Raw genomic sequence first — 72089 nt, forward strand, 5'->3', positions numbered from 1 at the left:
TTAAGGATCTCTGATAGCCCTGTCCATCTCTCTTACAATAACCGCTTGTCTCCTGGAATCTCCCCCATGCTTTCGGCACCATGCCAGACGTTGTCAGAAGCAAACCTTCTGGCAACGTCACCTATTGATATACCATCCTGTTGGAGTCGGACTGCCTATGCAACCTCTGGAGGATCCAGGTATCACCTCATCCTACCAGCAGAGACTCAGACACTGTTCAAAAGCAAAACTACTGAAAAACAGTTTAAGAAAAAAACACGAGGGAAAAATGTCTGTGGCCTCCACCTCCAGAATCATTCCTGTTTTTGGGTTCACCTGTTGTTAATTTCATTAAGACCAGAACAGCCAACACAGATTAACAACCTCCTCTGCTACTGACCTGACCACATCAATACTCCAGAGGTTTAACTGAGTTATTATTCTCTGATTAAAAATGACTCCTTTAATTTTTTTGATTTAAAAAAATTAAATAAATAACTACCAACTACAGTATATATGGGGTTGAAGGGGAAGGGAGATGGGACACAGAGAGGAGGATATCTAGCAATGAGGGTGCCAGATCAACATTCCAACAAGACCTGCTTTCAGCTTTATTTTCCACAAAACTAACGCTAATGAGGCCCTCTACTGGCCAAAGTTTCCATACAGAATCTGCAAGCGGAGAGCATTTTTTTGGATTTTATAAATGTTTAGGAGTAGCTTGATACCTGTGTATGCTATGAAGGTGAGACTATTCTTAACACACCTGATAAAAACCCATTTCATGAAGACCTTTAGTTGCACGGGGTGTGTGAACTTTTTTACGCTTTATTTAATGACTGGTTGACCCCGGGCAAAGCATTCATTTTCAGGAACGCTGGGTGAGAAACCAATAAAACCAACACACACACACACACACACACACACACACACACACACACACACACACACACACACACACACACACACACACACACACACGCACATAGAGCGGTATGACTTCCATCTGCTCAGGGGGGCACAACCTGACGGGGCGCCGTGACGTGAAAAAAAGCTTAGGATGGTTTCTGTTGTCCTTTGGCATGTCCAGCAAACGGGCAGAGAAAATTCCTGTTGTCCTCTGATGTCTGATTCACGGCTTCCAACCTGGTGCTAAACTAACGGGTTATTCCAGCGTTTTTTACAGGAGTCTTGACCAGCGGTTCCCAAAGTGGGGGTTGCGAGATCATCCAAATTCCTGACTTCACAATGTCAGAGATATACCTGTTTTATTCTAGGAAATTTATACCTTCAATTCTGGAAAATATTTTTCCACAATTCGACTACAGAAAACATCCAAGTTTTTTTTTCTCTTGCAAATTAGTGAAATTATTATTTTTTTGGTGGAAATGTAGTCATTGTGGCATTATGACTTCCCAGATGAATTAAACGCAAAACAACCCCAAAGTTACTTGATGGTGCGTTTGGAAATAAGACATTTAGCACAGAGTTATATTTTATTTGAACATCTCAATGATCCTTACATGAATTAATGAATGGTCAGATGCATTTTTGTTTGCTTCTGGTGGATGCTTTAACTCCCAGTCTCAATACCTTCACTTTTCACCTCAGAACCAACTGAATCTGGAATCTTCCAGTACAGTCTGACTTCTTTAACCCATTAGACGACTTGCAAGAATCAAATCCCCTCCTGAAAAATCCTGCATTTTTTTCGGAAAGCTCCATCTCTACTTAGTTAATGAGACACAGGAAGCCACACACATCTGTGAAGAAATATATTTTGTCAGAGAAAGAAGTCATTACAGTCTGTCCTGCTTTGGACAAAAACAGATTGATAGGACAGAAGTGAGGACTCATCAGCGACTGGGGGGGAGGGGGACAGTACATCGGATCAATAATACAGCTTTTACACACGTTTAGTGTCCATAAATGCACCCGTAAAGCTTAGTTTCATCGTGCAAAACACTTACAGACAGTAGCTTTTACACACATGCAGGTCATCACATCCCAAAATTTAAAGGACAGGGACATAAATGCTGAGAGGAAGACAGGGATAAAAACAGTATCAAAGGGGGGAGGATATTTAAGGAGGATTGCTAACATAATACTAGTCCATATTTTTTCCTTATGAAAATAAAGTTGCTGAGAAAATAAACAGCATCTGGATGGGAAAAATCCTAAAAAAAAAAAAAAAAAACTCAAAATAGGGCTAAGTAAGGGGTTTAAACTTCATTTTCTGTGGTTATCTGACATCAGCATGCATGGAGAGCACCTAGACATCAGTAGAAAGTGACTTCATCCAAAACTGCTGATAAAACCAGGAACAACCTGAAAGCTGTAGCAGCTGCAAACACTTGGAGGAGCTCAGCTGTAAATCTTTGACTACAAGACGATATGAGCTGGATTGGCACCCAAGGCAGTCTACATTTAAAACACGTACTCAGATGTCTCACTAAATGTAACGCATAAATACGTGTGTGATGGTTGCTAAAACTGTGTCGATTTAACAGATTAGGCTTGCAAACAGTTATTTCAACACATTCAATAAATCTAGCCTGAAGTCCTGGAAACTAGTCGGTCCAAAATGATGTGGCCCCAGAACAGACAGACTCTTTGTTAATTCCCACACCGTGTGTTGATATCCCTCTTCCTCATTTATCTAACTGGAGTCTTCGCCCTCAGCAGGCATCGACTTGTTGGTCTCAGATTTTCTGGATTTCTACAATTGTGTTCAGGCAGCATCTGGGTCAGAAAGATGACAAAAGATTGAATGTGTTTGTTTCAGCTACTTCTCACAGTGAGTCTTGGAAATTGTTCAATATTTCCATCGGAATTCATTGAAACACCCAAAGGCGTTTTACATATTTACTGGGTTGAACTAGCAGGACTGGTGAGCGATCAGATGACACTGGTATGGTTCTGTGAACAAATGTAAACTTTACCTGATGCGGTGAGAAAACTTTGCAAGCTAGAGCTCGTAAAAATGAACATGTTAAATTCTATTTCAATTCTATATTGTTGCCCTGCGACAGACTGGCGACCTGTCCAGGGTGTACCCCGCCTCTCGCCCAATGAACGCTGGTGATAGGCACCAGCACCCCCCGCGACCCCATGAGGGATTAAGCGGTTTGGAAAATGGATGGATAAATTCTATTTCAAATAAAGGGATAGCTTCAAGGGTGGAGTGCCTTCACTGGGTTGGGGAGGATGTGCTGCCCCTAGTGGAGGAGTTTAAGTATCTCGGGGTCTTGTTTACGAATGAGAGAAAGATGGAGCATCTGCTGTGAAGCGGGCGCTGTAGCACTCTAATGTGGTGAAGAGAGAGCTGAGACAAAAGGCGAAGCTCTCGATTTACCGGCTGATTTACGTTCCTACCCTCATCTATGGTCATGAGCTCTGGGTCGTGACCAAAAGAATGAGATTGCGGATACAGGCGGCCGAAATTAGTTTTCAGGTGTCTGAACTCTCCCTTAGAGCCAGGGTGATAAGCTCGGTCATCCAGAGGGGACTCATGGTAGAGCCGCTGCTCCTCCACATAGAGAGGAGCCAGTTGAGGTGGCTCGGGCATCTGGTAAGGATGCCTCCTGGATGCCTCCCTGGTGAGGTGTTCCGGGCATGTCCCACCGGGAGGAGGCCCAGGGGAAGACCCAGGACACGCTGGAGGGACTATGTTTCTCGGCTGACCTGGGAACGCCTTGGGATCCCCCGGCGGAGCTTGCCCAAGTGGCCGGGGAGAGGGACGTCTGGGCCTCCCTACTAAGACTGCTACCCCCGTGACCTGATCCCGGATAAGAGGAAGAAAAGAGGAAGACGAAGGATAGCTTCAATTATTGGCGGCGGGTCTTGCTGAGAGGTTAAAAGCAGCTAATATCTTACCTGTGCAGAGACTAGTTTTCTACAGTGGCTAAAATCGGTAAAAAGTGGGACTAAGATGAAAGTGGACTCCTGCCATCTTGAAACGGTGGGTATGTTTACCATGTTTCATGAATGGAAGATACCGTAATAAACATTATAAAAAACGTAGACATTAAAGAAATGGATTGGGTTTTCTGAAGTGAAATTCTCTCCAGTTAATAACAGTAACTGTTCCCTAACATGAAGTAGAACAATGTTTCATCACTTTAGAAAGAAGGAAATCCACAGAGTGGAGAAAGGCCAACAGCTGACCCCTCTTTCAGGTGATCGTAGCTATTTAAACAACTTAAACTAAAAATTGACCTTCCTTTTTTACAAACGCACTGCGATTATACCGTCATTTTACTTTAGGTAAGGGAACTATAACTATAACCTCCCAGAGCCTCTATCTAAAAGAACCAGAACTACCTCTTTGATGTAAATAAACATCTACTGTAAATGGCATGGGACGTTAAGTTTTATAAAACAGCATTCAGATAAACTGAGATAATATTCCTGAGATTTGAACTGATCAAAATGGTCTGAAATCTGCTTTAGTTTCATAGTGCCATAAAAACCCTAGATGAGAAAGCCACGTACTGCGGGTAAATCTCTAACTCCTGATAACCTCTCATGGAACCCCAAATTTTAACTCCAAACTATTATTTTAAGTGGAGAAACCTTTCAGCAGCACGTATCGCGAGAAAAAAAAAATCAATGGCGTGTATGTGAGGTGGAATTAATTTATGTGGCTGACTGATGAAGATAAAAAGAAAACAAGCGTGTAGTAGAAAAGTGGACCTTGCAGTGCTGGCAGAATTACACCAGGAAGGCGGTGACGTCACAGAACATCCATGGAATACCAGCAGCACAAACAGCATGCAGCTCTGGGTTTAGGAAAGTCAGCCGCTGACAAAACATTCAGACACGTTGAACAAATTCTGTTCATGTTCCATGCAACAGCAGCGCTGCATGCAGACCACACACACACATACATCTTTTTCACTATGTCAACATGGCAGGTTAGATTGTGCGGAGAGAACTAAATGGGATAAAAAAAAAACAAAACAAAAAAAACAACTTCACATCACTTTTTCTGCCAAATATTTAGAAAATAATTCAGCTTGGTAGCAACCAAACAGAAATTAAAGCTCTTCATCAGAATCAAATATACAGTTAAGAGACACAGTTAAGAAACCAGATTTCACATTTCAATACATGTACACTGTTTACAGTTCCCAGCTAGCTCGGGTTGGTCCTCCTGCGCTTGTTGGGGCTTTGTCCAGGATCCACTCTCAGATCACAATACTGCATCTGTCCATCAGCCCAAAGAGACAAGGAGGAAAAAGATGAAGACATCTTTGTCAATCACCTTTCAATCACACACAGCCTGCTGCTACTTCTATATTTTTGTCACATAAGCCACGTTGTTGTCAGGGAGGCTGTGCTACCCACCATTTGAACATCAGACGGCACTCTGGACAGGAAGTCAAGGAGCTCGTTGTTGTCGATCATGTACGGATCGCGGAGCTTCTTGGTGAACTTATTCACACCTGTAGAATAGGCATATGAGTTCAACTTGTTGAGAAGGTTATACATAGTTTTCAATTTGATATTTTTCTTATTTTGGGTTGAATGAAAGCTATGGGGTAAGAGAGCTTTCTAAATAGATTTGTACATAAAAGGATAGTTGTGTCCATATCAGTCAGAAGTTGTGCATAACAAACATTTGTAAACTCATAATAATTTAAATCACATTCAAAAGATACAACATACGGTTTAAATAGTTACAACTTCAATAACTAATAAATACAAATTTCAAGTTTAAATTTGTGCTTTACTCTTTATGAACACAAACAGCAGCAGCTGCTTGAGAATACGGATTTTTTCTTTGAGAATACGAATTCACAACAGTGGTCTGACGTCACGGTTTCCAAGGCTGGTTAATGGAGCACAGAGTGCGAAGATAGGAGCCGCGCATGCGTTCTCCAGACTGATCGTCTCAGAATGCACCGCGGCTGCAGATTCATTCCAGACAGCGCAGAGCTCACAGTGGTAAGTTAAACACTTCCTTTTCTGCTGCTGTTGTTCTTCAAAAGTACGTTTTCAGGTAGTTTGAAGCGAGAACATTATACTTTTAAGCTTCCCTATGTGGCCTGTTTACAGAGTTAGTGCGTAATTTTAATAAAAAGTCCGACGTTGAGCGTCTGTGCCAACTGGTAGGTTTTTTAAGACTGACACCCTATTTCCTACTTTTATCTTTAAAAAACAACATTGAGGATGGTATTAAACATGTGATCACGTTGAAATTGTGACTATTTATCTGTAAATAATTAAAATGAAAACACAATTTTTATATATTAGTAACAGTAAAGGGAGTAGAGTTAAGCTACTTTGTCTAACCTTCACAGCATTGTTCATTAAGGAAAAGTTATTTCTGTCTGTCCACCTTTACAGCGATTAATCTATAAATTATGTGCAGTAAGTTCAGTTAATTCTTTCAGTGAAATGGTAGAAATACCAGAGAAGGGAAGCCATTTGTTACATTTACTACTATACATTTGACCCTTTCTTTCTTGAGAACTATAATAATCTGCACGTTAACCACATATAGTTTTATGGTGTGAAAAGTTGAGAATTGAAAAAAACAATTATGGTAACATTTGGCATTTTTTATTTACAGGAAGAAACAGAAACAAAATATGTGAGGATAAACACTTATGTGCCAATCCTCCAAATATTTTTTAATGAAGGGGACCTGAAACCAGCCTTCAGGCTAAGAAGGGCCACCATCATCCTCCTCCTTCAGCTGCTGCCCATCCAGAAGGTCCATGGATGGCCACAGGAGATAGAGGTGCTGGTGACCCTCTGCTGGCTGGTCTGTGGTGCATCCTATAGGGAAACAGCTTGGCAGTAAGATCTCTTACCTTCTTGTCCTTAAATAGAGCCAACAATTACACACAATTGATACATAGATTATATTAATTGGATAGAAGATTAAGACATATCAGCATATTACCTAAATTACAAGTTAATTTTATATTTGGTACAGGTCAAGTGGAGGCACGCTACAACAGACACCACGACAAGGCTGATAAACATCACTGAGCGTGCCTTTGGTGGTCTGAAGACACGGTGGCGTTCCATCTTCTTAAGGGTGCTGGAGGTCCGCCTGATGTTTGCCCCAAAAGTAATCGCCGCCTGCTGCATCCTCCACAATATTTGTATAGAGGCAGGTAACCAGCTGGACGTGGAGGATGAGGAGGTGGACCCAGTGGAGGATGACCATCCGGCGGCTGAAGACAGGAAGCTGCTCCAGCTGGCTGCATGTTTAAGTGAACATGACTACACCTGACCTTATGTAGATCAGTTCTAGTCATGTACACGTGCTGCTTCATTTCATTTTTTTCACTACCTGTAAAAATACATAAAATAATCAGTAAATTAATTTCCATTCCAACTATTTTTAATTGTATGTTTGTAGGTGTTGTCTATTTGTATAAGATGTGAATAGAAGTTATTTCTTTGTTTTAAACCACGTTAGTAACTGTTAATTTGTTGAATATGTTACACCTTCATTCTGTTCCAAAGTTAAAACATTTGTCTAAAATAAATATCTGTATTTTTTCATATATTGTTACTATTGTTTTCTTTCCCTCTTTCTTCTCTCGATTCTTCGTGTCCTCACTCAGAGGAAACTCACTTAGATAGGAAAAACATTTATAGAATTTATTTATAGATTTTATATTAGGGCTGGACAATATAGAAAAAAAGCATATTGATAAAAAAATGCATATTGATCGATAGATAATTATCAAAAAGATTTAAAACCTGGCTCTTATAATATTGCTAAATGACTTACTTTTAATATATCACACACAAACACTCAATCCCAATTTAATTCTTATTTAACCAACATTTTTAATTATAACTGATTTTTTTTTTTTATGAAAAATGACTTAACTTAAGAGACCTGGGTGATGTTATTAAATACTGACAAAGAATAAACTAAAGTGACCGGCGCTGTTAGAGAAAAACTTGCAGCCCAGAACTTTTTATCACGGATCATGAGTGGCGAGTAATTGTCTGAAGCCAGGTTTTTCAGCTGCAGAAAACAGCAGCAGCATGTCCATCACTATGAAGCACGTTACTGCATGCGTGATGTCCTTACGCCGCCAGGACGCTTTGTCATTTTATCACAAAGAACGGAGCCCAGAAGCTGCTATACCTGCTTTGTTTTGGAACAACTTCCATAAGATTCCTAAGAAGATGACGCGCAGCAGCGCGGGGCTGACACAGCTCGTGCTGCTGTGGGAGTGAGCGGCTTACGTGATGAAACAAGTTGGTTGCGTTACCAGACTTTGTTTTTACCGGTTCCTTGCAAGTTTTACAAATCACTGGTTTATTTCTGTCAGGCTGGCGAACAAGTAAAACCCCGTTTTGGGACCGTTTCCTCCGCTGCTCCTTGCTGCGACATATTCACATGCTCTGTGTTGTGGTTTGAGAGGGCGGGGCTTTGTGACGGCGTGCCTGGGTCCGCGATTACGATTGGTCGAGAGGAACCAGTGACTGTAGCATCAACTAATATAGGCTAAGAGGAAGGAAGGGACACTGTCTGTATAACCAACTTTTATCGACCCTTTTTTCCCCTTATTGTGCCACACGTCTTTCGACTGATATATATTGTTATTAAATTATGGTCCAGCTCCATTTTATATGCTGCTGTCATTCTTTGGAGACATTTACAATTTATTCCAGCAATTATTGAGTTAATAAAGCAACACGCGTCAGCCTGATAAACACAAAACAAATAAATCACTCTTTTTTTTTAAATTACGCACTAACTCTGTAAACAGGCCACGTAGGGAAGCTTAAAAGTACAATGTTCTCGCCTCAAACGATCTGAAAACGTACTTTTGAAGAACAACAGCAGCAGAAAAGGAAGTGTTTAACTTACCACTGTGAGCTCTGCGCTGTCTGGAATGAAGCTGCAGCCGCGGTGCATTCTGAGACGATCAGTCTGAAGAACGCATGCGCGGCTCCTATCTTCGCACTCTGTGCTCCATTAACCAGCCTTGGAAACCGTGACGTCAGACCACTGTTGTGAATTCGTATTCTCAAAGAAAAAATCCGTATTCTCAAGCAGCCGCTGCTGTTTGTGCTCATAAAGAGTAAAGCACAAATTTAAACTAGAAATTTGTATTTATTAGTTATTGAAGTTGTAACTATTTAAACTGTATGTTGTATCTTTTGAATGCGATTTAAATTATTATGAGTTTACAAATGTTTTTTATGCACAACTTCTGACTAATATGGACACAACTATCCTTTTATGTACAAGTTTATTATGGAACCGCTTTTACCCCATAGAAAGCGATCTTGAATTTAAATCTGCCCTCATTATAAGGAATCTGGGACTTAACGTTACTGAAATCAGATGCTCACATACACATTATAAAACACCACCTTTCTGTAACCATCTGACATTAAATCAGATAAAAAATATTTCAGTTTTAAGTCAGTCAGGATGATATCAGAGAGATATCGTAGGTTTATTTTGAATCTTCCTAGTTTATATATATTTATTTAGTATTTGATAGAATTGCATTTAAACTGTATGACTTGGGTCAAACATTTTGGATCCTTGGTTGAATTTTGTACAATTCATCCAAAATTCTGACAAAAGCGGTGGAACGGAGTCAGATTTGTAGGCTGCTTTGCCTACAAATCTACAACTGCACCTTTTTCAGCTCTACTTTCAAATTTTCAGTGGGACTGAGATCAGGGCTTTGTGACGGTCACTCCAAAACTGGCTTTGTTGTCTTTGTAAATAATTTGGTGGGATTGTCCATTTGGAATCAATGGAAGGTTATTGCAGTCGGACAGTCAGGACTCACCCCATGCGAGCACCAGGTATCTCAGTGGTATGAGGTAGAGCAGAAGTGTGGCCAAACATAAGGCAGTGATCGCCAACCAGCTTAGAAAAGGCACTGTCCAGTTAAAGGTGCTGAAGCACAGAGAGGGAGGAGAAAAAAAAGGCAGAATAATGAATACCTGACCTTTGTTTTGGAAAGGTGGAGTGATAAGGGCAGTTATCGGAGTGTCGGAAATTTATTCTAAAGGGAGAGCGAAGGTCAGCAGGAACAAACCACTCTGTAAGGAATTATACCCCGGTCAGAAAAACTCCTTCTGGCTGCTTAACATGTGTGGGGAGAAACCGAGCTCTAACCCAAACAGAACTAGTGTCGCCAACGTTAACCGCCTGCCTGGCGACACGTATTTATAACCGGTATATAGGAGGCTGGGTGTCTGAGGCTTCATGAAATCTGCTATGCTGTCTGACATCTGGTGCAGTTAGACAGTTATTCAGACTGGATACAGCTTCAGGTTCTGTTCTCTGTATGGCTTTGACATGGAAGATGATTGGTAGCACAGTGCTCTCTGTTAGTTTCCAGAAGAAATAACGGCAGAGCTCCATGTTAAAATCCATTTAACGGAAACTTGATGGTGGTTTAATGGTTCAGAAGTACTGCTCGTGATATTTTGTAACACTGAAGCATTTAAAACCACTTTGATCTATCTGGACTTAACCTTAGCTATAGTGTATGATAGAAACAAACGTTCATAGAAATTAACACTAAGAGTGAGTTATTCGCTGTTCAGAACCAAACAGCAAAACCTTCCTTCCAAAACTCTGGACTGTTCTTGGTTTGTTCTGCTGAGTGGTTCTGGCAGCTTCAGGGTTGGCTCCCACAGACATGGGAGACTGCAGAATACCTACTTCTTTAACCTCTCTCCAAACGATGCTACCTCATCCAGAGCGCTCTGCACACTGATAAACACGTCCTGGATGGCGTACAGCTTATCCATGAAGCCTTTGTGCTCCGAGTCCTGTGGAAGAAAAGCACACAGGTGTTCAGTGTTTGGGTCTTTAAAGCCTATTTATTTACAGCTATAATTTAATATACTATAGAAAAGGCCACTGAAAACCCATTTAAATGAAGAAAGGTTATGTTATGACCGACACGATCATTGTGAAGACTGCTGACTTAGCAGTCGTCCAGCAGACAGTCGCTGATACGTCCATAGGGAGGGCGAAAGGAGGACGAGTGATGTGGACCCCGCTTTATCTGTTGTTCAGATGACTAGATTTTCATGAAGGACCAGGTTGGTTTCGATAGTTTTAAAAAAAATCTTAATTAAGGAAGTGATCTTTTGAAACCTGCACTTTGTATTTACTCATACAATCTTTGTCCGATATTAATATTTGTTTGATGATCTGAAACATTAAAGTTGAACAAAAATTTGAAATGGATAATGGGGGCATATATCGTTTCAAGCTTGCTAGTATATAGAGAACACACCCATTTACTATTAGTACAGTTTGTAAGGATAATATTTCTATAGATCACCAATGAAGACAGATTTAAAGACGTCTGCTATGGAATCATTTTGTCTTTGTTTTCCTGTAACAGCCAAATACAGTCCAGCTGCAAGTTGACGAGCAACTTCTGTCTTTAACCAGTCACAAAAGTAAGTTAAAATCAAATAAATGATTCACCAATACAACATATATTGCTGCATATCTGAGCTAGTTCATTGGAACTGACATCGGATACAGCTGCAGTTTGATATGCATGAAGACAAAATAATTGTCTGTGACACTGTACATTTTTGAGTTTTATAACGGGTTAAAATAATTATGAAACGATTATCTGGCTTTTTGCTGGTAAGTGAAATAAACTGGGGGGTTTTCTAGTTGCTTTTTTTATATATATATATATATATACACCTTTGCCAAACAACATGGAGGTTATTAAATGTAGAATCCAGGAGGCACAAAATTAAAATGTTTGTGCTTTTTCAGAAACAAAAAGAGATTTCCTTTAAAATATTGCATTACGAAAAGTTATACATTTTTTATTCAATCAGATATTAGGAAAAAAATTATAATTTCAAAGCATTTTATTAAAGTTATTTAACAGAAATTGAAATCCGGTGATATCTCTATCAGGAAGTCAGTGCCTTAGAAAACTGCCTTTTAGCACATCTAAATCAATGTTGGTATACAGAACTAATCAGTTAGTTAAACTACATCAGGCGTGGGAACAGGAAAACCCAAACATATTGAGTGAAGTTGGAACTACTGATCAATAGCAACATCAGCAGCATCGAGTCCGTAGACACGGTCCAGTACCTTTTCATCTTTGTCGTCTTCTTCATCCTCCCATTCAAACATGGCCTCCATGGACTGCAGGAGAGAGCGAGAGAGAGAGAGAGAGAGAGAGAGAGAGAGAGAGAGAGAGAGAGAGAGAGAGAGAGAGAGAGAGAGAGAGCTTCAATAGATGAACGGTCTGTAAAATACACACCTAAACACAAAAACAAACATCCCATTTCTCACCGTCTCAGTCATGTCTCTGCTTGATGAGAAGAAGTAGTTCCAGACGAGCAGCAGAACCAAGCTGAGGGGCAGCATGTAGAGCTCAAAGTTCCACACCACCAGCACAAAGAGCTGACCAGGAGAGAACAGTCACAGTGGGGAAAACAGGGAGCAGTGCGTGTTTACAGGCATGTGTGCTGTGTGCGTCCTTCATACAATAAAAGCAACGACGCTCCTCTGCGACGACTCCCACTCAAAGCAGCTGTTGATATAGGAACCGTAGCTGAAGAGGACCATGATGCACCGCTTCACCCGGTTAAAGTTCTGCTGCAGCAACTGGAAGACACACAGTTTTACACTCTGCTGTATGCCAGCATGGCAGCACAGTTTGAGCAAGGGAAACCATGAGGACGGTGGTCTCTGAGCAGTAAATAAATAAAAGTTTAATAAAATAAAACTTTTATTTCAATATGATCTTTACAAATTCAAGACATTTTTTATCTCTTATCTTTTCAACATCACTGAATTTGTTGATATACAGCCAATCCTGTCTTTTAGTTCATCATCACACTATACACAGTTAGGACGCTAAATATTTTTCCACTTTGTAAGAGTTCTATTTTATAAAACAAGCGGACATTAAGGAGCCAAAAATCATTTCATTTCATTCTCTGGTTGTCTCACTGTGTCCTAACTATGTCAGCATTTAAGTTCAAACAGAAGCTCAAAGGTAGAGCACGGCTGTATCCAAAAGGGTTTGATGGATAAGGACTCTTTAGCTAAAGCGGATAAGCACTGTCCAAATAGTGCATTCAGCTTCCTAGTTCCTTTAGCATAGGTAGCTAAGAAGCTATAAGGAATCCCACAATCCTTCGCCTGACTTGACATATAAGCACAGCCCACCTCACGGCGTGTACGTCACTTAACACGCAAAATTTGTGATCTATTTAAAAAAACAAGACGGGGAAATTGGCGTTGCAGATGGTAAAGTTGTGAATCGCAGTCAGACTGCACCATGATTCCTTTCAAACTTCAATTTCTCTCCATATCAGACTTTAATCCCAGATTGTCTTCATCATAAGCATTCACAACTGTAGTAACTTATTCATGCTGGCGCTGGTGACACATAACTATACAAAACCACCTTTCAAATAAATAAAAGTCCATAAGCCATCTTAAATCTTAAAAGTCCACACAACATTTTATCGGGGTTTTCTACCATCAAATATCCTGACGATCACCAGGGTGACGTGCTCCAGACATTAACAGATTATTGTGACAAGGTGAAGCAATTATTTTAAAGGAGCTATAAGTAAGATATTTACTGTAAAATCATATCATTCTCATTTGTCACCTGGGATGGAAGTAACATTCCCTATAAACAATCGCTTCTCTCCATCAACGTCTTAGTCACGTTTTTCTCCTTTCAAACCTACAGGTAGGGTCCAGAACAACTTTGGTTCAGAGTGTAGCTCTTGTTGACTTCCTGGTTTCAGAGCCAATCTTATGATATTTCCCAGGGTCCCCAAAACAGAGTGCAGCATGTAATATTTTATCTTGGGAAAAGAGCAGCAGCTGCTAACATGGAAGCCAGTAAGAGAAGTGGACCAGACATAGAACATAATCCTATCCTGTGTTTGTAAAAATTCAGAAGGTTTCACGCGTTTATAAACAGCATATTAGATTGTTGTGATTGGCAAGCTCTTGTACCGATATGAGCCAGTGAGTGTCAGTATTGCTTCCATCCATCCATCCATCCATTTTCTCCATGCAAACTCCATGCAGAACGACCCAGGGTCAAAGTCCAACCCAGGACCTTCTTGCTACAAGGCAGCAGCTCTACCCCCTGCCCACTGTGCAGCCCGTCGCTATTCCTTTAACATTATTTGCAATAAGGGGAAAATGTATGTATCTAGTATTAGTGCATATTTACCCCTCTAAACTTCTTTTAATAAATTGACTTAAACTTTACTTAAATGAAATGACACTTGCTGTAATTCTTGATTTTCTCCTATTATCTTTAGTTGATATATGAGTATAAGAAATACGCTCAGCTGTGTTCTCCATATGAAAAATAAGTCACATATAATGTGCAATAATCAATATTAATTTGGTTTAAAAGAACTTAGATTAAGTTATACAGTTCTGTGCTATCTATTTGCATATTGTAAATATTTGTGTCTGATACTTGAAATCTAATCTTGTTAATGCACATGTGTGTTTCTTATGGATGGAGAAAGGTTTTGGAGACAGCAAAAGAAAAAAAAATGTTCGGGAAAGATTTTTTTTGTGGACAAGGCTTTAAACTGCAGTTTGCACCAAAACAGAACCGCCCATAATATTTTTCTCACCAAAGAGTTTTGGACTCTAACCCTAACCCTATGAACTGGTACCTGGATCAGGATTAGACCTGAACCCAACAACAGCAGATTGGTGCATATTGTCCTCTTAAAAAATACAAAATAAACATTACAATGAGTCTAACTTGAAAGTACAGTGACAGTAAGATTTTGTTTGTTATTATAATTATAAATAGGATTAAATAACTTTACACACTTGTTTGGAAACCTTTGGTTCTTCCTCGACGTATTTCTGTTCCGCCGGGACCACAGTTTTCAAAGCAGCTTTTATCTGAGGAAAAGCACATTTATGAAAGATGTGGTGACAACAAAGAATCTTTAAATCTATAGCTTTGAAGTAAATAAAGTTGTGCTGAAAGCTCATGTGAGCATCATGGATTCATCCTCAGTAACGTTCTGTGAACAGGCTGAGGCAGAGCATCACACTCACAGTGTTGTAGATGACTTCGATCTCCAGGTAGATGACTCCTTTGGTGGGACCGGTGAGCTCCTTGTTCTTCAGCACGTACGCTCTCTGGACGCCGTTATGGACCTAAACGAAGAAACTGGGTTGACTTACTGTGAAGCTTTTCTGCATAACTCTTACAAACAACATTACGGGCTCCATTTCACTTGGCCAGCGTTGTTTTATAAAGTGATATTATCTCACTGTATTTAGGCAGTGATTGAGCATCTCTTCAGAACACTCTTTGTATGTAATATAAACATAAAAGTGCAGGAAAACAAAAAACTATGTGTTGTTATCGTCAATACAAATAGACCAATCGATGTTAGAAAGCAAATATTTTATCGTATACGGCTCAACGGCAAAAAATGAAGTGAAAGCGGTTTAATGCTAAGACGGCTGCTTCCTGAGTGTACCGGATTTGCTGTGACATCTAAGTTCAGTTAGTCAATGCACAAGGGCAGTAATGATTTCACTTTGGTTAAGAGTGAGCAGCCAGTTTCTGAGTGAGTTGCTGTTTGGTCATGATGTAGGACTTTACAGTTTAATAGTTATTATTTTCTGAAGCTAGAGGAAATCCACACAGCCCTTCGGAGCACAGCAATGCCACAAAGCATCATTAAGGAGCTGGTCTTAAATCATACAAATTTACAAACACACACGTAATTCAAAAGCTCAAACAAAAACTAAAAGACAAGGTAACAATATTAATGCGGAGAAAAAAATTAATGTAGTTTTATTTGGCCTTTTTTTAAGCTACAAATAAAGAAACTGTGAAAACTGTTGTAAATACAACAATACTCATATTTATCTAAAGCATCGTTAAGCATGTCTGATGTGAGTTACAGAATATAGATTATATAACTACGTACCTTCATCCCGCTCCAGCACCTCTGTGGCCAAATTGTTCCAAATTTTTTTGTTTTTTAAATCCTTCATTTTATAGCAACAAATAAAGTACATATTAAGAGACTCAAAGCTTTATGTTGTTAGCACCTCAGGTGTTTGCAGGCATATCTCTCTCAGTAAAGATGTTAGGAGCTTCTGCTGGGTTTGAACCCAGTTTACCCCACCTTTCTTCTCCATGTCAATCTTGGCTTAAACAGGTTTATATTAAGACTTGTAAAAAAAAAAACTTCTAAAGTCCCATTTTATAGTTGTCTCACTTTTAGACCAAATCTATTGTAATTTTAGCCTTAAAGTTAACATTTAGAAATTGTTTAGATTTATTCTTTACCACAAAACTACTGTCTGGGTATTTAGTAAATTCAACCAGCTGTGTGTCATGGCCTCAGGGATTTGTTAAAGTACATTAGTGAACAAACAATACTATAAAAAGTAGCGAAGACATTAGTGAACAAACCAACAACCCGAACATTTACATCCACATAAAGAGTGAGAAAGGAGACAAGCAGCCATGAAGCCCAGGCTAACTCTGGGGGAGCTGCAAAGATAGGAGAACTCAGGTGTTGAGAAACAAACTATTAACTGTGCACTCCACAAATTCATAAAAAAAAAAAAATTACGTCCACAATTGGTCTCCATCCAGTCTGACTGAGCTGCTACATTTTGCCTAAATGAATGTGCAGATCTTGAATCTCTGAATGTGCAAAGCTAGGAGACGTAACCCAAAAGACTCTGAGATGTAAATGAAGTGAGTGGTGGTTTTACAAAGGATTGATTAAGCAGGGCTGAATGGACCCCAAATTATTTAGATTATTATGTACAACAAATTCAAATCCCATCATTTTCCGTTAATTTTATAATTACATGTTACATTGTCTAAGTCAGCCAAACAATTTCTTTAAAAGATCCACTGGAGTTTGTGGGTTTAATGCAACAAAATGAGAAAACATTTAAGGGATATGATTCCTTTGGCATGACAATGTTTGATACTCACATTTAAAAGAGGAATGGCTACTTTTCCCAGGAAGTCTGCACTTCTGTCTCTGTCTTCATCAAACACTGACACCTCAAGCACTGAGTGAACGTCTTTCACGTTGCTGAGGAGAGAGAGGAGACATGAAGTGAGAGTTTTCCCACCAGAGCGTAACAATTTGTTTTTATCTAATTTGCATTTATTTTTATGGACAAGCAACATTTATTTTTCTGCTATTGAGAAATATGCCATTTTGATTATCACAGTCATAATAATGCCATCAACAACATTTAGGTAGTGTTATGTGGATGATTTGTACTTTTTGGTTTCCCTGTCTACAAAAACCCTTGTGGGCATTTTAGCAACAGCAAGCTCCTAACTGAGAATGACACATGGGGCATCTTATGTCCTCTCAGTCTACTGCAGAAAATGCTAACGGCCCAGTAATGACGAATCATCAGGAAGATATTGAAGCAAAACTTGACTTACAAGGTAAAGACTTTGTTCCATTCAGGACTGAGATTCTTGTATATAGTGTGTGTCTGCAGTCTGTCGTTATTCAGCTCCAGTACACAGAAAGGGTCGCTCTTACCTGAAAACCACAGCAATCAGATTAGAGGCTCTGTATGGTAACAGATGATTGCAAAGCTGATAACAAAGCAAAAAGCAACACGAGAGAGGAAACCAGATGACTACCTGTGACATCTGCTGCCATGAGTCCCTCTGCCTTCAGCACCTTCACCTGGACGATACCCACGTCCTTTAAATTAACAAACGACCTCTTCAGACCCTGCAGCAAAGAAACGTGCGCCCTGTAACATGGATAGTTCTTTAAAGCTTTGGAGATAGTTCATCTTAATGGACATCAGATCGCCACTAACGTATCGTTTGAGGATGTCTCTGCGCTCCTCCGGGTCCTCCAGTGGCGTGAGGGACAGGTCGGCGATGGAGACCGCCGCCGAAGCGGTCAGCGTGACCAGTAGCATCAGGATGCCCCGGGACTCCTCCAGCGGCAGCTCCAAGTGATGAGTCTTCTCTTTAGTCAGAGTGGAGAGGTCTAACTGGCAGCTGGAAGACGAGCAGACGCCGTCTCTGAGCTCAAACTCAGACCAATGTTCTCAAGGAACCTGTAGTTCCGAGGACACAGCTCAATTCTACCAGAGGGATCTTTTTCCTGTTTAAGCATTTAATAGAGGAACGGCACAACCCCACATTCACCAGCGCAGTAGATTTGTTGTAATCTATTTCCCCACGGCTGAGTCCAGCAGGTACACGACGCTCTGATCAATCATTGTGGAGTAAGAATCACTTCCTGTGAAGTACTTTTTTTTTTCTTTTGCCAAAAATGCAATCAAGGTAGATGGGAAAAGAAACAGATATTTAAACTGAATCAGAAGGATTGAAGTGCCAAAGATCTAACTCTACAGTGAAAGGTTTGTTATGAAGCTGTGGTCTAACCCTAAATGTGTTCACATATTTCCAAACCAAACGGATGCGCTCCATCAAACCTGGCTAATCTTTCTGCCTGGAATAGGAAGACCTTTTCAATGAAAATAATAAATGAATCCAGTTTTTCATGGTGGACTGGATAGAGCCCACCTCTGTGTGACTCAATCGTACTACATATAGAGGAGCTCTAGCAATTCATGGCTCAGGTGGGAGAATTGCTTGACTAAATATTTAATAGGTGCCACACTCCTAGCATTGAACCAGTATGGAAAGAGGGAAGAAGAAATCCATAGTTGAAAGAACAAGCTGTGTACGAGACACAGCAAACATGTGGAAGGAGGCGCTAAGAAGAAAACTTAGCTCCTCCAAGGCTGTAAAAGACCTGAGACTAAGGCGGAGAATTACCTACCAGCAGGACCATGAACAGAAAAACAAAGTCAGGTCAATTGTATCTATTTAGATCAAAGGATATGTTAGATTGGTCCAGTCAAAGCCCAGGCATACATTCAACTGAGCATCAAAGGCAAGACTCTCTGGCATGACTGTCCAGAGACTCTCTCCATTCAATCTGACTGAGGTGGAGTTATTGTGCAAAGATGAATGGGATTGGGTCATCACGACACTGATACTGATAATAACAAAAATAATTGACACCATATTTGATCCTCCGGCTACATCTTTGGAAGGTACAAGGTTATTTCTCCTAAAGAGCAAAAAAATCTGATTAATTACAAAATGATAAGCTATGACTTCCTCATTTAGAGCTAAACTAATAAGTAGAGGACAACTCAGCCCCTGTTGTGTAATGAGCTATAAACGTCACTTGGCCTTGTTTGCCAAAAGAGATAACAGTCAAAGTGTTATCATCCTTAATGCAATGGCCTATGTACCTTTCATTTAGCCATGTAATTAATTTGTTTTATTATATTTGCTTATGTTTTGTGTGCTTCCATTTGCCTGTCATATTGCTATGCATATTCGCACCAGTCCAACCATGTCTTTCTCTTTTTTAAAACACTGTATGTATATATATATATATATATATATATATATATATATATATATATATATATATATATATCAGTGACGTGCGGTCAGGGGAGGCAGGTGAGGCAGTGCCTCACCAGCCATCATGGAAAGAAAGAAAATATATAATCATAAAGTAATTTAAATTGTTATATTCATCCGGTGGTTTGTACTAAAAAATATTTATTTTTCATGTAGCTTCACCAATTTCGATTTTTATTTGTTCAAAATCGCTGAATTTTCTTATTTTCCCATTCAAATGCTTGGAAGCGATGCCGGTGAGGCAGCAGCGAGCGCTGCCTCACCTTGGATTGCGCAACCCCTGGCTCTGCGCTGGCTGCTAAGCGGAGAGAGCATGTTGCTGTATGGCGTCAATAAAATGGTTTAAACAAATTTAATATGTGAACTTATTTCCAATAATTTAGCTTATGTATAGAATGTACAGTGCTTTTTGTCACCAACTGTGTTTGTGTAACGTGTTTCGTGTAATGAGCGATTATAAACGGCAGAGAACAGGTTTGAGGTGAGGCAGGCAGTTCTCTTGCCTCATGGCAGGGGGCGCTCAAGATCCCAGACGTTCGTCTTGTTCACTCCTCAACTGCCGAGTAAGTGACAGCGAGCTAGGCTAAACGATTGGGGAAGCAAGTCAAGTGCAGCGATAGATTATAATAGAGATAGTGATTTTTTTCCTCTCTTGCAGTCATCCCTCAAAAACGGTGAGGGATGAATGCAAATCTCCTGGACAGCTTCTCAACTTTTTGGCCAAGAAGGATCTTGTAACTGTTCCTGAGGCGACAAAGTTGCTCCAGCTCGTGCTCACGGTGCCAGCTACTACAGCATCAGTGGAGCGGTCATTCTCAGCACTGAAGAGACTGAAAACATACAGCAGGAACAGGACAGATCAAGGAAGGCTTTCTTCCCTGGCAGTGATCTCCATTGAGACAGAGAGACTTTTAAAACTGAAGGAAGATAAGGAGGACTTCTATCGCAAAGTGACGGATGTTTTTGTGCAGAAGGAGCGACGCATGGACTTCATTTATAAGTAAAGGTAAGACAGTAATAACATTTATTTTGTTTTGTTTTTTAAGGAAATGTGTGTTTTGTGAGCTACAGTTTGTATGTGTAAGGATGCAGAAGTGAAACATAACCTGTAAACTGCTGTCAATCTATCCATCTATTTGCAAATCTGATTCTGATGACGTCAGTGCCTCACCAGCTATGAACCTCACCGTACGTCACTGATATATATATATATATATATATATATATATATATATATATATATATATATATATATATATATACATATATATATATATATACATACTTACAAAAAATAATAATTTTTATTCCCCTTTTGTAAAGATAAAGGAAACATTTTAAATCAGATTATAATATCAGGCCAGATAAACCTCTGGAGTATTGATCTGGTAAGGGGGAGTTGAAAGAAATACACTCTATACATTGCTAATGTGGTAAATCTCTATTCTAGCTGCAAATGTCTGGTTTTTGGTGCAGTATCTACATAGGTGTATAGTGTCTGCTGTTTTGGAGTCTCATTTATAAAACTTTGTGTGGAATCCATACCAAAAGTGTACGTACACCAAGAAAAAGAAGATGGCGTAGGGCAAAAAAAAATTCTGATTTATAAAACCATGCGCACGCACACCAGCAGGCTCTGCCTTTATAGATCACAGCTGTACCTGAACGTTTGCGTACCTCGTTCCGGTTCAGGTTCGGCCCTCTACACAGCCAGATTCAACCACAAATGGTCGATGCAAAGCACCTCATGAATGTTAATGTGTGTTCAAATGGGTCAGCTGATTGTCTAGCTGTTTAGGATATGGATGCTCTGCTGAGCGCACACCTTCTCTGTGCTGTTTGGACCCAGAAACTGGGGGTTGTAGCCACTGCCCCCTGTTGGTCTGGGAAGGCATCTCCATGGAGGAACACACAGACATGTACAGAATAAACGATGGTAACCTGACAGCCATTACGCATCGGGATTAAGTCTTTAGAGCAGCGGTCACCAACATATAACCCTTGTTGCAGGCAGTTCCTGGAGAATGAAGGAAATCCAACAGAACAGCTGTGGTACTTCATGTTTAGGTCCATCCACCTCCACCAGGTCGCACCTCAGACTGTCCAGGAGCTCAGTGAGGTACCCTCCATCATCTCAGAGGGAGTCTGACCGATTGTTGTCATGCATGCATACAAACACGCAGGGCCATACAAACTACTGAGGACCATTTGGAGCTGCTGCAAAGATGTTTCAGATCATTTTTTAGTTTCTCTTTCTCAATGACTTAGGATGAAGCCCTCTGTGGGTCGATCCTTTTCATCACATGATGTGGCATCCTTTTCTTCCTGACACGTTACCCGTTCCCTATCAGGATGGATATCCAGAAGGGTTTTTTTTCCCTAACTGTGATTTGATGTCTTTTTAAAGTGTCCTTTTACTTTTCTAGCAGTGTATTTAAATAGTGTATGTGCTCAAACTTGTCAGATAAAGCTGATTCTCACCGTCCAATGAAGTCGTCTCTCCTCCCTGTGTCTTTGTCCCACACTGTGATCTCCAGAATACCTCCTGTTTCTTCGTACATATGCAGGTCAAACTGCTCCCTCCACTGAGGACTCAGGGTTTTTGGCACCGTCTGCACAAACACACAAACATTTTGATCCACTGACCCAAACTGAGCTGCTTAAGACTGGATTTCAATTGAACCAGAAAGTTTTCCAGAAGATGCTTTTGTTATAAATAAGTCCCATATATATAACATGTTGCTTCTGACCCACCTTGCTCTTGTACTTCTGTGGTCCCAGCCTGAACTTGGCATATGGGTCGCTCAGGCCGTTGGGGTCCATGGGTGTGAGGTTCCGACCTTCGATCAACGTGATGCTGACGATCCCTCGCCACAGCTGGGATTTCCGATGCACCTCAGTGAGACGCATGGACTGCTGCTGCTGACGCGCGCCCACACACACACACACACACACACACACACGCACACACACACACACACACACACACACACACACACACACACACACACACACACGCACACACACACACACACACACACAATCTGTTCTCATTTCTTTTTCCTAAAGTTATATAACAGGAAGATTGACCCAGATATAACTCATAATTAGGACTGCACAGCAATGAATTCTTCTCATCTTTTCTGAGTCACTGTAGGGATTAGGATGTGTAATTTATTCATTCTACTACATGCCAGCCAGCAATGGGACTTCATCTACAGGCCACAAGATGCATGACAAAACTACAGAATAAAATATAGACATACAGAGACCCATACACCCGCTTCCACAGCCCTGCTCCATTCTGGACATCCGTCATCCAGAATGGACGCTCTGACACAACTCTCTCACGCCGCATCAGTAATCGGCTACACGATAGGAGGCCTAACCACATTATGACCACAGGTATCAAGTTCTACCGCTGTCACAATATGTTTTGATCTAAGCAGTCACACCTTTTCACTGACCTACATGCAAAAGACTATGTGTGCCAGAAAAACACTGCACATCTTCACAAGATTTCAAAACTTGATGTTCACAGAGACTCTCCAGCCAATCTGGCTGAGTTTGAGCAAAGCAAAATGTCTCTAAATGTGAAAAACAAGTATAGACATAAACCATAAGGCAAGCAAAAGATGTGTTTTTTTTATGTTTTGATTCGGGGGGGGGGGGGGCAGGCGCACACCTCACTTTTCCGATTTATATGTGTTAAAAATTATATATATGTAAATTTTCCTTCCACTTCACAATTACGCACTACTATGTGCTGGCCCAAAATATAAAATGCCAAGGCAATACAATGAAGTATGTGGTTGTAATGCACCAGGCTTTGTGTATAAAGCACGGAGACTTCAAAAATTGGGGGAGGCAGTTATGTAACGTGCCTGCTCCGGATCACTTTGGTCTGAAAACTTCACATTGGATACAGCTTGATGAACGGAGAGTTGCAAACAGGGAATCTCCCAGAAAATGGAAACGCTGCGTTTAAAAGGTAAACGTGACAGAGAGCCGGCCCGGGGCCAGAACCGGTAATAAGATGCTGTGACTACAGACGCAGACAATAGTGAGCATGGTGATAATGATGGTTTACCTTTGTGGATCGTTTCCAGGACCTCCTGAGCAGCATGGTCTGAGGACATATGAACACACATGGTTTAGAAGGACAGTTATATGTTGCCATAAAAGCTAGAATGAAAAACCAAGGTTTAAAGCCACTAGAGCAGGCTATGCGACTAACTGAATCTATCAGAGGGAAAGGGAGGGGGGGTGTTGCTTTATTTAAGCCCCATAAATAAAGCAACACAAACAGAATCCAGATTTAAGATCTGTTTTTATTTAGCTCTCTCTGGAGCTTCGGTTATCGTGGTTGTTCTGTTTTTATTTCTTTCCCACACTTTGATTCTCCTTCTTCATCTTACTGTCGTTTGATTCTGAATCTATCTCTCTGACTTCAGCTGCAGTACAGGCTGGAGCTCGGCTTATCATTATTTCATACAGTGAATAATACATGGAGGAGACGGGCTGTTCTTAATGTCTTAGAGCTTAGAACGTATTTGGAGACTCTCTTCTTATCTGCTGAAAACACGTGTAGCTGAACAGAAAAGAAAATACAGGTCTGAGCATCGAAACAAACACCAAAGAATAGAATCTAACATGGTTTCAGTCTCTGCCTTATCAGTAGTAAAGGCTTTGTGGTGAATTTAAAAACATCAAAGGGTTTGTCTATGCTCTAAAGATGTAACCGATAAGTATATTTTCTTCATTGTTGCAAAATCTATCACAAAGCTCTTTGAATAAAACCTAAATCAATGAATTTGTTCCTAAATCTTTTTTTCTCTGATTCCACCTTGTGCAATGGGAGAGATGAGTGAAAACAACCAATCAGAACCAAATCTCTCCACCGAGAAGGAAAAATATGCGAAAAACTGGACTCATCCCTCTACCTCTACTGGATCCGATCCCAGCTATCAGCATAAAGTCCCGTCTAAGGATTTTTATTTATTTATTTTTTATTTTATGAACACAATCAGGAGGCTCTGAAGCAACTATTGGTGGTGGTTATATAGGCCTAGATTTATTCAAAATGTAGCCTACATTTATTTGCTCAAATGTAAAAATTTATTCTTTGCCATTATCATATGGACTAGAGCTGGGGTTTTATCTTATCGTTTTAGCGTTATAGTGAAACATTTCTTATCATTATAAGTATTTGGATTCATCTTGACAATGATAAATTCTAACTAGTGGGGTCTGAAACCCCCCAAAACTGCCAGCATTGTCCGGATTGTTATTTTTGCTGTTTTCTCCGCTGTTAGTTTATTCAGAGCATCAATAAATATTTGTAAATGTGCAATTTGATAATAAAAATCCCACTTCTTTTCGTAACTAGTGTCCTGATGAAACATATTTTGAATTTTGTTTTAACATATGTCATGCTACGTTCAGACCAAACGCCTTTGGGGAATAAAGGACTGGCTCCGATGCCCGTCAGCAGGTTGCCAAACTGGGCTGGGCGAGCATAAATAGCGCTGAAAGCGACCCTCGCCAGCACGCAGCTCCTGCTGTAGGTGGTGAAACTCAGCGAACTCAAAAAGATTTTGATTACATCCGCAATTTTACAAAGAGTCCGGCAGAGGAAAAGACATTGAGGCTCTAGAAAGCTCATTGGACGATTTTTTTGACGCTCAAAAGGGGTTCTGTACGAAGCATTACATTTTTAAATGTTTTTTAAGAACATTATTTGTGCTTATTGGGCTATAATCGACATGAAGCCGCAGCCACACAATTACCCCCCCCCCCCCAAAAAAAAAACTGCAAGAAGCTGTAAATAGTATTTTATCTTCACTTTTATCGTTATCACAATATTAACACAATATATTGTGATAAAGTTCAAATTCCATGTGGCCCACCCCTAGTATGGACCTAACAAATGTGTGTTTTCCCAAACAATCAATTTTCACCGTTTTCAGTGAAGTTCTTGTATGTGTGAACTGACCTGCGCTGCGTCCTTTCTTAGAGCACATGACCCACGTTACCAAGAGAGTTGCACAAAGAGCTGCTAAAACCATTATTACAAGGCAACGCGCGCTAACGTTAGCTTACCACTTCAGCACGAAGTGCTCCAGATAAAGACAGCAAAACATGAGCTTATTCACCACAGCAGCTGCATGTTTTTTAGAAACAAATGATAAAGCTAAGCATATGACGCAACGTCCGAACATTACAGTCGCTTCCCAACTCCAGTTGCAATAAAATCCCTGTCCCTGCCCAGAAAAATTTAGATTTAAAAAAGGATAGGTAATAAGGACAAAATGTTCCGATCGGGACATCCCAAAAATGCAATTGTGTGCTAATAAAATGAGCTAGCAGCCCGGTGAAACGACAGACTGTAAGCAGCGCTATTAGTTGAAATGGAGTTTATTTGCATCACACCATGTCTTGGAACTGTAACTTCTTCCTTTGTTAGATTAGACACAGCTGTGGATCAACATCTATCTGTTGATAATTTCATCCGTAACACTGGCGAGGGGAAAAGCCATTCTAAAGTGATGTGTGACTGGAGTTTTTACCTTGATATTTGCATTTTGGCATGAACAAAGACTAGCCTCGTGAGACCATCCTGATCTCGCAAGCTTTCAAGGTTTCACTCGCAGATCAGTCTGGCTACTCTCCGTTAAAGAAAATTTGGAGCCGTTCACCAAACGAACGTCCAATCAGCGTTGGCTTTGAGGCGGGTTGAGGTGTGACGCAACGAGAAGCGACAGTTCAGTCTAAAGAACATGGCGGCTTCAGCCGATGAAACTAGCGTCAGCGTGGCTATCGAGCAAGTTTTATCGGAATTACAGAGTATTTCTTCACTGAAAGAAGAGCAAAACACTGCTCTGGAGGCTTTTCTCAGAGGAAAAGATGTTTTTGCTATTATCCTGACTGCTCGTGCAGTAATATGGGTGATGTTTCAACAAAAATGTTTAGTCATCCATCTATGTCCCAGCTTTCCCCTGTAGCCATAACATTATTCTTTTCCTGACAGAAAGAATAAGATCACGTAAACAGCCAGCCAAAACGGAGCGTCCACCACTCAGTGGCTAGACTCAGATGTATTGTTTTTCGTACGAGTCAGCTGAGGGGGCAGAGGCAATCGATCCCGCTTTCTTCTGGAAAGACAAACTTTTACAATGCAATACTACAATGATACAGGTAAAGTAAGAGTCCAGAAACCATTTTTTTTTAAAGAGGCTGTCTAAATGTTCCCTTAACAGGCTGATGAGGTAAAAGCTTGTAGGTAGACTTAGAGGTGAAGCTGGGGGGGGGAGATCAATCCGCTAAAGGAGGTCACTACGTGCTAAAACACTGCTACACTCACTTTATTCACATAAGGTTTCCAGCGATACACCTTAACCTGGTCTTGCTGCAGGAAACATAAACATTCACAAAAAAAAGAAAAGTGTTTTTCTTTAAACAACAGTAGATTCATCAGGATGACACTCAGCAGTTTATTCTGTGCTTAAAAAAAGAACGCAATTCAATATTTCAAAAATATTTTTAGGTAACAGGTAAAATAGGTAACAGGTAAAAAGAGAAAAGGGTGATCTATCTGTTTACGATTTTCCATTTTAAATGCTCTGCTGCTTTAATTTCTGCCAGTGGTGCCGCACTTTTGAGGTCCTCAATGTTTACTGGAGAATTCACAAATCCTAAGCTGTAAAGGGCCTATAACCATTATATGTAATTTATAAGTCCCCATTTGACCAGACACAATATTATAGCCCTAATGCCAATAATGAATCCATTAATCATAGGCTCTGCTGTTAAATAGTGCTGCCACAAGATCTCACAATTCATTCATCATGATATTTATTGTCATGAAGGTGAGTGCTTAAAGCTTGACATCCAGCTGTTGGAGCTTTAGGAAGTACTCTGAAGTACAAAAAGAAGCAGTTATTGAGTTTTGCTGGAAAAGTCAACTTCTGGGTTGGCCAAAAACTCAGAGAAAGCCTCTGGTAGCATTTTGGCCAGAGTCAAAAAAGAACAAAAAGGAGGAAAGAGTGACAGCAAAGAGGTGGCTGACATATGTGAGGATGTCACCATCCTCACATATGTCAGCCACCTCTTTGCTGTGGCAGTGATGATGCTATAGTTGGTACCTGGTCCCAATAGCGGTGAAATACAGGGCCTTTTAATGAGATTACACACAATTTGACTATCTCTTGTCCAAGATCTAAAACCCTTAAGACTGATCAAAGACAGCTGGATGAGATGTTTGTCAGCAACATCAACCGTATCCGACACAAAGAGTAAATGTACATACCGCCGTGTCTCGCTGCTCCTCCATGGGGCTGTTTTTAGGCGTCAGGGTAACTGCCAGCTCCAGAGAACCCAGGTCCTCATTGGGGAGGTGAGGGTCCTTCAGCACCAGAGTCACAGGTATTGTCCTACAACACACAAGCACGTGTTTGTGCTCGAGTCCTACTCCCATATCAACAAGGTAGTAATAAAAAAGCACTGTTTTGTTCTTTAAAGTGGTTCTTGTTAGATTTTTAGATTACATAGATAGAAAGTTTGGATTTTTATGTATATTTTCCCCAGGTTTTTTTTAAAAAGGAGCCAAGCCTCACATTTCGTTCGGAACATCTTTGAAGTAGCACAGCAACATTAATGCTTGTCACTGGCTTCTCTGGAGGATTCAGGACCAAGTCCTCTCTTCAGATTCTGAAAAGGTTATTTTTGAGTCTTTCTGCCATCATTGACTCTTCTGCAGCCACTAATCAGTCTCCCCCGTTTTCAGAGGTTGCTGCTGGTGCCTGCAGAAATTTTTCATCAGTTTTATCATTTAAATAAATCAGTTAAAATGCCCTCCATGTCTGACTGCATTTACGGCTCCGCTGGCGCGTGCATTGTTGGAGGCATCAAATTCAAAATAAGTGATTATTTGAAAATAATAATAATATTAAAAAACAATAAAGTGTATCAGTTTGAACATTAAATATCTTGCCTTTATATTGGATTTATTGAATATAGATTAAAAGGGATTTGAAAATCATCGTATTCTGTTTTTATATACATGACATCCCAACTTCATTGGAATTGGGGATGTAAAGTGCCTTTAGATGACATCCACTCTCAATCAGCGCGGTCTCAATAAACTGAATTAAACTTCAATTGAATTGAAGCGGAAGTTGGAATATTTTCCTTACCATGATACAGTGCTAGTATGCTAGCAACATTTGAAAACAGATTTTTTTTCAGGCTAAAAGGAAGGAAGCCATGTAACTTTTTTTTAAATGGCAAATGGACAGAGTTTATGTAGAACTTTTCTAATTGCACCCAAAGGCACTCACTGAAGTGCACACGCACACATTCATGCACAGATCTGCAGATCAGTATTAGTGTGAAACAACGCTTCTGCTTTTGCAGATGGCCACAGTGAAAACAGCAGGGAGGAGCTGCAAAGAAATCTATCTAAAAGACATAAAAACCACACAGAAAGAAGCAAAGCTGCTTCCAAAAAAAGCATGCAACGGATGTAAAGGGGAACAGATAGGGTTGCCAACTATCCCACCACCCTTTACATGCTCGGCCAACATGGACTGATAATGGGCTTAAGAATGGGCCCTGGATGGGACAGTTTGCAGGTTACATAATGACATAATGAATGTTAATTGTCTGTACAGGTTTGATGCAGGCAGTTGCTGGTAAGAAATGGGTTCAGAGGTTTTTCTCAATTTAGCGGATTTTCTTCATACGGGATCTACTTAGGCAGCAAGTGGGTCCCACTGTAAGCCCAGGCCCTGTTTGTACCTACCTGAAAGAGCACGTGGGACCCACTTACACATGTTGAAAACATAGCCCTTAAAATATGGCATCATGTTGGGTTTGAAAGTGTAAAGGGGTATTCCTAGAGGAATAATAAGGTACCCACTGCGTTCTGCTTGAACACTGATAGAAACTCTATTTATAGATCACAGATGTTACAGGTTAGTTAGGATTTGAAGGAGACTCCCTCGCTCGCCTGTCTTCCAACGCTTTGTCATTTTTCACATCAGTCGGAATTTATTTTTACAAATCAGGGGCAGTGCTGGAGAAGGATTTGACGCAAGGCATCTTTCTCGGGCCTTGTTACTATCAGACCTCTTCTGTCTCTCACATGCGGTGCTATCTGTTCCGATGCTCTGACCCAACTCTGACTCCTAACTACTGACACAGACTACGCTAACAAATCATAAATTATCTATTGTTTGTTTTTCCTCTGTGTGCATAAAGCAGGAGGCATTTAGGATTATATAGAAATGATATTTGTTCTCTTTAAATACTATTTTGCTCTAATTTAACCCAATCTGAAGACAAGATGTCAGTGTATTTAGTCACTAGTAAAACTTATTTCAAGGCACAGTGGCAATTAGACATCTTGCCAGTGCATTTAAGCATAACGGGCTCTTACGCTGTCAGTTGAAAAAAATGACACCGTGATTAGACTGTTACACTGTCTCTCAAGCTGCGTAAACGGTGTTTTTGGACACATTTATCTACTTAATTGCACATATATGTGAGAAACCTGTCTGTTGGAGGACAGCGCGTCAGCGTTATGAAAACGTAACATTTTGACAGTTCCAGGCATGTGCACGTATATGGGCATGTGTATCTAGGTTAATTTTTTTGCGAAATGCTCATTGGCTGACATCCCTTTCCGCAGGGTGTCCTTCAATGAACCATTCAAATCTGCCCAAAATGACGCACACTTCTTCCAGCAGCAGCGCATAGACATTTCGGTCTCCTCACTGCCGCCGCTCACCTGACCCAAATAATGAGCTGCTACTGGAAGTTTGGAAGTCTGCTCACATGTGGAGAACAGCCAGAAGAAAACATGCAACCCTCTTTACAGACAAGATAAACACAAAGGTGTTGTTCGGAGAAACTTTCCTAGGCACAAAGACAAGAAAAACGAAATACTAAGCGGTGCTACATGCTACGCTAACAGTATGAGACGGGTGTTTTGAGAGCAACATAAAACGTTGAGTAAAGCTCCTGTATTCGTGATAGTGTAGCAGTAAACCTCTTGGACAGCATAAGCTAACGCTAGCTGTTATTAGCTTGACGGACACGGACGGCCCAATGACGGGGTTCTGCCACTCTGATCTCCCCCTTCAAGCTGCACCACGCAACTCTCCGCTGCGTGGCTGAATAAATAAATACCGAAGCAACAAAGGAACAAACCGGTCTGCAGAATTTAACAACCTTTTCTAAATATGAAATAAATTAAGACAGAATACAGTATTTATGATTTAGCCTAAACATTTTTTGTGGCACTTGCGGACTTTATTTGAAAGTAAGCTGACAGATAATGAATGGGGTTGAGAGAGAGGACAATGACAAAGGTCCACAGGCCGGGACTCAAAAAAGGTCTTACCCATCCGAATATTGAATTTCCTGTAATGTCTGTCTCTCTTTTAACTGTCCGTTATTTGGGCCTGCATAAGTTTTTCTGCTTAAAGCTATTTAAGTTGCATTTTCCTTAACAAGCCACCAGGCACGGGTGTCTTCCGGCTAAGGATTAGGTTGGTACCGGCCCCATATTTTAGTTCAAAATTTGGCAACCCTGACTACAGACAGGTGGATCACATGGAGACATGCAACAGCAACCGACACAAAGCAGCACAAAAAAAAACACATACTGACAGCTTAAAAATACATGAAAGAGTCATTGAGACCCATACAAGCAACTGCCATGATAACTACACTCAATGGAAAGTAGAACGGTCAGGAAAGAGACAAAAATTGCTTTGATGAGAGACACAGAGCACCAACAGAGCCATGCACCCACAAACTACGACAAAGATAAGAGGAAGACCCACAGAGGCTCACATTGAACTTAAGGACAACCTAAATGTTTACATCTACAGAGCAATAAGCAACAAGGCAAACCACAAATCAAAAGCTCCACTATCAGCTCCAGTTAAACAGCAGGTACACTCTAGTTTGGACTCTTAGACCATTCTGTAAAAAGACACAAATCCTAAACACGATGACATGAACATCTAACAGACCTCTGCTGTTCTAGAGACTCCAGGTAAAGAAAAGCAGAACCCATGAAGTCGTCTTGAAGACCAAAGTCATAGTCAAAGACCTGTAGGAGAGCAACAGAACATCTCCACTGACTGCCGATGATTTCAAAAATGTTTTCTGCGTGTTTGTGTGTTCAAGCGTTTACCTTCACATACAGAGGCTCACTCAGGCTGTCCACGACAAGTGTTGTCTTCTCCTCCCACACTGGGTTGAGGTTTTTGTGGATAGTCTTGCTTCTGAACACCTCTTTACCAGCCAGTTTGAACTTGACGTAGGGATCGCTGGTGCCTAAAAAGACAAACTGTTACTGATCCATGAACGTCCAAGGAGTAGGAGTAGAAGAAGAAAGATATCAAAGCACCTCCTCGGTCTCGGATGGCCAGGTTGTGTCCTCTTTTCAGCTCAATCTCCAGCTTATACATCCCTGAGGTGGTGTTGGCTGCTTCAGTGGGGGTCCCTGAGGGACAGGATGCCCCCATGCCCTATCAGGAGAGATGGATGCATTAATTATAACCGGTCACAGCATCACTGCTGTGTGAGCCCCACATCAATGTGAACTCACCAACATTCTGAGAAGAAATACAACAGTCTTTGAGATCCAGCTTTCTCTGTCTCAGCTGCTTTCATACTTCATACTGGCTCCGACTAAAGTGTCAAACTCAGCTGGTTCTTCAGCAACAACTGACAGGAAATTGCATGATTCAAGCTTCCTGCCAACCAACCACACTGATGGTGAGATGATGTCTCTTCCGCTCAAGTAAAACCACCTGTTCCACATCAACGCCCATGGATGATGCAGTCTACAAACAAGGCTATATGAAACTGGTGCCTGACATTGATTTTACACTGAATATACAGGATTTTATGGCTAAACCTTTCCAAGAGGCTAATGCATGTAGACACAGATTCATAGGTACCGCCCCTGGATGTACTATCTTCTGTGTTCAAACAAAATTTCAGATCTGATTTGAGTAAAAATTGCTCATTTTTACCAAGTGCCTAAAGTTTCACTTTAAAATCTTACAAGAACGTCAAACTGCTTGGGAGGAAAATGTAAAGGAAGAAGGAAAACTTAAATAATATTATTTGTAAAGCTATATAGTTACTGTATATATATATATATACTCAGAACATTATATATATATATATATATATATATATATATATATATATATATATATATATATATATATATATATATATATATATACAGAGTCAAAATTAGGGCTGTCAGTTTTAACGGGTTATTAACGCGTTAACTTTGTTAGACCATAACGGCGACAATTTTTTTTGTCGCCGTTAATTGCGCATCAAAACACACACACACCGCTCCCTAATGTTTTTCCCCCCGCCGTGGTCTCCGGACTGTGTTTCTTTTACCCTCTGCGCTTTCCGTAGTCTCAAGAGTGCTAGAAAACTGTAGCAAAACAGACCCGCGCTCACTGTTGCCAAATACCGTTTATTTCTTGCGACTTTCGGCTTCTTTTTTCTAAAAGTGCTTCTAAATTTCATGAGTCACGGGTTGCGTTTTTTTTTTTTGGGCAGGTTTCTGAAAGTGAAATCGCTTATTTGGGCTCTAAAATAAGTGACGAAATAGGGGTTATTATGAGACCTGCCTGCACTAGACACCTTCAGGGTATCCAGGTATCCAGGCTTAAACTGTATGAATATGGATATAAACAGCAAGCAAAAATATTGTTGTTGGTGTGAAAGCTCAGAATTAGATGTGTGTGAGAGAGTGAAAAAAATTAACAAAACTTATGACTTTATTGAAATGTACAATTTTTATTAATTTGTATGTTTATGCGTAATAGCGTGTCTATCTTTGTTTAAGACACTTTCAGAAATAAAAGGATAAAATATGCGATTAATTTGCGATTAATCTTGAGTTAACTATTGACATTATGCGATTAATCGCGATTAAAATTTGTAATCGTTTGACAGCCCTACACAAAATATTTTATATTTATACACTGACAGAAGCAAGACTGACATGCAATCAGCACCAAGAGCCCCCTGTCCACCGACAACAAGCAAAGCTGATGAAGTGTCTTGCCCAAGAACACAACGACTGAGATGTTGGGAGCAGGGGTTCAAACCAGCAACCCACTGATTACAAGACGAACTCCTGGCTCCTGAGCCACTGTTGCCTGCTAGCAGTGCACAACAACAAAGTGGAGAGTAGCGGTACGCTGTTTCTCTGTTCTTCAAAAAGATGGAGAAAACGTATTTTACTGGATTTGGAACTGACTGAAGACTTGATGATACTAATGATTGTTAATTTGCTGTCTCCTGTCTGTGTTTATATCAGCTGTCTTAAATCATCCTTTATCATTTCTGGAATGGCATGAAACTTTACATTCAAGCTGCTTGAATGTAGACTGATGAAACTGATATGTGATGTATATAATGAAGTGCATTAGTGAGAGAGTACGCTCCACTCTGTATGTAAGCAACAGTGATAATTAAACATTTATCTCTTAAATGCCAGGAAATTGCTGAGAATCCTGCATCCTGTCAACCATCACATCCCTTTAAAGGTTCAGATCAATACTGATGGTAAATGAGGACTCTACGGTGGCGGGGGGTTTGCTCCACACAACCAAATGGATTGCTGCAAACAGCAGAAGAGCTGTTAAGGATTCCTGTTGACTCAATCCAAGTGTGCCTGATAGTCTGTCAGTGGCACAGTTTTGGTACTGGAAACAATAAAAACCTTTTAATATGAAAGGAAAGGGTTTTTATTTCTTAGCTAGATGTTGAAATCTTCAAAAATACTTTAAGCTCAGTCAGATGGACTTCTCAATCACATCTCACCATAGGTGGAGACTTGGACAAGGCCATTTTAATACATGAATATGCTCTGATCTAAAGCATTCTGTTATAGCTCTGGCTATATGTTTAGACCTGTTGACCTACCTAAAGGTGAACCTCAGCCAATCACAAGTCTTTTATAGCTTCTTAAAGGTTGTCTTCCAAGAATGCTCTGCATTTAGTTCCATACATCTTTTCTTCGTATCTGACTGAGATACTGTTTTATGATCTAAACCTGCTTAATTCTTCTTTGTTCTTTGTGATTTTATTTGTTCACCAGTGTTCTCTCACAAACCACTGAAGCCTTCACAGAACACCTAGATTTATACACAGAACCTGTTATTATCCTTTGGTGTTATGGTTTTTATTTGCGTTTTTATCACTTTTGAGTTCATTATTGGTTTAAAAGTCTTAATGTATTTAGTTCATTTCTCTTTGTATTTTTTTTCTGAAAGGATGTTGCCATATTTCTTTGTGTGTAGTTTCACATTTGATTCTTTGTGCATTTGGATTCATGTCTTCTAGATCAGCATAATTTTTTCCACTTAATGCACTGACTGCAAGCCAAGGGGAAACAGTGTCGGCCCTCAATATCATCCAAATATGTGACAGAAACATTGTTTTTATATAGATCTATCAATCTATATATCAATAGTTTTATCGTACAAAAACTACTGCGAACAAAGCCAGTTCTAAATCAGATCCAAATGAGACAAATTCAAAGTGTCATGAAGCCACTTTTATTAACTTCAAGCCTTGTGGTGTTACCATGAAAAATAACATTGAAGGAAATAAAGATATAAAAGATCTTTAAAAACATAAAGAATTGGAAATCCAACTTAAGATTTCAATATGATTATTACTCTTATTGTTTCCTCATATTTCTTCTCAGTATTAGGCCTGGCCTCCACAGACCAATAACACTTCAGCAATATCATCTCATCCAGTGCCGACGCTCTGCCACGTGCATCACACACTGTGCATAGGGCGCTAAGTGGAGGAGGAGGCACCAAAAAAAAGTGGTTTGTGAAAAATTATAATTATAGTAATCATAATAAACAATAATGTTTAAAGCATGCTATTGCATTTACAAATACAAAAATATTTGCTCAAGAAAAAGATGGACAGCTCTCTGGTCCCTCCTGTGGTGCTCCAATCCATGAGTCTAGTACGTAGATGGGTAGTAAAAAAAATGGTACCTGACACTTTAACAAAGTCATAGGTTGATGATTGGAAAGCAGCTTGGCAATAAAATGTTGTTTCTTTTTTTTTTTTTACTGTTGTAGACACAAAAAACGCAGCAAAGCATCATTTCACGTGCAGTTATAAACTAATGAAGCACGGCTAAACGTCTTCATGGAAAACATGAAAAATAATAAATGCAAAGCCATCAAAGGAAGAATTGAGCCCATGTTTAGCTTGTTACATTTGTCCTAACTCACAAATATTTACTCTGAACACCAGTAATAAATCCTGTTAATCTAAAATAATTTGTAGAAGTTCCACACCTTTAAGGATCTTTGGTTTTAATGAGCTCCTCCTAATCATCCTCAGGAAAACAAATGTAATGTATAAGGCTGGTAAGCCTGATATTCTGCCAAACACAGAGTTGCCTTTTAAAAGGTTTATTGAAGGGGATGAGCAGTGGCGGGTGAGGCAGGCAAGCAGAACCAGATTGACCAAGGGTTGCAGGCTGTAACAGACTAGAACAGATGATGTGGACAGAGGAACCACCAGAACGGGCAGAGTGAGTGGCTGGAAATCACGGGGAGCTATTATGAGCTAGCACTTTAGCTTATTTAGGCCAGGAGGTTTTCTCCCAGACAGGAACATTACTGACTGTTTTTTGTTGCTCTCAAACATTGAGGCATATGAAATAAACATATAACGCTTATCCTGGCAGGGGAGCGAGTAAAGCCAGGCGGCTGGCCAGGCATATACTGTGCTGGTGGAAACTCTGTGTATTACGCTGCCCATTGTTGCATTTTAATCATTGTACTTTATTTGTTTTCTCATTTTTAATCCTACTTAAAATCTATTGACTTTGTTAAGTTTCCTCCATAATAGGTAAAACATAGTTATCTTGTGTGGAAGTATAGGCACCATAGTTGATGCAAAATGAGTTTAATGTTTTTTCAGGATATTGATTTCTCCTCTTATTTATATTGCAATGTTGAGAAGGTATTTCTGAAACAAAGAGAAACACACTGACAAATCCTGTGTTATTGTTCATTTCCACATGGGAAACGCTGCAAAGCATTTGTGGGCGGGGCCTCCAAATGGCTAGCACTGTCCCTGATCTCACCTTTTATCCAAAAATATGTACCAGTCATAAGCATCAGGTTCCCCGTTGGGTGCGCTAATGCTAGCTTGTGAAGTCCAACCTCTGTTTTCTTGCATAATGAAGCGCTGTTCAACGAGCTGCTGTTATCATTTACTCTGCTCCAGTTTGGGTCCTCTTTGAGCCCTTTTTTGGGCAAGGTCAGCGTCATAGCTGTGATTGTTTCCCCACACTTTTTCTCTCATCTGAAACACTTACAGCCACAACAACAAGCTTTGTGCACAAACACAATGACGTTCATTTTGAGGCGACTTTTAAAAAAATCAACCAATAGGCTACAAGGTATAAGCTGCGGAGAGGTTGTGGGGTGCAGGGATGCGGGGATGTGGGTAGAAGTCCCAGTACGCTAAGGGTTAAAAATTAGATGTTAATAACTTAACTTTAAGCACTGCTTGTAGTGTATTTGTGTCTAGTCCAGCTTCCTTTGGTTTAATTGTTCACCATCCCTCGGTCTGCCTGTTTGCGCTCCTTGACACCTGTTACTAATCGCCTGATTAACTCATATCCATTATTCTCCATACTCACCTCAGTATTTAAGATCACTGGTTTTCATTGTTCTTTGCTGGTTCCTCCTGTTACACTACCCAAGAAACACCATGTCCTACTACTCTTCCTTTCACTCCTCTGTAAGTTCTCCTTTTGGTTATTATTATATAACCCTGTGTAAGCCACAGCCAGTCTCCACACATGCGTCCTTTACTTACCCTAAAACATGACAAAACCTGGTCCTCCTTTTTGTAAGAACTCTATATATCTATACATATTTATAAAACAAGCACTTTTTTATTTTCATTTCCTTATATGTAAAATGTCTTCACTGAGAGTGAAGTGTGACCAAAGTGAAACGCCTTGTTTGTGTTTTAATCTAAGAGCTGAGCAGAATAGCTTTCCACACTAAATTTCAATCTGAAAAACTCACACGGAAAGAAGAGACAATTAGAAGAATTTATTGATACACTATTTTAAGACTTTGACGCTCAGACCTCGGCCGGAAACATTCACACTGAATTATACTTCAATATGCATAAGCAGGTGTATGAGAATAGGGATGTTTCCCCCCAGGCCTGAAACTGGTGGTGGAGTGGAGATAGATAAAGTGTGTTTAGACCATAGAGGCTGGTTTACGAGATGATCTACTTGAACTGAATTGGTGGGATCCAGTAGACTGTGTAAGATGATACCAATGCTTCACTCGGGGACCCAGAAGATAGATGTCCAACTTGGATAAACACAGGTTTGCATGAACTGTCCATGATGAGCAAGCATGAAGCGACTGTGGAGAGGAAAAACTCCCCTTTTTGGGAAGAAACCTCTGGCAGAACCAGGCTCAACATGGCGGTCTTCTGCCAGACCGATTTAGATGTGACAGGCAATTTCTTGTCTTTCCTTTTTTCTTTCCACTTTACAACTGTGTACTTTGCTGTGTTTGTGAGTTGCACAGAATCCCAACCAACACATATTGAAGTTAAAGGGGTGAATACTATTTCTTGGTCTAGCCTGAATTAAATCATTTTAATGTTTCTCTTTTAGTGAAATAACAATTGTGCTAACTCAAGTAGGCTTGCATGTTTCTACTTTCCTACCAGCTTGCCCCTGCAGACGCAGGCAGCAGATTTCTGTCATCCTAAACAGAAATCGCTGAACCATGTCTGTTTTGAAGTTGTGAAAATGCCATGGCTGTGCCATGTGCTTCTTAAACTGGAAAACCAAAATGCAGGAATAGATGCAGACATTAAATAAAACATTCCTTTGACTACTGATCTCTGCTTGGATAAGATTCTAAATGTTTCTGTAATCCAACAATTTGGAGAACTTGGATTTAGGGGAAAATTACTGCCAGGGTCAAAAGTGTCCAGTCTCACAGATCAACACTGCATATAATGTGGTTGCGTGAATTGTTCAAGAATTAAGCAACGGTTAACATGTGAAAACATGTGCAAGGAGATAAAGCAATCACTGAGGTTGGATCATACAGACAGTCGGGATCTGATAAAAAGATGATGGTGCAATAATGCTAAATAAAAACCACGAGCGTGACAAGGTAAAAATGTCCAATCTCTATGATCAAAGCTGTATGCAACAAGGGGTAGCAGGAATTACACAAAGCTCCGCAGGGTTGAAGGTAATTGCAAGCCAGAAAGGAAGCAGAAAAGCAGAACCAAGTTGCTGCACTGCTATTTAGGGCAAGGATTCAGCGTTTACTCTAGCAAGTGTCAGAGGTTGACTGATCTCTGTCATCTGCAAACTAAATTAAAATCGAAATGTATCACATTCAGATGTACCTGTAAAGAATCCAAACTGATTAACTCTTCCTAAGCGTGAAATGTGGTTTGGAAACACTGAGGAGGTTCTGGCCCAGTTGACACTGATACATGGGTTGAGGGGTTGCCAACCAGCCCCTGCAGTGCTTGTTAACGTACAGAACTGAGAAGAAAGCAGAATGCAAAAAAGGAGCCTCCAACAGTAGCACTGCAATGATTGCATTGCAGTGCAAAACTGGCCTAAAAGTTGTTGCTTAAAGAAATTTAAGAAGTCCTATTTGCAGTTTACCCAACAAACCATGTAGGGGACCCACCAAGCATGTAGAACAGGCGTGTCCAAAGTGCAGCCCCTGTGCTGATTTTGTGCACTACTTCCCAATCCCCAATTGCATTTCAAGAAAGATTTGGCCAACCAACACATACCACAAGGAAACATGAAGTAATGAATTACGAATCAGAAGTTCCAAGAACTTTCCATCCATCCATCCTCTTCCGCTTATCCGGGGGCCAAGAACTTTGATCAGCTTAAAATGTGAAGTACAAATTGAGAGCAAATTTCAGTTACATTTATCTCACAGAACCGGTTTGGGTCAATGTTGCCTCTAAACTGCGCATGTGCATAATCACGTACTGCATCTGGATTCAGCGCACACAGCAAATCTATGCTGCGTAGTAAATGAAATCCAAGATGAACTGTAAACACGATAATAATAAACCAAGTTATTTTGTACCATTTAGCAAGTCTGGTGAGATTGTGTTCCACGGCCCGGCTCTCTGTGAGCACCAGGTGCTGATTGGAGCACACCGCTGACTGATGGGTGGGGAAGATGCCTTTATTGTTAGGCAGGTTGCAGTGTGCATCGTTGTTCTGGGCCCCATTTCAGAAAAAATATCCTGAGCAGAAAGTTGTTACTCTGAGTAGTTCTACCTCACTCTGTCATACTCAGCGTTTTCTGTTTCAGAACAGGTGATATCAGTCAGGTAAGCCCTGATCAATGGACCACAGATAACGTGATTCACCATGGCAACAGCAGGAAATAAGAGGCCTGGAAGTGGCATTTCCCACCCATCCATCCATCCATCCATCCATCCATCCATCCATCCATCCATCCATCCATCCATCCATCCATCCATCCATCCATCCTCTTCCGCTTATCCGGGGTCGGGTCGTAGGGGTAGCAGCTTCAGTAGGGAGGCCCAGACGTCCCTCTCCCCAGCCACTTGGGCCAGCTCCTCCTGTGGAATCCCAAGGCATTCCCAGGCCAGCTGGGAGACATAGTCCCTCCAGCGTGTCCTGGGCCTCCTCCCGGTGGGACGTGCCCGGAACACCTCACCAGGGAGGCGTCCAGGAGGCATCCTAACCAGATGCCAGAGCCACCTCAACTGGCTCCTCTCGACGTGGAGGAGCAGCGGCTCTACTCTGAGTCCTCCCCGGATGACTGAGCTCCTCAACCTATCTCTAAGGGAGAGCCCAGACACACTACAGAGAAAACTAATTGGGATGGGAGAACCCGACCCAGAGTCCTTAGGCTCTGCTTCCTCAATGGAAGACGTGTTGGTGGGATTAAGGGGGGAAGTGGCATTTCCCTCAAGTGGAATTAGAAATCTTTAATGAAGACATATGCAGAAGATTAAACCATAAGAAACAATGTTGTTGCTGCGGAAAAAACGAGTTGGCGGCAGAGAATAGCTAAAAAAGTCAATGCATGAGTGATGTGAGAGATATTTGACAGAGAATTACAGCTATTTTCTCACACTTCACTTATTTAACACAAAAGCGGGGAGTAGGAGGGGGTGCATTAAATTTACCTGACTCCGCCAGATAGATTTGCTCCGCATATCCATCTGGAAACCTTCCGTTGAAGTAATTTTGGGAAGGGGCGAAAATACTGGTTAGCTGATTGGCCTATGTTGGTGATAGACGGGCCAAATGAACCAATCAGATTCGTTGTCGCTCTGTTACGAGCGACGACGAAAACACAACCACAAGCCAAGCTACTCTTGCTGCTGCAGGTAAAGGCTCGTTAGCTCCGCAAAGAAATACTCTGTAATTCCGATAAAACTTGCTTGATAGCCACGCTGACGCTAGTTTCATCGGCTGAAGCCGCCATGTTCTTTAGACTGAACTGTCGCGCTTCCGGTTGCGTCACACCTCAACCTGCCTCAAAGCCAACGCTGATTGGACGTTCGTTTGGTGAACGGCTCCAAATTTTCTTTAACGGAGAGTAGCCAGACTGATCTGCGAGTGAAACCTTGAAAGCTCGCGAGATCAGGATGGTCTCACGAGGCTAGCATTAAATGGCTTGTACTTGTATAGCACTTTGTCTTGACAACCTCCAAAGCACTTCACACTACAGTTCAGTCATTCACCCATTCATACCCTGACAGTGGTGAGCTATGGTAGTAGCTACAGCTGCCCTGGGGCAGACTGACAGAGGTGAGGACCGGCGCCACCGGGCCCTCTGACCACCGCCAGCAGGCAATGCTGGTGAAGTGTCTTGCCCAGGACACAACGACGGAGACATACTGGGGGATCAAACCGGCAACCCGCCAATTGCAGGACAAACCCCCCCAACCTTTGCACCACCATTCGCCCCACAAAAGGTGATGGCAGCAAATAATGGCAGCAAATAATGAGGAAATATAAAATACAGTTTAATCAGGTAAGGTTAAGTTATAAGTTTAACTGTACTTAACTCAAGCATTAATTGGCTATATTCAACATGTGCAATTAATGATGGGATGGTGTGAGTTATTTAAATAGTTTGGAGTGTTTAATTTGTGCCAACCTCACTTTATATTAATCATTTAGGCTATATGTATATTTTCAGCTGAAATAAAGGTGACGTTATTTAAGTCAAGAAATGTGCCATAGTCCTAACTGTGTTGGGGGGAAAAATATATGAATCGAAAATTAGAGCTGGAAGTGCCAAAATTTGATACAGAATAAATTATTGCATTCAATTTTGGTTCTTTTATTAATCTTGTGGGTCTGACTATGGAACACACAGCTGCCTCTGAAAGATTTTTTACATTATTAAAAAGCTGCCGTTGGCATAAAAACTAAGTGCATCACAAAGAAATTGTTCAGAACTCAGAGCGTCATTCACACATTGATGCACACATTCACACCCTGGTGGTGGTGAGCTATGCTAGGAGCCACAGCTGCCCTGGAGCAGCCTACCAGAAGAGAGGCTGCACAGTACCACATGCTCGTGCTAAATTTCACTGCAGAAAATGTAAATAATTTAATGGCAATAAAATTGGAACTCTGAAAGATGTACACATCTCTCAGTTCTTCCTAAGCAGGACACCTACTCTGACATAAAACATACTATACAGCTCTTTAAAAAAAATCTAAGATTTTTTTCTTTTTCATGTAATCGGACTAAATAAGTTTTATCTAAGTAATCTAAAAGAAATTATTGCTGTAACTTGATTCTTTTAGTAAGCCATGTAAGGTTTTGGACAGGTATAATGTAGCCTTAGTGAACGCTCAGGGAGTTTGTGTGTGCTCAGACACATGAAGAATTAGGGAAAACATTGGTTGGGGTACCAACAATGTTTCTAACAATACATGTGTTTTAAAGCATTTTCTTTGAAAGTTTTTCCTACTCTAGAATACATGTACTTAAATTCTGAATTGGATTTATCAGAAATCCTCGGTTAGTATGAAAATATGCTACTGTAAAAAAAATATTCATATTAGGGCTTTGTCCACAACTTTATCAGGAGTGCTAATAAACAGGACTGCCATTATTGGATCTGAATTTAGAAACTTAATCAGAAATAAAAATGGATTAGGAAACTACTTTAGAAAGTCCAAGGAAAACATCTGGATCTGAGCACAAATTTTAAACTGACAGAGCTAAAGTTCTTCATTTTCTTTATTGTCACGTTGTCTGGAATGGCAACGTTTATGTGAGACATGTTTTGTTTTGTTTTCTAATGACATTATGATTGTTCTGACATGAATTCACTTCCTATCAGATGCTTCCTCTGGTCAGAAACACTTCGTGTTTGAGTCTGCCCTAGGTGTTACAGATGGGATGGCCATTTCACAAATAGCACATTGCCACGGTCCTTCCTGTAAATAACCACAGACTTTGATGTAAGGGATCTCCTATTGCAAACATGACATGTCCTAAAGGTTTACCAAATAACATTTGCATTAATAATGTTGTGGTATTTACTAGCTGTTACGTCTAAAATTAGTCCTCGTTTAATCAAAGCGATGGCACCACCAGAGGTATTTACTGCTAGCAATCTGCTAACAGAACCTCATATTAAAAACAGAACAACCTGAACTCATAATAGACCTGCTGCCTCGGTGGGGGGGACAAGGACAAGAGATGAGTGCAACCATCAAGAACTGGAACAGCACCAGAACACGGTAAGAAGTTGACATTATATGAGTGAGCAGATCTGCCAGCGTTAATAAGCTGCTTAGAAAGAATTAACAGTGCGGCACTAAAACAGGAAGCAAAGGACCGAGCTGAGAATAGCATTAGACCATTACAATCCCATCAAGCACTCTAAAGTGTGCCTATTTTGAAGCTTAGCTTTTGTTTTTACTCACACATGTGCATCAGGCTTAAGGATCAGTTTAACAATCATTGTCACTGCAAACAATTTTAGATAAGTGGTTAATGCGGAAGAAATTATTCCAAGTTTGTAAATTCCAGCTTTGTTAATTAGAACTGTCTTTTGTTTTTATGGTAGTTTAAAGTCAATTTGGAAGACAGAGTAGAGACTAAAGTCCAGAAAAACACATTACATTAAAGTTACAAACTGATTTGCATTTTACTAGCTAAAATAGTAATTTCATGCGCTCCGTACCAAACAGAATTCTGACTCCCACAGATGTTTATGTGCTCATGTGGGACACAGATCAGTCGGTCAGTTACAGTGTCTCCTGAATGTAACTTGTTATGTGTTCAAAGTTGGCCTGAGTGCATAATCCGTTTCCTCCAGTCCAACCTGGGCAGCACCATGAGCAAACCCGAAGAACTGACAACGAAAATCTGAAACAAGACTACAGATCTGTACAAGACTGGATAGGTTACAAACCACCAGAAAAAGCCTTGGTCCCTGGTTGGCAGTATGAACATTTCTGTTTTTATATCATCATCCTTTATGTCTATTTTCTTAGCAGCTTTTTGTACTCTAGCTACTTTAGGCATAAGCTTAGACACAGCTGAAAGAGCTACCATAACACTACTCCTAGAATATTCTTGAGTCAAAGGTTCCTTGAATGCTTTAGCTGAAAGTCAGTGGCTCTTTATGGTATTGGTTAAACGCACATGGGTAAACAAACAGATTCCACCGCATGTAAGGTTGGCATGTGAGGTAGCTGAAACTAAAACAACTTACTGGATTTTTGCTGTCGATGTTCAATGGGAGCTAAACTAAAGCAATTTCTGTCTCTTGGCAGTCTCTAAGGTGTTTCAAAGAATCTTCATCACACTGAGAAATAAAACTAATATTAAATGACATATTAAAGGATTTTAACTAATATTAAATGAATATTAAATCACCCTCTCTGTCTAGAGCTCCAGGCAAGCTCTTTCCTGATGGGCTGAAGATGATTGTAAGAATAGTGAGGGATCAGCCCACAAGGATCTGAAAGCAGTTCGGCCCACACTCTCCAAGAACCCAACTGGAAACACATTACACCTCAATGGACTGAACTCTCGAGAAAGTGCTGGGGTGAACTGGGTCCAAAGTCAGGTTGTTTGGCATTAACTCGACCTGCACTGTTCAGAGGTTTGAAACAGGAAAAACACCATCTGCAAAGTCAAGGACAGGGGCAGAAGCACTACGCTTTGGAGCTGTTGCCAGACCACGATAATAAGCCAAAAATATGCCATCAAGGCAATAAATGAGTTTCTAAAGACGAATCACATGGAGGATCCGGTGTTCAGACCTCAGGGCCACAGAACATTTTTAAAGCAGAGGTGGGCAATACTCAAGGGCCAATGCCTTTTGTATAGATAATCTGTCATTTTAAATAAACTAAAAAATACTACCCCTGTAGTAAAATTTTATTCTGTGTTTTAATTTATGAGGTACCTTAAGTAAACAGTACTGGTTTGTCCACAAAAAGGTACAAATATCTAGAATATTTGTGTACAATCCTATGTGACAAAATAAAATATATGTTGAATGACTCCAAATTGTGCAAAACCACATGTATCAAGATAAGTGATATAGATGCTGAAAAGGGAACCTTGAAATCAAGTAAAAAAAAAAAAAGCTGTTGCTGAAGATCTGAGTAGTAGTCACATTTTTCATGTTCACAGGAAGGGCTTCATTAAGATGGTGGTTCAGCCTCGTGGGCCCTTTATTGACTGCTCTTACAGAGTATGACGATCAATACGGTAACTAATAGGCTCTTCTTTCTACAAGAGCCAAAGTGCGGCTTAGACTTCGATCTAACACTTTTTTCACAGTGTTGTTTAAAAGAAACACACTGATGAAAGGTATGGTTGGGTGACTTGATTTCAATCTTATAGAAGGCCAATGACGTTCTGGGGGTACGAGCCAATCACTGGGCTCAAATGTCTTAGATTAGATAAAAATCAAAAAGTTCTACAAATTTCTTCTGGGTTGTTGGTAAGTAACAAATACATGTTTTATTTATATTTCTGCTAAAAAAGGAGAAGTTAGGAAGACGTCAGAGGCCATGTTTGCTTGTGCAGCATGCAGAGTGGAAGCTCTTCAGGAGCACTCGTACACACATACCTTTAATGCCATAAATACAAAACCTTAATGTTTAAAAAGCTCAAAAGCAGAACTTTTAACATACACCTGAAACCAAATATTTATATTTGCTGTATGAAAAGACGTATAATCTTTCATTTTCACTGACGTTAAATCCGAATGTAGGTTTCCTGTTTTAGGTCAGGTAGGATCTTTAATTGCTAATTAGTATTTTCTTAATGCCAGAATATTGAGACAAATCCTTTCTATAAATTCTGAAGGTCCCATACTATGCCTTGAAACGATTTGGCCTAGATGGCGATATCATGGCTTTGTAGGCTTCTGACAGGTTAAACTGATTTGAGTTGATTAGACATACCCTCTGAAGATGTATTTTAAGGCAATACCTCAAACACACTGCTTCCTTTGTCATACCATGGGAAATTCTACAGAAATCAGCCAGATATCAGGCAGAAAATGGTGGAGCTGCACAAGTCTGGTTCATCCTGATCTGTGTGAACAGTCATGTATAAATACAAACAGAATGAGGATGTCATCAAGTAGTTCAGGAAGGAGACAAGTATCCCAAGGGTGAATACTTTGTGGTGTGAAATATGCATATAAAGCCCTGATCAAAAGCAAACGCCTTGTGCAGATGCTGGCCGAATGGCTGAGAGTAGTGCTATTATCAAAAGTGAAACACGTCCGGTATTAATGTGGGCTAAAAGGGTACTCAGTGAGGAAAATGCCCTGACTCCAAAAGCGATATGTAATGCCAGAATGCAGTTAGCAAATGCAATCGGGGACACTGCCCTTGGTGATACGTCCTTTGGTCTGCTCAAGCATAATTTCCCGTGTTTGAATGAAATGACCATTTTTACATTTGGAGAAATAAGGAGAAGCTTGAGAACCCTAACAGTGAAGTACAGGGGTTGATGCATCAGGTTGTGGGGGGTGTTTTGCCACAGGAGAAAATGATAGACTTCACAAAATAGCTATCAGTGCTAGCTATCAGTCAGGAAGTTAAAGCTTGGCCAAGAATGGGCCATCCAATTAGACTTGAAGCATAGAGCTAATATAGTTACAAAGTGGCTTAAGGGCAACAAAGTCAGTGGTTTTCATTATCAAGAAAAAATCAAACAACAACTAATGAAAGGATGAACACAAAGCTGATTAGAAGGATGTGAGAATGACAGAAACCATACAGAAACTAGTCTTATTTAACTATTGGGGACCTGTGACTAGTGGAGCCAGAAACTGGTCTGTCTGGTTAAATGAATGTACAACAGTTGTGTGAGAAGCATGACTACGGGGAGATTACCTGATCATGAATAACACAGGGAATCACTTACAGAACACAGCCAGCACACTACAGTGACCTAAGTCCAAACCTAAGAATACACTAGGACTGTGCTGTCCTTTTGCCAAAACATATTTCATTTCATTTTACTTTATATCCAAACAGATAAGAGTAATCTAGACTACTGTCTGGGTCACCATCTGGTAAGTGTTTGTTTTACTTTCAGCACATCTTTTACTTTCCTTTTGTCTATCAAAACCACTGTTTCCCACACTCAATTACCAGATTTATGCAAGAACTACAGAATAAATCATAAAAATCTGAGTCATTTAACACAAGACAAAGGACAAACTAATTACAGAAAGCATGAGCCAAAAGGAGGGGAAAGCTTACCGACAGCAGGCGTTGACATGATGAGGCAAGGTAGAAGGGGTCATCTGCAGAGGCACAGCGAAGAAACCTTCGGACTGCTAGACGGTGCTGTGCCACCGAGGCTTCGCTTATTAAAAGATCCAGGGTCTCAGACAATGCAAAGAGTTTCAGACAACACAAGATGATGCCTCACGAGAAAAGATCCCAGTGAGGGATAGAGTATAAAGTAGAACACCAATGTGAGAAATATAGAAAACAGAGAAATGTCTCAATGAAAGCGCCGGACTAGAAGAAGCAAAGAGACCAAGTGAGTGCGAGAAAAAAAAAAATACAACACAGGGACAGCAATGAGCTAAGCTGGTTGGCTGGATGATAATCCTTTGCCAGGATTAGAAGTAACTAAAACGGTGCACGTTAGGGTATGACCACAGAAAACAGGACAACAGCCTCATCAGGTCACACACATATCAGGCCAGCCGGTTCACACAGCAGATATTTCACCACCCTCTATAATGTCTGAACTTGAACGCCAGAATAAGCCACACTTGAAACAATTAACTGTGACTATCTAAAAAATAACATTGCATATTAGAAAGAAGCAGAGACCAGAGACACAGAAAAAGGGGAAGAGATCTGATGAATAGGGTTAAAAAAAACTTCCAGATTCGTTTTACAATTTAAAATCCAAATCTGATAAAAAACACAGAGAGATTTATTTGGTCTAAATGAGAGATATTCATTCACAGTTTATCCAAGATCAGGCCATGAAAGTGAAAGGTCCAAGAGAGAAACCCAGCAAACCCTCTCTCCAGTGACATCCTCCAGCTTCTAACAGGGTTTCCAGAAAATTAAGCTAATTTCAGTTCTCTGTATTCACTCATGAAGTTTTCTTCTTACGCTGGCAGATAAGGTTCTGGGGTGACCAGTTTTCTCCAGGTGCATAGAGCAAAGAATGACACAGTGTTGCCCCTACCCCACCTATGGATCCACACTGCTGGTCAGCTGGCTGAAAGGAGGCTCCTACCCTTGACTGATGCTTACAAGAAGGAAAAAATCAGCAGTTTGACAATATTTCTGCTCACAAAAAGACCTAATATTTGACAAACTTTGCTGGTGTTAGTAGCATATTTTGCTTAAATTAAATAAAAAAGACAAATAAAACTAATAAAAAGGTGTAGATAGCATTACTATATCCCAAACTATATGGTACATTTTACCTGCAGTAGGAATAGTTGCCGCTTTTTTGTTTTGAAGAAAAGCAGTTGGGCTAAAGCCAAGCTCATTGTTCAAAGTCTTTTATGAATGTTCAATAAAAAACAGACAAACCAGAAACAGCAAAACAAAATAACAATAAGCAGTTAGACCTAAAGGGATAACTGCTTTAATAATAACCTGGTGTCGTTATCAAAACTAGCTCTGTAATCTCTTTGATAAATAAGATTTAAACCAGCCTAATGCTTTTCCTTTAATCCCTACAGGACGTTCAAGTATTTCCAGGAGAATATTGTGATAAACTGTATTAAATGAAAGACTGAGCCCTCACAAGTACAGACACAAGTCCATTATCTGAGGCCATGCGAATACCATTAGTGACTTTCACCAGAGCTGTTTCAGTGCTGTGATGAGCTCTGAAGCCTGACTGAAGCTCTTCACACAGGTCATTACTGTGTAAATGTTCACATACTTGATTAGCAACTATTTTCTCGGGAATTATAAAAGGAAGACTAGATATAGGTCTGTAATGTATTAAGTCATCTTGATCAATAGATTTCTTAAGTAGATGTTTAATAACAGCTACCTTAGAAGCCTGTGGTACATAGTCGATTACTAAGGATAATGGGGCAGTGATCAATGGGAATACTTCCTTAAATAATCTGGTTGAGTTTAGAGTCTAACATGCAAGTAATGCAGTTTGGGAGGATGAAAATTATTTTATTTTCATCAAATTCCCTTTTATTTATAAAGAATCCCATAAAGCTATTACTGCTGAGAGCTGAGGGATTGGATGCATCAACAGAGCTATGACTCTGGGTAAATTTAACAACTGTGCTAAAGAGAAACCTAGGATTATTTTTATTCTCCTCTATTAATGATGGAAAATATGCTGTTCTATTACGTTTTATACAGGTTCAGACTATTTTTACCAGATTAAGTAGGATTCCCCTAGAATTATAGAACACCCTTTCTCTCTCCAACTTCCAAGTGTTGTGCTTTAAAGTACGCAGGAAACAGGAAACAGCCTCCTTTTTCAAGAGGGTTAGATTTTCTAATGCCACAGGTAATAAAGAAGCAATACTATTAACAAGAACATCACTGTGTGAAAGGGTATAAATTAAATCTCTGCCCTCTGCTGTGTTTTTCTGTAATAATGAGGAAATTATATTATAATGAAATCATAACGAAATTGTCTTATTTTCTCAAAAATGTTTATAGACAGAACGCGGTTTTGAGGAAATACTGGTATTTGTTCACACTCAATGCCACTTATCAGCAAAAGGTTCAGAGTATGAAGACAAAAGTGGGTAGGTCCAGGGATGTTGTGATGTTTAGTGCATCACTTTAAGTGCCAACATGAATGTTAAAATCTCTTAAAATGACCTTATCAGTATTTAACACAACATGAAATAAGAAATCAGAGAACTAATCTAAAATTTGAGAGTAGGAGATGATACACAGCAACAAACAGAAGTGATTCTAGAGCTGTCAGGGTTTGGGGCTATTGTGCTTGTGGGTTTTACCCTCCCTTGCTGAGTGGTAAGTGGCCACTGGAGGGTGCAGAGGATCTGAGCTGAGTGCTTCTGCACACCTATTATGCACCATTCTCCTTCTGTAACAACCTGTCTGGCCTCCATTGCACTGCTATGACTATGCAAGCCAATGTTCTCTGATGTTCTGCTTATTCTGCTCATCCTCCCTGGTATTTTCATCCTCTGCTACTGTAAGCCTTACCGTTGCTGTTTCTATTATTCAGCCAGTCTCCACTGTCTCTTCTCTCCAGTTCAATCCTGTCCTTCCAAATATTAGATAAGAATATTGCATTATTCGTTTTTCTGTATCAATAAACCTGTTACACTTTTACTTCCTGGAAGATATCTTGCATGTGGTTTAGAGGCCTAAACAGAACTATGACAAGCACGTTGCAATTTGGAAGAAAAAAACCAAGGGTTAGTATTCAAAGAATTGTAGCTCTTAATTGGGGTTGGATTAATCAAAACTCTGACGGGGCAGTTGTTTTTACTACTGAAAACTCATCACAAAATAGGCTTAAGGGGATATTTTTAGGTGCATCAAAGTACATCCAAACCTGCTGCTTCTTCCTGCTAAATACTGAGTAGCTCCAGAAGGGTGTTTCTGACATTCCTTAGGAAGTGCTGAAACTTTCCAGTTCTGTTTCAGACAAATCTCTAGCTTTCATTGCCGCACACTTTGGAGTCATGGTTATTTTTGTTTTCAGTTATTTACCACATTTGCTGTTACCATGTAAATGGCACAGATGATTCATATTCTGACATGATGAGTTAAAGAAAATATATAAAAAAGAGCTTCTCCCAAAGACTTGAAGGCCTCTGTGTTTGAGAAGTCTGAAACTAAATTTCACAAACCCACTCATTCACAACATGTTTAAATTTTCTCCAGATGTAAAACTGCCTCCAGTTTTCTATTTACATTTTTTACAAAAGTTGTCATAGAGATTAATGTAGGACTTTATGTATCATTGTCGTTTCATCAGAGAATGCTCTAAAGTTGAGCTGTATCTCATGTCGGGCATGCTTCCTAAATGAACTTCCTCATGCTCTCTAATGTTGAAGAAAGTTAGTTCTTCATATCAGTTAAAAAGAAGTACCAGAACAAACAGTAATGGTAAACAGATGTTAGCTTGTGGATCAGATGACAGAACTTCTCGTCACAATTTGTATAAGTGTGTCATTGCAGCAGGGTTTCCCACAAGGACCTGCTGCTTACATGTGAACTCAATTGTAAAAAGTTGACCCTGATCGAGAGTTTTCCACAGCCACTCTGCAGTACAGGAGAGAAATGTATACCCTTCTGTTTGTATTGCTGTAGCTGAGGGGAGTAGAAACCTGAGAAAACCCTTTCATCATCCTTATCACTCCTTACAATGCCTTTTCATCCCATCCATCGTCATCATTCCTAAATTTGAGATTTTTTGTTCTTTTTTTCTTTTTTCCTCATAAATCAGTATATTTATACACAGCTAGGGTTGCAACGATTATTTTTAATAATCGAGTGATTGTTTAATTTTTTTGATTAATCAATGAATTTGACAAAAAAGTAACACATTATAATTTCCACCACTTTATTCCAAAATAGAATATTTGGACTGACAGAGCAAATAAGCACACAAAAAAACAGGTTGCTACGTAGGTGCTACCTAGAACACAAACTAAACATGGAGAAGCAGCATTTAGTTCCTATGCTCCACTTATCTGGAACAAACTTCCAGAAGACTGTAATAGTGCGGAAAGCCTGAGTTCTTTTAAATCAAGATTAAAAACACATTTGTTTAGGATTGCCTTTGACTGTTCTAGTTAAACTGTTTTTACTGAAACATCATTAGTTCAACTTTTTTTTAGTCCAACTGTTTTAATGTTCTATTTTGTTTCTACATTTTATTCATACTTGCTTTTATTCTGTTTTGTTTTCCTATATTTTAATCATGTAAAGCACTTTGCATTGTCTCTGTACTGAATTGTGCTATATAAATAAATTTGCCTTGCCTTGCCTTGCCTTCTGTTACAATGACAGTAAATAGTTTTGCATCAAATAAAGAACTTTATGTTGACTAGATTGTAAGTCAATCATTTAATAGTCAACGTTGTCTATATAAGCAGTGATTTAATACGTTAAAAGTGAAGCTGTAAAACTGTCAAATGCAGATTGGGTGCACCTCACCTTTGTGCTGGTGCACCTAGGGAAAATTTTGGCAAATCAATGCAATCAGAGCAAAAACACACCTGCTGACAATCAAATAGACCACCAGACCATTTCATAGATTATTTCAGCACAAATTGCATTTTATGTAAGTGCTACATTCCCTTGTGGCTAGTGCTTCATTCCCTTGTGGCTAGTGCTTCATTCCCTTGTACATGTTTTTCTTCGAATAATTTTTATACCTTCTATGTTTCTATTTTTTCTTTAAAGAGTCAAAAAGGTGCATGCTATTTAATACTTTGTTTTTCTTCACAGAGTTTTACATGTTTGAGTTTTTCCTCAAGGGATGCTTATGTTTCATGTTTCACAACTGTTTTTAAATCATGTCGGCATTTTATATGTGCATTCTGAGTCTCACCAAGATTTCCTTATAGTTACATAATGACAAGAAAGACTCTTAATTCTTTAAACAGTTAGTTTAGAGTCCTGTTCCTCTTTCCCATACAGTGCAATGTATTCACACAAAATTTGTCAGCAAATTAAAACTTAATTAAGACATTTTTCGCATCAATCAGAATGAAATGACTGCATTCATTGTGCCTTGTTGTGCAATCAAGCCACAATGAACATTCAGACTGTAAATTGGAAACAACTTGAAACATGACACTTTTACAGGCACCCAGGTACTGCCTCTCACAGCTGGAGGGGAGGGGGGGGGGGGCTGACTGTATAAAGACTAGCTGCCCAGGTTTATCACCCTCTTTTCGCCCGATGCCTTAGCAGCATTGGGGAGAACTCTCCTCTTCCTCTGTGGAGGATCTGACTGGAGTTCGGAGAACCGCCACATATGTAGGCAGGATGGAAGTTAAATGCATCCCTGCCCTTTTCCATCTTCGGAACTTAAGCAGCTGACTGCAATGGAAATAGGCTGTTTGTAACATTTCTCCGTTTTTGCAAGAGAAAAGCTGATCTGAAAATTGCCCCTTCAAGCTGTTGCAGGAGAGCTGAAATGAGGCTGCGTGGAGCAGTTTCCTGCGACAGATCGATCTGAGTTTGCTGCAGCCCTCACAAGTAGCAGCTACGCCAGGAGGGCCGTGCGGAGGGCCCTGCGTCCACAGCCTGAGCGCAATCTATTGGAGTCTGCATAGACACATCCCAGGCTGGGGTTCACAAGGAGTTTCCCCCTTCAAGCTAGCCGCGTGCTCGCTGCTCAGATAACCAGCTTCACCCTGGAGTAACTTCTTGTAACTGGATAGGCCAAAGTCAACCCAACTGACACAGAGACACAGACAGGTTTGGCAAAGTTAGGCAAATGGTTTATTTTTTTACGTGTTTTACTGTTTTGTAAAACAGGCCGGCTAAGCCCCCTGCTAGATTTCTGGAGACAAAGCTTTGCTGATTTGGTTTGAGGGTTTTTTTTACGGTTATAACAAACTTTATTTCCATATGGGTTTTATACACCAATGGGTCATTAAAGGAAAAGTCTGGTCAAAATCAGAATTCAAACTGCTGAAAGTACTTTGAATATAAAACTATTACATACTGTTCAATAAATATGCGTTTTTTTTAATTAAGAGTAATTTTCATTTAATCATGTTTATGTGGAGGCGTCCATCTTGGTCAAAAATAGTACTGTCACCTCCCAGTTTGTGACGTCACATCATCCCTTTATCACTCCTTTATCACTCCTTTCTTGATTTTATGACCTTCATTCTCATCCTCTCATCATGTATTACACATGTCTCTCTCATCTTTTTTAAACCCTCTTTTGATCCCACAAACCCTCCTCATCTCTTGTTATAACCTGGTTTCACCCCACTCATCCTCCTCATTCCTCTTTACTCTATGGCCCTTCTTATACATCTTATATTCCATCCAACCAGTTCTCCTCTGCCATTTTCAAAACATCTCATCTCACTCATCCTCCTCATTCCTCTTTATGTGCCTTTTAATCCCACTCACCCTCCTGGTTAATTATGCAATGATAACAAGCAACAAAATTATTTTTGCAGCTCTATTTACTGGCCGTCAAAATCATTCTTCCTAAAATCAGTTACCTTCCAGTACAATTTAACATGTTTGACAGCATCATCCTCTCACATCCTTGACAGTACCCATTTCATTACGTTCAATACATTTAGGTATCATTTGGGGGTTATTAACTTGGCCAGATCATCTGCCTGCAGTAATCCGGCTCTCAGTCTTCCTAGGCTACATTTACACTATAGGTATTAATGTTCAATTCCGATTTTTTTTGCTAAAATCGGATGTTTTTGAGGTGGCCATTCATACTAAAATTAAATGCAGCCGTAATCATACTGCTGTCTGAACGGTTCAAGACCGCAAAGCGACCAGCATGTGCAGATAACAGAAGGAGAAGTCACAAAGCAGCGCACTGTCTGCAGAAGTAATGGTGAACGTAATTGTTTCGAGAAGTGTTCAATAAAGTTTTGTTAAAAAAAAACTCAAAAAGAAAAAAAAAACGTGGCTACCGGTCGACATCTCTCCTTGTTATTATTAGAAAGCTGTTGAACAATGGGAGCAGGTAATATTAAGACCACATCACAATAAGAGAAGGTAAGAAAAAAGCAGCACAGCTATTAACACCCTTTCTTCTTTAATGTTGAGTCTTTATTGTTAAGCTCACACTGTCATGGCCCTAGCCACTGAAATAAGTCATTTTCTAAATGCAGTGAATCTCAAGTATAAAGGGACTGGAAATAATACAGTCCTAACGCATAAAATGTTGTGTCACTTATGACACAAAAGGAACTTTTTTTTGCTCAATAATTTAATCAATGGCCCATGCTAATTGCCAACAACAACAAGCGTAAGTTTCCAACTTGTATTGCATTTTTAACTGTCTAATTTAACAGTATTTGCCTTTTGAATGTCTGCCTCTGTCACTATGAGTGGGACAGCTCTGAGAATAAGAGCAGCCGAGCGGTGCAGGGTTTTTTCTTTCACTTTCACTCACTGAAACTTGCGTGTCAACGTTGAATTTTAAATGGTGGCTGAGCCGCATAAAGAAAACAATCACTACGCTTACAGCATCTAACTTTGCAGAAAATAATGTACAGCAGTGGTCAGTCTATTTCTCCTCGCCCTCCCCACAACAAGAAGCTCTTTTCTTGCTGTGACACGTTCATCAAGTTTCGTTTAAGAGTTGCAACGCTATTTGAAGCAAGACAGCGTCAGAGCAAGAAAGATGTGACAGAGTGGTACAGATTGGCTATGAGTTCTCTCTCTCTCTCTCTCTCTCTCTCTCTCTCTCTCTCTCTCTCTCTCTATCTCTCTCTCTCTCTCTATATATATATATATATATATATATATATATATATATATATATATATATATATATATATATATATCAGTGTGCGCGTGCTTGATTCTTGCTTTCTGTTTATATCTTTGACAGTTTCCTTCAGGCCAGTTAGAAGATAATACATTGGATAATAAAACATGGTAATTTTTTAAGTAGAAAAAAATAAGTTTAATATATAAATCTAACAGAAGACGTTCTTAGGTAGGTAATTTGCATTGATAAGCAGGTGTAAAAAACACCAAGATTCATATAATTCACATTTCTTTAAAATTTGTTGTTATATTGCTGTTTACAAAAGTTATTAGGAAGGTAATTTGCACTAGAAAGGCCCTGTGCTGCTACATTAAGTGCACAAACAATTAAGTGTTTATTTTTTATTGTTATATTTTACATTTTCTACATTGTTTGATATCCATTGTGAATGTTTTGTGTTTTTTAAAGGAACTTTGTGCCAGTTAGAAGTTTTTTTTTTTCTTTGTCTTGTACTTAACATTTTCAATTGTAGGATTTTCACTTTTCTGTAATAATTTTGCCCTAAATGAAAACTAAAATCTTCCATCTGCATCAGCCAGACCAAAAAAGATTTTGGACCAAATCTTTCTTGAAATGCAGTTGGGGGGGGGGGGGCAAAAATGCCTGCTCTAAAGGCTTCATTAGTCAGTTCATGAGAGAGGGATCAGGGTCGTGTTGTCTGTGACACGGACAACGCTCTCTCTCACCTGGTTACTTTGTTGAGTCTCTGTAATCATTGATGCATTAGCGAGAGAACACAGCCTAACTTAAATATGCTTTATCTCAGAAGACATGATACCTCTAAACAAAAGAGCTGTGCAGTCGCAGCAGCAGATGCTTTTCCTCTTCTCCCATCCACAACACTGGTGTGATTTCAACATCTGGCCAGAGGCGGGAAACTTTTGCAAAACTCTGGAACTATGCTCCTTTAATTAATGTTTCTCTATTGGTTAAAATTAACACTTGTGTAACATTTGTTATCATTGTGTCATTTTTTCTCATGTAAATGGAAGAAGAAAAAGCCACAATGGCTTCAAGAATCGGCCCAAGAAATCGGCCCCACATATCACGTATCGGTTTGCCTGATGTCAAAATAATCGGTATCAGTCGATATCTAATATCTGTGCATAAAAACAACAAAGTATTTACTGGAGAGCTGCTGAAACAGCCTGCCTGCTTGTGTGACTAGAATAAATGTTATCACCTCAACAACACCTACTAACACAAAACAGTGCATTCGCACGAGAGGAGACCCTGATCATTAAACCTGGGACTGATACCACATGATGAATCAGTGTGCAGGGATCAAGCCAAACAACTACATGTGGAGCATTTCTGGGGGTTACATTCTGGGCATTGCGCCTTCTGAGGACACCGAAACATAAAGGATGGAAGGGATGGCGAGGGGAGCTGAACAGATCATTAGAAGTGTCCTGAACCAGATCCTCACTTTGTTTTAGTTTATTATTTTATGTATGTATGTTTAATGATTTTCAAACCCCGTGACTCAGCCCAGAGAGATGCTGTCTGTCTTTAAGTTATAGTTTAGCATGAAATGACTTGATCAGAACATGAACTTTGGTGCTGAACTGATTGATCTGTGGGTCATTATCGGATCCACTGTTCAGTGGTGGGAAGTAACAAAGTACAAGTACTTCGTTACTGTACTTAAGTACAATTTCCGTGTATCTGTACTTTACTTAAGTAGATTTAATAATGGATACTTTCTACTTTTACTCCACTACATTTAACAGTAAGTATCTGTACTTTCTACTTCACTACAGCGTTTCGTTACTCGTTACATCCAAGACGCATTTCGTTTTTTTGATTTGTTCGTTAGTTTGAAAGTATCCAATGGCGAGAGCAGAATCAGTCCGCTGAACCAATCCAAAGCGGGAAATAACCATTAGGCCCTCCCTCAAGAAGAGCAGCACAGTACGCAGGACCTGCAGAATCATTAACTCCCAGAATGGGAAAATTCTATTCCATATACAGAGGCTACAGAACTTTATGTGGCTGTTTCAAGTTGGACTCCTCTTCCTTGATTGAATGTCCTCAGCCCCTTTCTGTTAAGAGTTCTCTCAAAATAGCTGGCAAAAAAGTTAAGTTCATGTTTTGTTAGGACAAAATACTAGATGTTTCCAAATCGCTTGATGTTTGTTAGGTCAGTTTAAAGTTCCTTTTTTCAGGGAAACAATTTTCTTTTGAATGTGTTTATTTTGAATTAAATAAAACATTTCAGAGGTATAATAATTTCTCTCATTTTGCCTAATTACATGTAACCCTGCAGGTCATCCCTGGAATTCTGATGCATAGAATAAAATATCTAAATCTAAACTGTCACAGGGGGTAAACACAATAAAAACATGCTTTATCTGCAGCATTGCTCATTAAAATGGTACATTACTGATTTATTAAAACTAAATACGATAGGTACACTTAATGACATTATATAAGCCGTTAGGTATTATGGTTGGCAAGTACTTTTACTTTTAATACTTAAGTAGTTATAAAAGCTTGTACTTTCTTACTTTTACTTAAGTAAAATAATAATGTGGTACTTTGACTTTTACTTGAGTAAATTTTTGTCTGTGTATTTGTACTTTTACTTAAGTACATTGTATGAGTACTTTCTCCACCACTGCCACTGTTTTGCTGTTGTTCAGACCCATAATTCAATCAGGAAACCCGTTTTCTGGCCGTTTTTACGGTCTGAACACTGCAGCTAGCAATAAATAACTACACAGCGTTAGCCAATCAGCTAAACCTCCTATGTTCGAAATTGATCATAAATTGTCTTAGTGTTGTGTTTTAGCTATTTTTATTGGTCCGTTATGTAATTGAATTAATAAAAAAAAAAACAGGTTGGGTTGTAGTTTACTTCCTACTTCCTGGAAACATGTTTTCAGCCCTTCACGCTGGACATCATCCCGTCAAACTTTCGGTAAAACCCACAAACCTGACCGAACCGACCCTAAGCCGACCCCACACACTCACCGCCTGCTCCTGCTCCCTCTCCAGCTGGGTTTCCACCGCTGCCGCTGCCGCCGCCGCCGCCTCTGCCGCGGCTGCCGCGTCGCGCCCGCGGCTGCCGCCCGGAGGCTCCGTCAGCCGCTCCAGGCACGCAGAGCCCAGCGAGGAGCTCTTGTGGTGGGACTGCACCAGCTGAGCCACCGTGGGCTTGCTCGAGCCGGAGCACTTGCGCTTGATGGACGAGTGCAGCTTCTCCCGGGCCAGAAGGGAGCCGCTCCCGGCCGCTTTGCCGCAGAGCGGAGCCTCCTGCGCCTTCCCTTCCAGCTGCGAGAAGAGCAGGTCGGGCTGCGAGGAGGACAGAACCCGGTCCAGAGCGACGTTCTCCTTCCGTTTGGTCTTCTTGAATATCCACATGCTGCGCTTGCTCTGCTCCTCCGGCTCTCGGCAGCCCAGCTTGGGACTGAGCCGGGGCTTAGCCCGGGCTTGAAACTGTTTCCACACCGAGCAGCTCTCATTCTCGTCTCCTTCGCTCCCTTCCATCCTTCTGCTCGGAGCTCCGAGGCGAGAGGCGCTGCTGCTCTGCGGACTTACGCAACCTGTGAAAAAAGCGGCAGCGCGGCGCCGGAGCGAGAGCAAGCCGCGGAAACACGGATGTACGGTCTGGACATTTTCAGCTGCACAGCTGGCAGCCACTAGAAGGCTTACAGTCCCTCAGTTCACCCCGGTTCCACTCCGCAGAGAAGAGGGGAGGGGGGGGGGGATGATGCTTTAAACCCATGTTAACATGCGCGTTTCCACTGCAGAGACCTGTTCCAGGATCCTGCTCCCTGCGCAGTCTTTGGCACTACTGTTAACATTAGACACATTTAAAATCAAATCACTTCTTAAAACAACCACAATCCTCCTGTAAAATCTTTTTAAGAGATTTGACAGGAATTATCACGAGCTGCTGCTGTAAGGTTTATCCTACCATTTGTAACTGATCTCTTAGGCATTACTTATATATTTAAATAAACCTGTAAGTATTTCAAACTTTCTCAGACTTTGAAGGGATTTAACCTGAGAGTGTAGACACAGTTAAATAACCGACGCCATTGCTCCCTCACCTCATAGGCAAAAGAAGATGCAAATCCATGTTGGTGAAATACCTTTAAAATTTGTCACAGTTACGCCTTTCAGTGGACTGTGAGGTGACGTTATTGTTATGGTTTGTTTAATTTGTGTAATGCTGCTAAAAGTTAAAGCTAGTCTATTTAGATATAGGTTATGTGGAGTTCTCAATGGAACAGTTTTCCCTGGGATTTAGATGCATGCGTTCACTTAGTCAGCTCAAGACACCCGCAAACTAATGCATGCTGGGAAATGGAGAATGTCTCCATGATGACACATCATTTTTTTAGATATCAAGGGAGGACACCATCCTCTTCTATTTTTAGAGGAGGGGGGGGGGGGTCTTTAGGACGTCGCCTGGGTTGTATTGTTGTAAGAGTCACGCGCTGTAACATTTGAATATTTCTCTTCCATTCTAGAATAAATGGTTAAGCTAAACTCTGAAGTTGAGTCATCCTAATGGTACATTCACACCAAACGCGATTCCAGCATCAAAAAGGCGTCCAACGCATCAATTTGACCTCAAATCCGGGAAAATATTCACCGTGTTAAAAGTTTTGATAACTTACCCGAGATCCCAACTTCCGCTGTAATTATCTTCCAGGTAAGATCCTTTAATGTCTCTAGTGAAAGCTTGACTGATCATAAATAATATCACATACGGGGATCCTTTTTGATTGGTTGACGCTCTGCATCCGCTGCAAAAGTTCTGATTTTCCAGCTCTAGCGTCTACGGCTTCGGACACTCAGACGCTTGAAAGCTTGAAACTGATAGTTGGAACACACCGCGGAACATCTTGATGCTCCTAGAGGCGTGTCCACCATGAACATTACATGTAAACCAGATGCACCTGACGCTCAAATCGCGTTCGGTGTGAACGCGCCACGCGGTTGGAAGCTGCTTGGAGGAGTTACCGCTCAGCATCTACAGACATCGTGGTCTCTTTTAGAGTTCAGAGTGAAAAAACACGTCAGAAATGGTGAGCGTGAATGAAAATTCTGTGGAGAAAAACACTCCTAGTTTCTAATTCAAAACCTGCCTTTAGGGTCTTGTAGGGCCTCTACTTTAGGTTCACGGTTTTGTGACCCAAATGACATTCTTTGCCCTTCGTGTGTCAGTCTTGATTCTTACTTTACTGTTAATCTTTGATTCAGTAGAGGGTTTTTTTGTCTTATTTTGATGTCCCTCCATCTATCTGTTGTCCATCCGTTGTCTACAACCATTTATCCTTACGGACACACAAAGGACAATCAAACATGCAAACTCCATGGATAAAGATTCCAGGCCAGGATTCTGTGGATTAGTTTCTCCAGGTTTCCATGCCACTGATCACATCCCCAGCAGTTATAAGATTTCCTTCCTTGTGTCTCAGCTGTTCTTCTTCTCCTTAGATTAATCAGAATCAGTTTTAATTGGCAAGTTGCTTCGTCCAACACGAAGTTTGATTCCTGTCTCCACCTGGGTTCAACTATGAGCCAAAAATATGACACTTGTCTCCATTTCCTGACTTTTGAAGATCAATAAATACTAGATGCCGTTACTTGGAACGGCATCTATTGTTTGTTTTCCCATTTTGAACAACGGTTAGGAGAATTGTTGGATGCAGCTGCAGGTTGGTAGACCTGTTGCAAGCAGTTATTGAGAAAATACCAGATGATTTATACACACACTATGTATGTCACTGTCACAGAGGTCTTGTCAGATACAGCTGAACACTACGTCTGACACAGATGTCCTTCGTAGGCTGGGATCAATAAAGGGCACGATCAGTTATCTCAGGGCAGCATGCTCACTTAGACAGTCTTGGACACCACGCAATTGCACAATCTAGCAGATAATACCCGGGTGGTGACATGTTGTGACATTGGGAAGAGTGGCATCATTGCGGGTCAGCGCTTATAAATACTCTTGTAACCATCATTCGTGCCTCGCTGTTCCTCATCCTTTTTTCCCATGACGATACATGTCAAGAGCCTCAGCGCTGATCTGTAACCCTTTCTCTGGCAACTTTCTGTTTTTGAGAGTCATTCCTTCAAAAGAAATTATTTAAATGTATAGTCGCTTTGGTGGAAAAGAGCTGGAACAGGTCTAACCGCTGATAGGGGGCGGTAGCTTTTACAGAACAAGGCCTCTATGTTGCACCATATTTATATCTCAGGGAAACACAAGACGTTCTTAGGAACTCAACCAAACCTTAAAAGTAGGGTTCCCCAGGTTGGTTTGAGTCGGTTATATTTATTTAAGAGGGATTGTTAGATGTGCCAATAGGTGTGTCTCAAATTATTTTGTTTTCAAAGGAATCTTGATGTGTGATTTTTGCTAATAAAAATGTAAAGTTGAAAAGATTCACGATAGTTACACGCACAAAGGACCTCTTTTGCAGTAGCTACACTTTAAAACAGAAAAGACAGACTCCTGTGACAATTTTCACATCATTTTTATTAGCATCACAAAATTCAAAAACACTGACGTTTTTTTTGCAATTCGATCACCCACTGAAAAAAAAGCACAAGAAAGTCTTTACAAAAAAAAAAAAAGACGTCTAGCAGCCCTGAGTGCTGAAAAACTCTCCTGTCGTCAGGGAGTTCAGTAAACACATTTGAATGCTGATTTTATCCACTTAAAGGGGACATATCATGCTATTTATTTATTTCCTTTTCACATTGAAATTATTCTGTTGTGATTTACATAAAGTGGAACTACAATGCTTTGGTCTGAATTCCTTGTTATTGTTGCCCTACAGCCCGTCTTTTGCCCCTGTTCTGAGGTGTGCCTGAAAGCAACTCGTTTTGGTGCTGTCGCTTTAAATCTAAAGTAGGCACTTCATGCCCCGCCCCTCTCCAGGTCACACAGCGCGTTCTATTCCACCCCTTCCTTTTTGTGGTATGCTGGGGAATGGTGAAATGAATTGTGTGGGTTAATGCACCCAACAACCACATATTTTCACTTATCCACTTGTAGCTAGAGCATCCTTCAGCTTGGACTACAAAATTACTCCGAGAAACAAAAATGGAGGAAAATTGGTAAACCGGAAGTCCATGACCTTGTTTAGCAGCTCAATAGCAAATACCAGAGGTGGGGACTTGAGTCACATGACTTGGATTCAAGTCAGACTCGAGTCATTGATTTTATGACTTTATACTTGACTTGGCAAAAGTGTTCAGAAACTTGTGACTTGACTTGGACTTTAATACTAATGACTCGAGACTTGAATTGCACTTAAACCTGTTTGCTTGAAAGGACTTGATATTTTACCCAAAATCCAAATCTTAAGACATCTATGATTTAATAAGTTTACACCATTAATTAATTTCAATTAGTATCTACAAACATAGACAGTCTCTCTATTTCCCCACTCAGTAATGTATGTGTGTGTATGAGCTGCATCACACCCAATCAAAATAACCAGATTTTTTTTAAAGGAAAAGAAAAAAAAAGCTAAGGACAAAAATGCTCCCAAGAGTAATTTCGTTTGGGTCTGATTATGAAGTTCTGCTGTTGCATTATTCGGGAAAAATATGGTTCAAAGGAAGACTATTCTTGAAGTTAAGTTTAATTTTACCGTTCTGTAAGGTCAGTTGCACTGGTTTCATCACGTTTCGAGATAAACACTGATTTAAAAAGAACACATGCTCCATTATTTACATTTAACATGTATTATAACATTGTTAAAGACTCAAAACGACTTGAAATTAAACGACTTGAAATTAAAACACCTGTTTTAATTTGAGACCTGACTTGGACTTGGCTATCTGTACTTGAGACTTGACTCGGGACTTGAGGAAAAGACATGAGAATTACTTGGGACTTGCAAAACAGTGACTTGGTCCCACCTCTGGCAAATACTCAATTTTCAATTTTATTTATATAGCGCCAAATCATGAAACATGTCATCTCAAGGCACTTTACAAAGTCAAGTTCAATCATATTATACAGATTGGGTCAGATTATACAGATTGGTCAAAAATGTCCTATATAAGGAAACAGTTGATTTCCTTATATATAAACTGTGATGCAATTGTTCAAGAAATGTAATGGGGAATAAAGAGAACTGAACAGCTTGAAAAATATGACCCAAAAATAACATAAAGATATCTACGCAACTCCTGGACGGACCACATTCAAATTTTCTGCACTCCTGAGACTCCAAGTACACAAAAGTGGAGTTTTCATGATACGTCCCCCTTAATTTGCTTATATTTCATTTGACAAGATCTACCTTTATATTTACAAATCAAGTTTCATATTAGCACAGTTCACCAGATGAGTATAACACTGATACATACAAAAGTAGTGGGAATAAATATCATCTAAACTTTCAGTAACTAACAAGATGAAGGTTTGTGGTAACACGCAGTCAGTTTTTAAAACAAAATCCTGTTGCTTCCATGCAATATGGGATGAGATTGTCATCACGCTGACACAATGTCTTTATTATTTATCAACATTTTGGCTTGGGAAAAAAAAGAACTGCAGATATTTTTGCCCAAATAAAAAGGGGAAACTACAGTGTGATCCCACAGGTACTGTTATTTTGCCATAATATGAGACCATTATGCCAGGACACCATTTTTATTTCCAACAAGCCTGCTATTTTTTTACATCTCTCGGTTTACTCCCTGGCTGGTGTCAGTGATTTCAGAGAGACAATAAGTAGATAACACGATTTCAAGATTCAATAGGTGAATAAGGTTTCATTCAACAATCCTTGTGTGTAATTTGTATTTCTGATGCTTAAACCCAAGGACAACACATGCATGGTTCTGTGGTGTTGTCAGAACCATGCATGTGTTTTTGCCTCTGATGCCCCTGGTCCTGTTCGTGTGGGCTTTTATGTCCTCGATCGTCTCAGAAGCATGACGCTGTCTTATGCTTGTGCTGCTTCATGTTGGACATGTTAGAATGATCCTGCAGGATCTGCTGCCACAAGCCTTCATCACAGTCAGGTCATCAAGTCTCTATCTACCAACTGAATGTCTTCATTTACAAATGCAGAATAATGTGACTTTTAAACTCAGAATGTTAGAATGAAATAACCAGATTTCACGACAACCAAAACAATGGATCTTATACTTAATTAAAATGTAAGGACCACAGAGCCCTGATCATTCTCTCCACTAATAGTTGTTTACAGAACCCTTTGGGGAGGAAAAAAAACGTTATCTGTAAAGATGTGGAACAGCTGTACAGGTTTGAGTTTATTGTGTATATTCTAAAATACACACAGGATCTGAATTACACATAAAGAGCTGTGCTTTCTGTAACTACTGGCTATTTGACCATCTTCATCGTAGGAGAATTTGTTTCCTGGCACCAGCCTTAAGGTCCATTCATACCCTACGTTTGGCCTACACGTCCGTATTTCTGTCCGTACGTTCTATCCGTTGACTCCTTCATACCACCGTCCGTTGAGGTGCTCAATAACCAATATGTCCTCTAGGTGGCAGTGCTGGGTGCCAATAATTCGTCATTGATCAAACATGGCGACGGTCCAAGACGTGATTTTGTTGTATTTGCTACGTAAGTAAACTTTTTGTTTGTCCCTGTGCCCCGGACACGACACATCATATATGTGTGTAGTTGCGGACAAGCCCAGAAAGTCGTTCCTCGAATCCCGGCATTGTTTAAAGCCCAGAATTCTAACCTTCTTTGTGATTTTGTTGACATTTTGTACTACAAACTCAATAGCGTCCCCACCTTTTCCGGTAGTATTGCTCCGTATTGATCTGTTTTGTCCGTAATCGTAAGCTCTCAATTTTCGTGTCAAAATACGGACGAAATCGACGGTTGGAACGTATGAAACACTCAACACGTATCCGTATCCGTCTTTTACGTGAGGTATGAATGGGCCTTTAAAGTCCATATCCTTTCACAGAAATCGGCACCATTCAAGAAATGTGCTTTGACTGTTCCAAAACCAGTTCACCTCAATCTGCTTAGCACCCACTTAAAGCAAAGTACCAGGAGCCTTGTGGCGTTCTGCATTAGCAGAACCTGCCTCTCCATCAGAGAGAGACTGTTTGGGTCAAGGATCCGAAATTGCATTCAAAACTGGTTTTGAAATAAACAAAACAGGGTAACGTTAAAGTTTCTGGAATGTCCTGACATCAAGTCTATTGAAAAAATGAAGAACTATCATAAAAAAACTTATCAGTACTAGGAAACCAACCTTTTAAAATAAGCAACATTAGTTCTGACAAGAATATCTAATATCCAGTTAGTAACTTGTTGATGGCTAGAAAATGTGCAATTGCACATCTTGATAAGAGATATATATCCAGTATAATCTATCACTAAGATGTATGTATACATTTGAGCCTGTGTGTCATTTTGACCTTGTGTGGATTGTAAGAAACTATAAATACAAGCTTGTGCACCCTTTCCTTGCTTTTCAAATGAATTGAACTTGTACCTTGTATAATCAGTCCATCCTGAAAAATAAACCCAGCTTGAATGCATCATTAAATACCCAAAATTAATTTGACATTCATAACCACGAAGAGTGTGTAAACCTCTGATCCATGGATGATGTGCACAATTATACCTCAAAGGAGAAGTAACTGCTGCCTGTTTTGTTGAAAGGGGAACTGAAGCTGTCAGACCCAACGTTGGGTCAGGAGAGTAATTACATTTTGGTGAGGGTCACTTGACCTCTCCTGGTGATCCAGGTTATCTGATCCCTGAAAAGGAACCATGATTGAACTTGTTGAAAATACTCAGGATTTCAACATTTAATATTATGCTTGTGTTTTTTGATGATTTTACATAACTTTGAACAGTCTACTTTTAAAAACCAGCCTCCTCTATGTTTTTCATTCTGAAACTTCTCATCTCAGTCTTTGAAAGCATCATAACATTTGATTGGTTCTTTACAAAAGAGTCTGTAGGAGTTCCCTTATTGAGTATTTCAGCGAAGCAGAGCATCTACTATGTTAATCTACTTTGGTCTATCTGATCAATTCAACCTAATGTATTCCTTATCAATACTCACTTGGCTTAGGACTGCACTAAAGATAAAGGATGCTGTCTTAAAAACCTCGATATCTGTAAAGAGAGATTTTCTCATCTCGTCCCTGAAAGGAGGACAGCAGTGGGGATTACACTGTGTGTGTGCGGTTGAGATTATCGCTGTTGCAAAAGGGACGATCAGAGGTCACAGGTCCTGCCCGTGCATCTGCTGCTGCATCTTCTGAAGCATCTGCTGCATCCTCCTCAGCTGCAGAGGACCGCCACATGGAAACAGAAACATAGGAATGAGGGGCACTGTCTAACCAAAATGTCTTACCTCCTGAACCTTTTCACCATTTGTCACGTTGTGAACAGACATTTCAGCGTGCTTTAATAAGGTTTCATGTGATAAACCAACACAAAATAGTGCTTGACTGTCAAAAGGAAGGGAAAATATGCATTATGTCCCACATAAAAAAGAAAGAATCTGAAAAGTGCGGACCACATGTGTGTTCTGCCCCCCGTGCTCTAATGCCCCTAAACAAAAACTAATGCAACTAATCGTCTTCAGACATCAGCTAATAAGGAAGAAGTCCACCTCAGTGTAATTTAATCTTAGTGTAAATGTTTTGTGAAGTTCTCCGAGGTTTGTTGGAGAACATTAGTGAACAAACAGCATCATGAAGACTGTGAAGAGGTCTCTTCAATACACTGCCCCGTGTGCCTTGGATCAGCTGTAGCCTACAGGTACCAGAAGCTGCTTTCCCTGCACACATTTAAAGAGCTTTTAAAGGAACTGGAAATAATTATATATTGATGTAGTTGCTTTTAAAGCTTGTGCATATTCTAATTATACGCTTTTAGATTTAGAATAGTGTCTAAAATCGTGTCTTTGCTGCTTACTTCGCGCGCACATTCTTGTCACCGTCTCCTAGTCTTAGTCTCTCCTGGTTAGATAAAGGTGAAATTAAACTGTAGCAGGAATTGAAACCAGCCATTCAGAGATGCTCCCTCGCCAACAAAGTTGCTAAATACAAACGTAAGCCCAATTCTTTCGATTTGTATTTGTAAAGAAATGACCAATTTGTGTAATTTTCTTGCATGTCACAATTATTCTGCAGCCTGTTGAAAAAAAACAAACTGGAAAATACAGTAAACGTAGTTGCCGCACTGAAGAAAAATGTAAAAGTTCAAGAGATGTTGATTATTTTGCAAATTCTGTATCTGCTAATAACACATTTATGTGACCAGTCTTCACCAGCATGAACTAGAATCTGTGTGGCGCACATCTGAGTGTGTTTAAACAGCGAGGCTATTGCAGCTCACCTCTTCATCTTTCTTCTTGATGAGATTCTCTGTCTCCACGGCTGGCGTGGACAGCGGCAGGATCGGGATGGGACTCTCCACCCGCTTATCTGCATTCATCTTACTGTAATAAGAGGAAAGAAACGTAACCAGTCAGAAGGAAGGGTATGCGCTTGGTCTGACTGCTGCACAACAAACTGTTTTTGCTGGCATTTCTTATGTTATCTTATTTATTGCAATAACAACAAAAGTCAGGATAAAAAGTATTTCAAAACTAATCCGTCTTTTTTAGGCAATACCTATATCACTGTAGACACAAATACTGCCTTAAAACAGCATGCGATAATTGCATTACATCACAATTTCAATTGTTTGCTTTAATGGAACCAACGGTGGAATAACAAGCTCAAAAAGCAAAAGTAACAATACAATCTATTTTTTGCTATGTCATCAGCCAGAGTTTATCTTTCTTACAGTAAATCACAAAATTATTGTTGTGATAATCCTCTACATTTGGTATAAAAATTATACAATAATTGCCGAAGGAAGAAAAGGAGGTAGGACGCAAGGAAGGACCTAAACGAGGGAGATTCAAAGGAAGAACACATTTACACAGTGGATGAATTTGGAAGATACAAATGTTTCTCCACGCTCTTGCTTTTCTTATCCCACTCGCTGGACAATACTGAAATCAGATTCTATACGCATCCAGACTTTTCCTGACTTTGCAGAAACCCTTAATAGGTCTTCCTGTTTGGAGACCTTTGAAGGATTATAGAACACACTCATGGTTTCTAGAAGAGCCCTCCTTTCAAGGAAATACTGTTTTAATTAAATGCTTGGTGGTCAAACAATCCGCTATCCACTGATTGGCCACTGAGACAAACAGCACTGCAGGTTGGTCAAGGTACATCATCTTCTCTACCTCTGACTGATACTTGTGCAATAGGCATACGTTTAGATTTATTTACACAAATTACAACTTCTTTTCACTTTACCTGCTGACTCACTGCTGTTATAGTTAATCCTTAATTTAAATGTCTTCTTAGTAAGTTAGACTATATCAGGGTTTCAACAGTATGGTAATGTAAAAAGATCTAGAACTGAAAATGATAACAATGACTGTTAACACTCTTAGCTGTGTTCCCACAGTTCCTTATATGTAACAGTGCATTCAAATAAGAACGAAAATATAAACATGCATTATAAATATCTTTAGTATAGCTATAATCATAACATAGTAATATGTAATAATGCTTTATTTTCAAATAAATTTGACTACAGTTGGACTATAGCAATTACATTATTTTATACATTTTCTATTTTTGTTAGAAATTTAATTTCAAATGCTGTACAGTGAAAGTGTAAATTCATCTAAAGGCGATCACATTGCTCCAATCCCACAGTGAGCCACGCTGAAAGCGAGCAGGTATTTTATGCCCCGGCTCTCTGATCTCCAACATGCTCATGCTTCAAAGCCGTTTTCACCCACACTCATCTACAGACACTTCCCAGAGAAGCTAAATGTGCACAACTTCCATCCCACACATAAGGGATGCTTTTAGTGGAGCAGTTTCGTTCTTGGATAGCTTCTGGCGCCCTGTTCTAAACTGCTATCTTTTTTACCTGTCAGATTTTTATTTAAAAGACTTTTCTGTTCTGGTTTAAGATTTGGTCCGTCTTTCCATTTGGGAACCAAGCCATAAAAATATCACCAAGGTTAGCAATGACATTATCTTGTACACATCTACAGATTCCATGACATTACACAAGAATAACTTTTAGAATTAGTCTAATGCAAGGTCTCTTTAGAGTGCAAGAACTCCTGTTAAAATATTATTTTTTTGCTAAGTAAAATATTTGATCAATCATTTTACTACTTTTTTGTCTGTCTGTCTGTCTGTCTGTCTGTCTGTCTGTCTGTCTGTCTGTCTGTCTGTCTGTCTGTTTTGCATGTCTTGGGGGAGGAAAGTTGATAAGCGAACTAAGTGGTAGAATAAGGAAGTACAGGAGTGTGTTTGGAGAGAGAAGCAGCATAGGGTCAAGGTAGATTTACCAAAGGCCAAACAACTGGCATACTTGTGTGACAATAGGAGGGAGCAAAGGACTTCTAAAGGTTGGCGAGGCAGAGGGACAGAGATGGGAAGGATCTTCATCAGGTGAAATGCACTGAGAGGTGCAACAAGTGGGACAGGAAGATTGAAAGGGTAGTTTGAAGAGTTGATGAATGAGGGAGATGAAACAGAAAAAGTAGGAGAAGCAACTATTGTGGATGAGGAAGTAGCAAAGATTAATAATGATGAAGTAAGGAAGGCATTAAAAAGAATGAATGATGATGATCTACCTGTGGAGAAATGGAAGTATCCCATAGAGACAGCAGTAGAGTTTTTGACTAGGCTGTTCAATAAGATCTTAGAGAGCAAGAAGATGCCTGAGGAATGGAGGAGAACTGCGCTGGTATTCATTTTTTAAAACAAGGCAGATGTGCAGAGCTGTGGCAGCTACAGAAGAACAAAGTCGATGAGTCGTTCAGTGAAGTTATGGGAAAGAGTAGTAGAAGCTAAACTGAGGTCAGAAGCGAGCATCCAGAAAAAGTACTACAGATGCAGTATTTGCTTTGAGGATGTCAATGGAGATGTACAGAGAAGGTCAGAGAGAGCGGCATTATGTTTTTGTGGATCTAGGAAAGACGTATGACAGGGTGCTGAGAGTGGAGCTGTGGTATGGTATGAGGAAGCCTGGAGTAGCAGAGAATTTTTTTATAGTAGTGCAGGACATGTATACGAGTTGTCAGAATGTGATGAGGTGGGCTGTAGGTGTGGAGAGGAGTTCAAAGAGGAAGTGGGACGGCATCAAGGATCGGCTCTGAGCCCCTCCTCGTTTGCTTTGGTGATGGACCGGTTGACAGATGAGGTCAGAAAGAAATCTCCATGGACTATGATGTTTACAGATGACATTGTGATCTGTGGTGAGAGCAGGGAACAGGTGGAGGAAATGGAGGTGTGCCCTGGAAAGGAGAGGAATGAAGGTTAGCCGCAGCAAAACAGAATACGTGTGTGAATGAGACAGACCCAAGCGGGGCCGTGAGGTTACAAGGAGCAAATCTAAAGAAGGTGGAGGATTATAAGTACTTAGTATCAACAGTCCAGAGCAATGGAGAGTATGGAAAAGAGGTGAAGAAACATGTTCAAGCGGGTTGGAACGAGTGAAGAAAAGTGTATGGTGTGTTGTGTAATAAAAGAGTAAGAGCGATTGGTGGTGAGACCAGCGATGCTGTCTGGTTTAGAGACGGTGGTGCTCAGGAAGAGACAGGAAGAGTAGCTGGAGGTAGCAAAGATGAAGATGTTGAGGTTCTCTTTGGGAGTTATGAGGACAGATATTATCATGAATCAGTAGATCACAGGGAATAAAGAAAGATAAAGAAAGGGAGGCCAGACTGAAAAGGTTTGAACATGTATAGAAAAGGGAGGGTTTTACTGTCAGGCAAGAGGCCTAGAGGAAGACCAATGAGGAGATTTATGGATGGAGTACAAGAGGACATGAAGGTAGTTTGGTTCTCGCTCACCTGGTCATGTTTTGGATACACTGGGCCCTGTAGTTTTCATAATGGCAGTCATTGGTGGTGTCCTTCAGGTCGTGCATGTGGGTTCTTATAAGCATGTTCCTTAGCTTCCCAAAGTCACAGTGGGATGGGTTCTCCACTGCGGGAAGAGATAGACATCAGAGCTGGACGAGCACTTGGAACGACAGCTGTAGATTCATGCTCAGAGTCTTACCCTCCACGATCCCCCATGGGTACAGGCGGCCCCTCACCCTCTGACCTCGCACCTCGACTACAGTGTTCCCACCAATCACTGCAAATGGAAGGCTTTCCTGCAGCATCAGCATCAGCATAGCGTGTGAACATCCTGCTATTTTACGATTCAGCTTAGAAATAACTCACTGTGCTCATCTATAACAGATGAACTCAAAAAACTGAAACATCATACTTCAAATGCAACATTTGAAGTGGGAATTTTGTAAAAAGCCAGCTTGCCAGATTTCCTTTCGCAATATTAAGAACATAAACACAGACGTTCTGTCCTCCCACATTGACAATATGCCAATCCCTGCTCTTTCCTCTCCGGACCACCTTGTCACCCACTACAACTCTGGACTTTCCAACATTGTGAATTCCCTTTCCCCTCTCAAAACCCGCTCTGTGTACTTTTCCCACTC

At 40.2% G+C, this 72089-nt stretch overlaps 2 protein-coding genes and 1 long non-coding RNA gene across 12 annotated transcripts in view; 1 reads left to right on the top strand and 2 right to left on the bottom strand.

The window, feature by feature from the left end:
• Window positions 1–3714: 3714 nt before the first annotated feature.
• On the bottom strand, window positions 3715–59248 carry mctp1b (multiple C2 domains, transmembrane 1b). 7 transcript variants are annotated; one of them, XM_036140554.1, is made up of 22 exons: window positions 58532–59248; window positions 31876–31996; window positions 31660–31802; window positions 31496–31575; window positions 27763–27886; window positions 26818–26862; window positions 23545–23583; window positions 22209–22373; window positions 21936–22066; window positions 17819–18005; window positions 17634–17727; window positions 17427–17529; window positions 16959–17061; window positions 15044–15145; window positions 14810–14884; window positions 12470–12589; window positions 12275–12385; window positions 12071–12124; window positions 10655–10764; window positions 9771–9880; window positions 5329–5426; window positions 3715–5187 (listed from the first exon to the last, which is right to left on the bottom strand). In XM_036140554.1, the coding sequence occupies exons 1-22, from the start codon at window positions 59045–59047 to the stop codon at window positions 5116–5118; spliced, it is 2703 nt and encodes a 900-aa protein (XP_035996447.1). In that variant the 5' UTR covers window positions 59048–59248; the 3' UTR covers window positions 3715–5115. The 7 variants fall into 7 exon arrangements, with proteins under 7 accessions (XP_035996447.1, XP_035996448.1, XP_021164703.2 ...); XM_036140555.1 differs by having other exon boundaries at window positions 3715–5181; window positions 22209–22376; XM_021309028.2 differs by having other exon boundaries at window positions 22209–22376.
• A 5548-nt stretch (window positions 59249–64796) lies between these two features.
• On the top strand, window positions 64797–65764 carry LOC118563977. The gene is made up of 2 exons (XR_004931558.1): window positions 64797–64942; window positions 65477–65764. It is a non-coding gene; the product is annotated as an uncharacterized LOC118563977 (long non-coding RNA).
• A 38-nt stretch (window positions 65765–65802) lies between these two features.
• The window catches only part of sept5b (septin 5b), a 17687-nt gene continuing 11400 nt past the window's right edge, over window positions 65803–72089 (bottom strand). The window contains exons 9-12 of one of the 4 annotated variants that reach the window (XM_036140561.1): window positions 71648–71744; window positions 71437–71572; window positions 67893–67995; window positions 65803–66834 (exon numbers count right to left, since the gene is read on the bottom strand). In XM_036140561.1, coding sequence (XP_035996454.1) covers window positions 66772–66834; window positions 67893–67995; window positions 71437–71572; window positions 71648–71744 — 399 coding nt within the window. In that variant the 3' untranslated portion in view covers window positions 65803–66771. Of the gene's footprint in view, window positions 66835–67892; window positions 67996–69789; window positions 70879–71436; window positions 71573–71647; window positions 71754–72089 lie in introns of those variants that run through there. The other 3 variants (XM_036140560.1, XM_036140559.1, XM_036140558.1) reach the window with 3 other exon arrangements.

The sequence above is a fragment of the Fundulus heteroclitus genome, chromosome 8, assembly GCF_011125445.2.
Source record: "Fundulus heteroclitus isolate FHET01 chromosome 8, MU-UCD_Fhet_4.1, whole genome shotgun sequence".
Taxonomy (NCBI): domain Eukaryota; kingdom Metazoa; phylum Chordata; class Actinopteri; order Cyprinodontiformes; family Fundulidae; genus Fundulus; species Fundulus heteroclitus.

Excerpts from the sequence above, each read along its gene's own strand:
- mctp1b (XM_021309028.2), bottom strand. The coding sequence starts at position 59,047 with ATGGAAGGGAGCGAAGGAGACGAGAATGAGAGCTGCTCGGTGTGGAAA. Across the intron at positions 17,728-17,818 it reads GAGACATCCTCAAACGATAC|GGTCTGAAGAGGTCGTTTGT; the intron begins GTTAGTGGCGAT and ends TCTTTGCTGCAG. Across the intron at positions 12,125-12,274 it reads GCAGAGACATGACTGAGACG|TCCATGGAGGCCATGTTTGA; the intron begins GTGAGAAATGGG and ends TCTCTCCTGCAG.